The 71,244-nt window shown below is 43.6% G+C and overlaps 2 protein-coding genes across 2 annotated transcripts in view; one reads left to right on the forward strand and one right to left on the reverse strand.

The window, feature by feature from the left end:
• RPL9 (ribosomal protein L9) overlaps positions 1–1,442 on the forward strand; it is a 7,722-nt gene extending 6,280 nt beyond the window's left edge. The window contains exon 7 of the mRNA XM_066573180.1: positions 1,385–1,442. The gene's annotated coding sequence lies outside the window, so the exon portion shown is untranslated. The remainder of the gene's footprint in view (positions 1–1,384) is intronic.
• A 22,045-nt stretch (positions 1,443–23,487) lies between these two features.
• KLB (klotho beta) lies at positions 23,488–53,578 on the reverse strand. The gene is made up of 5 exons (XM_066574623.1): positions 52,844–53,578; positions 37,044–37,554; positions 33,087–33,352; positions 25,788–26,931; positions 23,488–23,888 (listed from the first exon to the last, which is right to left on the reverse strand). Exons 1-5 carry the CDS (start codon positions 53,576–53,578, stop codon positions 23,488–23,490), a joined length of 3,057 nt encoding a protein of 1,018 aa, XP_066430720.1.
• Positions 53,579–71,244: the final 17,666 nt, after the last annotated feature.

The following is a 71,244-nucleotide window of genomic DNA, read 5'->3' on the forward strand; positions in this document are numbered from 1 at the left end:
GTTAAGCACTTCTGTATGGCCATATTAATGCACTTTGTAATATACATCGTGCATTAAATATGAGCCATACAGAAGTTATTCACTTACCTGCTCTGTTGCTGGCGTCCCCGTCGCCATGATGCCGTCTAATTTCAGCGTCTAATCGCCCAATTAGACGCGCTTGCGCAGATGGGTCTTTTCCCTTCGGCTCGGCAGCAGCGGCGTTCTGGCTCCGCCCCTTGTAAGCATCATCGCGTAGCTCCGCCCCATGACGTGTGCCGATTCCAGCCTCCTGATTGGCTGGAATCGGCACATGTGACGGGGCGGAGCTATGCAATGACTCATACAAGAGGGCGGAGCCAGAACGCCGCCGCTGCTGCTGAGCCGAAGGGAAAAGGCCCATCTGCGCAAGCGCGTCTAATTGGGCGATTAGACGCTGAAATTAGATGGCACCATGGCGACGGGGACGCCAGCAACAGAGCAGGTAAGTGAATAACTTCTGTATGGCTCATATTTAATGCACGATGCATATTACAAAGTGCATTAATATGGCCATACAGAAGTGCTTAACCCCACTTGCTGCCGCGGGACAACCCCTTTAATTCTGAGGCACCCAGTGAGATGTGTAGGTGACACAGCGAATGTGACACCAGTCTACTACAGTACTGGAAGGCACTGCCACCCAATCCTTCATGGGTTGTGAGCCACATTCAAATATGACAAATGCTGTTGAGCCAGACTAAGTAGTAAAAGTGAAGAATCTTAAAGACAATGGCTTAGTGATACGACTTTTACATTAGTGGGAACGGCTATTGATTAAAATTTTGACTTGAGTACAAAGCTCTAGTAATGCTAGGACATCCTTGATGCCACATGTGGCTCCTGCGGGACACTGCCGTAAGGACTTTCAGTATGTGAAGAGAACGCTCCCATAAAATCAGCAATAATTATATAATGGGAGATAGCTTTGCAATAGACATGTGAAGTTATTTGACCACCGCTGGCTGTCGCTAGTGTAGATCCCATAGGGATTTGTCACCATGCTCTCCCAGATTTGTAATGCTGCACAATCAGGCAGTGGACTATCCAGCTTGGGGGTAGTTGCAGGCATTTGGCTACAGTATTAATTGGTTTCTGCTGCATTGGGGACAATATTGTGCTCAGTAATTGGTAGATAATATAAGAGTGCGTTCACATGTCGCTGATTTCACAATTTCAATTGAACTAAAGTTGAAGTGAAATCTGCATCAAAATCCATAGCAACTGTTGCCGTGTGAATGCACACCTACAATCTATATTACACAGGATTATATGAGTAGTTCAGTTAACCTGTATGTGTCAGGAATTGCAGTAATGCTGGTGCTACTACTAATTTATTTTTTTTTCTTCTCCCCCCTTTTTACAGGTTGACCTCAGACGTTTGAACTGGGTGCTGCGTTGCAAAATAAAGACAATTTATCTAAGCGTTTGTGGCTCGGTCTATGAATTCTTTACCTAGGTTGGAAGCGCATAGAAGAAATGGTGCTTGGAAAAATAATGTTGCCTAAACATTTTGGCTGTGTGAAAGCACATGGGCTAGGGCTCTCGCAGGATGACCTGTTGTCTGTAGATGCTCAACAGGTCATCCCAACGATAAACATTCCTGGGCTTTTTTTATAGGAATGAGCATAGCTAAGTAAATGGAGGTGGAGCGTCTGGGGCTCGTATCGTCCAGTCTGCTTTCATTCACAATAAACAGGCAGTCCATAAATGAGCGACTATCTACACAGCCAATTTTTCTGCATGCAGAAGATGAATGAGAATTTAACAAATTTTGGTTTGTCTTTAGTCAGGGCATGTATTTACAGCAAATGATCTTTCAGATTCCCTCTGGATGTGGCAATCTAAACTATTTATTGGCTTGTGTAAAAGAGCCCTTAATCTCTGACTCATGGGGTAGTGGCGTCTGCTCTAACCCTACTGTATTTACGGTGCTGTTAACCGGTGCACAATTAGGTGAATGGTCAGGGTCCTGAGTGGTGGACCCCAGCTGATCAACTATTGATGACCTAGCCAACGAAGAAGGCAGTATTAGATCACGTCAAAATGAAAATGGCACCATAGGTCAAAATCGTCAAACCTTTTTTCTTTTTTTGGCCACGTGACGCGAGCTAACTCACTGCAAACAGTACTGATGCTTGGCCAAGTCAGTGGAAAGAGAAAATCAGGACGACAAAGAACAAGAGGGCTAGATACAAGCAAGGCCACCACGAACATGCCAATCACTAAACTGAAAGGACCTGTGAAAGACAAATGTGTGGAGAACGTTGATCTGTAAAGTGGCCAAAGGTTGGATGGGACTGAATAAAATGCCATCATTCTGAAAAACTCCTAATAGAGCTTGCTACCTTTGTTCTAGTATTAACCCTTTCCAATACAATTTTGGATTCAGGGTTTCCTAAAAGGCTTTCTCTTTTTACTGTTATACAACAGTGCCATCTGCTGGCTAAAGTGTGTACGCACGCATGGGGGGGCTCCGACAGCTGCGTGGCTGGCAGACGGTAAGAATACCCTGTTGTACGTCATCTGACATTGAAGCTGTACAAGCTTTAATCAGAATGTAGCAAGATGTTAGACAGTGGATTGGGACGGGTTAATATCAAGCGGATTTAACCCCCAAACTCTAGCCAAACGAAAACCCCCACCATTAAGTAGAGTGATCAGATACTTCATCTGCTTCATTATAGGGAGATCTAGAAAGTGTATTATGTGATCTGGAATAACAAGAATAGTGTTGAACTTCTGCATTGCTAAACCTCCACCGTTCACATTAATAAATGGGCAAAGGTAGTTGGGGAAGAACAAGCTACTCTAGGCTGTTTGTTAACTTTTTCCAAACGGGGATTGAGACCATTATTAAAATCTCCCACAATTTAGGAACAGTAAGTCCACGCTTGCATTGGTGCTTTTTATGGTGTGCTAATAGCAATAGAACGCTCCTATTGATTTCAATGGGGTTCACAGATCTGTGCTCAATTGTGGCATCTCGTCGCGCGCGATAAGTCTTTGGCTTTACCCAGAATGAGATGGGAAGATGAGACTTTACATTTATTCCACACACTCTTCACTGATGTCAACACACTTCTTACATCGGTATTCTAAGGTCTGTAAGCCTTGCAAAAAGGATTTCAGTTGTGCATCAAACCAGTCATCCGTAGCAGCTATGGCATCAGAAATGGTGTGAAATTTGGTACCCTTGAGGTGTTCAGGTTTGGAAGCAGATGATAGTCGGAGGGAGCTAGATCTGGTGAATAAGGTGGGTGGTCAACCAGCTGGAAGCCTAGCGCCACCAGTTTTTCTGTGGGCGCTTGTGCAGTGTGAGTGGAGGCGTTGTCTTGCAGGAACAAGATTTTTTTGGTTATCTTACTGCGCCTTTTGGTTTTCAGAGCTGCCTTCAATTGGTCTGAAAGCTCAATGTAATACCTTGCATTGATGGTGGAACTATTTTAAAGGTAGTCCACTAGCAGCACGCAGAATACAGATGCCATCACCTTAGTGACTGATTTTTGCACCCTGAACTAATTTTGGGCGAGGAGAACCACTGTGCCTCCACTCTTTTGACTGCTCCTTGGTTTCGGGGTCATACAAATAAATCCAGGTCTCGTCCATAGTGACCAGTCGATCCAGGAAGTTCTTATCAGTCCGGAAACGCAGACAAATGGACCGGGAAGTTTTCACTCGCATGCTTTTCTGATCTGTTGTCAAACATTTGGGGACCCACTTTGCAGATAGCTTCTTCATGTTCAAATGTTCATGGATAATGACACAAACACGTTCACGAGAAATCCCCATGATGTCGGCTATTCCTTTAGCTGACATTGGCCGATTCTCCAGTATGAGGTTGTGCACAGCATCGCCGATCTCCGGAACAACAACCTCTCTGGGTCGTCCAGGACGTTCCTCATCATTGGTGCTGAAGTGGCCCGGTTTAAATTTGGCAACCCAGTTCTTAACTGTAGAATATGAAGGCCATTGATCCCCCAATGTCTGCGACATATCACCATGAATATCCTTCGCGGACTTTCCTTGCAGAAACAAGAATTTTAATCACTCCTCTGCTCTCATTGGCTGTGAATATCGCCTTAGACGCCGCCGTTTTGTTTTCCCGCGTGCCGAGATCACTGTTGCCATAAGCTACAAACAACATTTTGAAAACATATATTAGACACATAAGGCTTCCATGTGATGTAACATTTGTTACCATAAAAAGAACACAAAGACTTATCAGCACCCCCTCGTATACGGTTTTTCCTTGTGTTTTTTAATGCACCCCATCACACTCCACCATTGTATTAAAAAGCGCTGTTGAACTCAAGTGACCTGCGTTCGAAAATGCTGATCAAAATCACAGAAAAACTCTTAAGTGATATAACCACAAATTCCATCACCACCTTAATACATTCACTGGAGTACAGAGGGGAGGGCCTTCAAAAATACATCTTTTGCATAATAAATTTAAGACCAATGTCATAATCTATAAAAGATATGAATCAATACACTTACTCCATGCAAATAATTGGAGTACAAAGAATGCACCCAATCAGAATGGTGAAGCAAGTGTGTGGTATCTTTTGTTATGTGTTTCTAATAGACAAACAATAGCTGGTTGAAATAGTTGAATACTTAAAATTAACAGAGGCTGGGGGAGTTCCCCCTCCCCTCCCTTCCTCCCATAACCTGCACCTTCCACAAAATTACATTGACCCCTTTAACCATTGTAAATGATATTCATTATTTGTTTTACACCCAATTTAAGATACCGATTGTATTGCATTGTAGTGAGAAGGGAGGGGGGAAAAAACGCCCTGCCACACTCAACCCCATACACATATATGTACCCTAGGACATCAATCACTTAGACGTTGTGATAATGCTCAAAAAAGGAGAAAAAATTCTAATAATAAAAACTACTTCTTACTGTAATATAAATATTGTAATGTTTATCAATTAGGAGGCACCCGTAGAATCATCAAAGAAAAAGTCTCCCCCTGCATCACAACTCAGCCCTGCCGGATGCAAAATAGCATGCTGCTTACTTCCTTAGTTGCATATTTCCCAGAGGAGCAACATGGCCTTCTAAGTCTCCTCACTCACCTCCTAGGTGCTCTCCTTAAGAAGAGATCATAACCTTCCTGACCCACGTCACAGGCCTCTCACTTGCAGGAATGCTGCCGTCCAATAGGTGGCGCTGCAGAGGTATTGTTCATCTTCCTTATTTCTACTGCTCACATCATGCTCTAGGCCACCCCCCATAATCCTACTCTTAATGAATACATTTTTAAAAGATTCCCCGTTGCTTGAACAATATGGCAAATGATGGGTCAGATTAGTCTGATTATGCCACACACTCGCAGCAGTTCATGTTCATTTTTTAACAGGTGGTTAGACAAAATCAGCCATTTCAGATGACCGTTCTCATGTATGGCCATCTTCAGCTTAGGACGAAAAAGCTGTGTATGCAAAAACTACCGGTAACAACTACAGCTTGTCGCACAACAATCAAGCCCTCACAGAGCTCTGTCCATGGAAAAATAAAAGGTTCTGGGTCTTTGAATGCAGTGAGGCCAAAAACAATTTTTTTTTTTTTAAAGAAAATAAGTTTTTATTGTCTTCTTGACCACGTTTATTGCAATTTTTTGGGGAGGCGAATGAAAAACAAAAGCATTGCTACCAGAGATGAGCGAACGTACTTGTTTACTCGATCGAGCATCGCTTTTTTCGAGTAACTGCCTAATCGGGCGAAAAGATTCGAGGGGGGGGGGGTGCCGGGGGTGAGCGGGGGGTTGCAGAGGGGAGTGGGAGTGGGGGGGGGGGGTGAGAGAGCTCCCCCCTGTTCCCCACTGCTGCGCCCCGCTCCACCACGCCGCCCCCCGAATCTTTTCGCCCAAGTAGGCAGTTACTCGAAAAAAGCGATGCTCGATTGAGTAATTGCCCTAAGCGAGTACGTTCGCTCATCTCTAATTGCTACATATCCTTATAAATGCATCTGCCCTCCAATTTATTGTTTTTCTCAGATTAATTGAATATTAATGTGTTCATCCAACAGCCCGACTTCTTGCTAAACCTCTCGTATGGCCGAGCTGTAGGTGTAATTTGCTTTCTAAACACAATGTTCTCGGATTTTGTGTACTTAAGAAACATTTCCTGCAGGGATTAACAAAATGATTTTATATGACGATGCTGACGCATGAGATTACGGGTGAGATCAATAACTGCGTGAAACGGTCGCTTCCAGCTATTAGATCGCGTCCTCTCCTGAAGCTTCAGAGAATGTGACCATACTCGGAAACTTCATCACAGTCGGCTCTGCAATATACATAGAACTCCATAAGTAAAAGGGGGCCATGGCATGGCAGACATAGTGACTGTATGTGCCCTCCACACCCATGTGTTAAGTCTGCAGCCACCCTTATGCCACGGTGCACCTTTTAGCACCTAATATAGCCTCTGCACTATTTATTAGCGCATATTCGAGCTGCTGGCAAATTTATTGACCTTATTTTCTTTTCTATGGTCCCAGAAGTTTGTGGTCTATCTCCATTTTGAAAGATGAGACCTCGATAGTGGCAGGCCTGCCTTCTTGTGTATATATAACTAAAGGTAAGGTTAGACATAATCTATTCCACATGAACTCCTAAATCTTGCTATGAACTGAGGTGATGGAGGATGGTTCCACCTTTAAAGCGATTTGGGAGGTTCCTCTTTCCGGATGGGAGGTGGTCCCTCATGGGTCCTGTCAAGGGCTCATAGACAACTGATTACTGGTAAGTAATCTCAAAGGAACCTTAACACGGTTCCTCAAGCATGGTGCAACTGACAGTTGTTCACCATTACACAGAGTGCCCCAACTGCCAGATTGTACCATATTAGCATTCAGTCCATATAAGATCTTTTGGACCACGCTCTGTACCTCCTGCAGTTGCATCACTTTTCAAAACTTTTAGGACTTTCTTCTAGGTTGTGTCCTATCCTTGTAAAGCTCTCTAGTCCTGACCTCTGTTATGGTCATACGAATGGCTCTATGCTAAGCAGCGTGTGCCCTACGACCTGTTGCGCAGCTGGTTAACGACCTCAACGTTAAAGACACTTGGTTTCCAGGAATTAAAGACTTTACTGAACTGTGACATTGCGGATATGGTCATATCGGCCGTTTTGCATGTTGCATCACTATCCTGTTTGAATAAAAGTTCTTTACATTTAATATGTTAGGTAATAATAAGAAGAACAAATATCCCAGACCAGGTCTAAGCTGCCTGCTACATCTATAACTCCCCCGGTGTATAGGAACATACACCAAACACCATCTTGGTCCTCTCCTACAGAAGCAGGACATTGTAATATGCAGAAGGTCGGCAGGGGTAAAGTTTCTTCCTAGGGAAGCACCTAGTAGGTGTGAGGAGACTTATAAAGCCATGCATGCTCCTCTTGGAAATTTATGCAAATAGAAAGGTAGAACAATGCCTCTATAGCGCCAACTACTGGAAGGGAGCATTCCTATATGTCAATGTCAAACATTTTACTGGCCTTATAACAATGAGTGGGAGCCAGAGTCTGGCCTTGACTTCTATTCCCAGTCATTGTTACAAGGCTTGTTAAAAGATCAGACATTAACTTGCAGGAATGCTGCCTTCCAATAGGTGTCACTGTAGAGGCATTGTTCCCTCTTCGCATTTGTATTACTATGCAGTAGACATAGCTGTGTAGTAAGTTACTAAATCTTATTGCTGTCACTAGTATGAAGATACTGCAACATCTGAAAAAGGAGTGTACAAAGAATATTGGGGCAGAATCACACGCATGTCACCTGGTCCCTGGCCAAACACTTGTGCACAACACTATATGATTACACATTTTGTGACCTGAGATGACACACCTATTGGAAGCATTTCTCTACTAACACAGACCACAGTTATGTTTGAAGAGCAAGTGACCAAGTTGATAACTTTTTCAGATTACCTTGTAGCCTAGAACGGGTTGGACAGACCTGCCATAGTCTAGTTTCAAATATAAAACTCAACTTTGTTCTATAGTAACACACTTGCCAGCGGGCATGACATTAACAAAGTTTCATAGATTCACTATTTTGGATATATATAGTTGCAAGAAAAAGTAAGTGAGTCCTATTGCCTGGATTTCTGTATTGATTATAATTAAAATAAAATTTCATTGTTATCCAAGTCACAATTTGTAGACAAACACAAACAGGTGTAACATTTATCTCTTTCATTGAGCACATTGAGTACATCCACAGTGCAAGGAGAAAAAGTAAATTAACTTCTGTGTTAATGAATTCTCGAGGTGCTAATTGGAAAAAGGAAATGAGATTGGAAGCGTAGGTTTCACAGGTGTTTTGCCCATTAAATAAAGACACACAAAGCCTGGTTACTGATAAATCTGTTCTCGAAAAAGACTGGTTAGTGCGAACCAAGCCTAGAAAAAAAACAACTTTCGGAAGATATGTCGTAGAGGCATATAATGATGGAAAAGGCTGTAAAAACATTGCTAAAAACGTGGGTGTTACATCTACCCAGTTGCATAGACAAATAATCTAAAGAGGGAGAAAGGTCAAGACTGTTGTTACTCTCCCTAGGTGTGAGTGTCTTGTGAAGGTCATTCCAAGAGAACAGGCAATTCTGAAAGAGGTGATAGAGAACCCAGGTAGAAGAAAATGATGTACAAAAGACTCTGCAAACTACAAAAACCTCTGTTCTCGTATCCATTATTAGAAAAACACCGAACAAGCTAATGGCGTTCATGTAAGGACACCACAAAGAAAGCCGGTGCTATCCAAAACAGAAACGCATTGTGGACCATTTTATGTTTGCTGGAGACCACCTGAATGTTCCACAATGCTGCTGGGAAAATGTTCTATGGACAGATGAGATAAAAGTGGAATATTTTAGCACAAATACACAACATTTTGGGGCACATTTACTAACACTGTCTAAAAGTTAGTGTAAACTAAGCTAGACGGTCTTAAAATGCGCCAGACCATCACGGCTGAATGGTTAATATGTAGAATCTCAAGACTGTCTAGTCTACATTTATACCACATATTATTTAGCTTACGCCAAAAATTGTGGCACAATTTACCACAGGTTGGTGCAATTTTGGCACAACTAAGGCCGTGTCCTTATTTCGGTCGAGTCAGAAAAAGTGTCTAAAAGAATTAAATTATAAATGTGTAGCAAAGCCAGTAGGACCAGTTTTGGAATAGTAAATCTGCTATGTTCTCTTCACCATGCTATTTTGCCTATGTTTGAAGGCAAAATAACATGGTGAAGAGAACATCATGGTTTGGTTATGTTTTATTTGGGTTCAATAAGAAAGTTGGCAACACTCTGCCGCATAGACCCCACGCAGGGGCATATATCTAAATCTTTATTGGAGTGCAGAGATTCCGTTACTAATCTAACACTAAAAACAAACAAAGTAAAATTTTAAATGTATACAGGGAATATTGACTATCTCTCCATACATCACACAAGTAATAAATAAAACCCATTATCTCCAAATATTATGGTGTTTTTAAACCCATAGGACACATGGGCGTAGTTCCACTAAGATACCATCCTTAATCTGTGGGTATGTTGTTAATTCCTCATCCTTCTATAGCCTTACAAAATAGTGTAAGTTGGAAACATTAATAAAGGTTCTCCAAGAGCTCCAAATCTTTTCGAATTGCGAAATTTTGTCTTGGCGTATAGCTATGAGTTTTTCATTCAAAAGAATTTTATTTATGCGTGATATAAAAGGTTCAAATAGGAGTGTTGGTTTCCGCCTCCGCTGTGCTATCAAAATACGTGCTGCCATAGTAATATATTGCAGCAATTTAAAGGGAGCATTGTGTATACCTGCGGGTTTATTTTCCAGCAGTAAGACATAGGGGTTGAGTCCATGACTCTTCCCAGTCACAGAGGCTATGAGATGGGGGTCCCTTCTCCAAAAAGCTTGCACTATTGAACATGTCCACCAAATGTGGTGATATGAGCCTATGTCGTCACAGCCTCGGAAACATAAATTGGAGATTTCCGGGTAGATAGCATTAAGCCTCTTGGGTACCAGATAAGTTCTATGTAACACCTTTAAAGATGTCTCTGTCAAAGAGACTTGCCAGCTGTTCTTGCTTAAAGTGTCACAGCAGTGGTGCCAATGGTCTAATGACAAGGAGGAATGCAAATCTGACTCCCATTGTAACATAAAGGGAAGCTTGGGTTTGGGGCTACTTTAGAGACTGGATGCCTTGTGATCAGTGAGGGAACAATGAATTCTAAGTTTCACCTAACCATTTTACAGGAGAATGTAAGGGTAGCCATCCATGACCTCAAGCTAAAGAGATGTTGGGTGATGCAACAAGACAATGTCCCAAAGCAGACAAGTATATGAACTAAAGAATGGTTGGAAAAAATTGTGTTTTGTAATGGCCAGGTAAAGGTACTTTTATACAGGCAGCTACTTGCCCAAATTGTTCAAATAAGCAATTACAGGCAACTTTGGCCTATGTGCACACAGCTCCCAACAGGACACCAAGCAGGAGGTCGCTCAGTAGTTGCTAGTCGTTCGGTTTGGGCTCACTGAAATGGTACAACTAGTGACCAACTTCTTGCTCAGTGTAACAGGAGACTCTCAATCTTAAAGGGGTTGTCTCGCGCCAAAACGGTTTTTTGTTTTTTTTTGCATAGGCCCCCCGTTCGGCGCAGGACAAACCCAAAGGATGTGTTAAAATAAAAATATATATATTACTTACCCGAATCCCCGCTCTGCGACTTCTTCCTTCTTCCTACTTCTTCCTTCTCCAAGATGGCCGCCGGGATCTTCACCCACGATGCACCGCAGGTCTTCTCCCATGGTGTACCGTGTGCTCTGTGCGGTCCATTGCCGATTCCAGCCTCCTGATTGGCTGGAATCGGCACACGTGGCGGGGCGGAGCTACGCGATGATGCGAAGAAGGGGCGGAGCCAGAACGCAGCTCGTGCCCGGACCGACCAGAAGGGAGAAGACCCTTCTGCGCAAGCACGTCTAAAAAAGCAAGAAGACCCCGAAATTAGACGGAGCCATGGAGACGGGGACGCCAGCAACGGAGCAGGTAAGTGAATAACTTCTGTATGGCTCATATTTAATGCACGATGTACATTACAAAGTGCATTAATATGGCCATACAGAAGTGTATAACCCCACTTGCTTTCGCGAGACAACCCCTTTAAGGCTACTGCCTGTTTGCAGCGAATGGAAGCAGGTGGCCAGAAGAGATCTCCAGTGCACTCTACCTCCATTTTCTGACAGAATATAGCTCCTGTGTAAACGAACAGTAATAATAGTCACTGGGGCAGCTGTTGGGCACTTATGTGCCCGACAGTCATCCCATGTAAAGGTAGAGTTAACTCTATCGAGATGCTGTAACATCTGAAGAATGCTGTACATGCAAAGCATCCCAGAAATATTGATGAACCAAAACACTTTCAGGAAGGAATGGTTCAGAATTCCTCCTTAACATTGTGCAACTCTTATTTGTAGCTTCAAGAAGCATTTAGTGGAGGTGATTACTGCTAAAGACGGATCTACAGGTTATTAGATTCAGTTGTTCAATTTTTCTTCCTGCGGTGTGGATGTTTACTCAATGAGCTCAATAAAAGACACTAATGGTACAACCGTTTGTGTTTTATTAGTTTAGTTAGATTGTTATCTAAGTGACATTTATAGACAAACACAATCAGACCACATTTTACTAGTAATCAATGAAGAAATCCAGGTCCAAAGGGTTCACTTTTTCTTGTAACTGTATCCTCATACGTTCACGTGAGCACATTGACGATAACAAAACCGTATTAAAGATTATAGCCTACGCCATCCTATGCAGTGAAAAAAATGTGAACGCCTACTATCCCAGCTAACGGCAAAGGATACTCTGCAAGGGGCATATGGACACATAAAATACTCATGCCATATATCTCCGATGTCTACAAAAACAAGATCTGATTTGGTGTTAGATCCTAATGATATCAACACATGCCCAGCCTGTGTGGAGAAGGGGCTTTGCTTGAAATTACTGTTTTTGAGATGAGAATTATACATTTACACAATAACGTGTATTAATTTACAGAACTTTGGGCAAATTGAGGACTAAATATGATTCCCATCACTTGGTAGGAAATGTATGCTCTGAAATCTGAAAGGTTCTTTCTAACTTAACACAAGTAGGATGGAGCTGTGTACTTAATCAATACAATTTCAAATCATATGGTCTGTTCCTAATGGCCACTTAATCCAGGAGCTGGCTGGCAGGTTTTAGCCTGGGGGCAAGCACACAGTACTGGCCCATGAGTAGAGGCCTACCCTAAGGGTTTAAACAGATGACCGCATGCACTAATACGCTCGCCACTATGGAGCATATTAGTGCATGAACTGTTTTGGTTTTTCTTTGGCTATTCAAACTCCGCACTATTGCATGAGTTTGAAAGAAAAACAACAAAAAACTGAAAGATAGGGCAAGTCCTACCTTTTCTCGTGCATAGTATTATTGCGTGAGAATCCTGCTAGTGAAAATGAAACCATTGAAATCAATGGTTTAGTTTCATCCCGTTTTGTGGACGGGATTTTCATGGCCGGAAAACGGGACAAAAATGCCTTGTGGTTAAGCCCTGAAGGTGGAAACACATAGTTTAGAGGACTGTACAAAGCCAAACCATGCCCACCTGCGGCAACCAATGGGCACACAAATTACTGCCAAATTTGTACAGCTAATGCCCATGATAGTGCCCCCAAGTGCCTCATTAATAACAATTGTGCTCCCTTGGTAGTAGAATCATGGAATTGTAGAGTTGAAAGGGACCTCCAGGGTCATGTGGTCCAACCCACTAGTAATAGTGGCTCCAAACAATAACTTATTCAATAGAATAAAAATTCAACTATATTTGCCTAACTGTGATGGGCACAGAGTCCTTCTCTGACCCGATGCCTGTTTTGGTATCAGACCTGTAGTAGACTGCAGGGCCACTTGGCATCCTGACTTGTGGTGGCTTTCCTCCGTAAAGAGAGCAGCCACTGTGCAAGTTAGGAAACCACTCAGACGGAAGTGGCCACAACGCAGGTCAAGTCATCGCTCAGAGGAAAGCACCCTAAGTGCAAGTTAGGGTGCTGGGCTGCCCCAAACATCTTCTGGATGCCTGGCCCAAGGGGCTCTTGCCTCTCAGCCCCCAGGCCCAGTCTCCTTCTGACTTAATCTAGAAGTATAACTTATCCTTTAGGTAATCTTTTTCTATGTTTGACATAAAACAATGATTGTAGGAACTGACACCTTGAGATGTGGATGTGAGTGAGATCCTGCTAAGTAATTATTATAATTGATCCAATCAATGTTGTGTTGGTAAAGTGTTGACGCTACAGGCTATCCGAGAAATACATTAGTTAGTAACAGTTATTGCAAACATTTCTCACATTTAAAGCCGCTTTATTCAGCTATAGCACATTCTACTTTTTTCCATTGCACATCCCAGTCACAGTTTCCATGGAGTCTGGATTAGTATGTGATATATGGAGATGGCAAAGTGAGCGGTAGGTCAGATAAGGTACAGTTTGCATTCAGATGGGATCGTAGCAACCGCGTTTTAAGGGCATGGAAGGAAGACGTTGTATAAAAACTTCAATTAGCAATAAAATCTGTGGAGAAGTAAATGACTTAATTGTTAATTTCCTGGCATAGCCACGGAAACATATTGATTCTTTTCTTCTCCCGCTGGCCAAACAGGATGTTACTAATATTTATATCTGCAATGTCAGAAAAGTTGCTTCAGAACACCGAACATAAAAAAAAGTCATAAAAAAGTAATATGCCGGCAAATCCTCTTTTATTTTCTTTCTTTCCTTCAAACCTGTTTTGTCTCATTTTGTAATTAATTATTTGGTAACGTCTTATATTTTTGAAGGACACCAGTAAGTTTTGTATTGACAGATCCACTGTATCCATTTGTTTAGCTATCCTGATACTGTAGACTTGCAGTGTAAAAAAAATGGATCTTGTCAATAGGGCAGGGCAAAAAATGAGATCCTAATGGTAACTTGTCTAACGGAGATAAATGGACACTTTTGGACCAGTTTCACATTTGCATCAGAACCTCTTGTCGGAGGTTCTGTCATAGATCCAACTGAAAGTACCTGAACATAAAATGCTGCATGCAGTGCTTTGTATTCTGTCCAAAAGCCGGGCAGCTGGGTGGAAAACGGACGGATCCCATTATAGTTAATGGGTTCGCCTGGCGCTGTTCGGTTCCTTATAGAGAACGGAGCAGAAAAGTGGAAAACCTGCCACAGATGTGAAACTACCCTTAGCCATGACAGAGATACCGCCTATGGATCCAATAACCGAAAAAAAAAAAAAGGATGTTAATAATCGTTATTCGTTAATAATGATCTTTTACTAGGATGCAGCTTTAAAGGGCCACTCCGGTGCAAACACATTTTTCCATCTCTGCCCCCCTCACCTGATTGCCTGTCACATTTCTGGAGGTCTTCTCTGTATATTGGCATCACTTCTATGCAGTGCAGACTCCTGTCTGATGTTTATCAGGCACCACCTTGATGTTGCTTTCACTTATCAATCCCGTGATGCATCAGTACAGCATTACATAAGCAGCTGGAGATTGTACCATCTCTGCAACACTGCCATTACCACCTGTATTCACCTAAATAAGCTACAGACCATAAGTATAAAGTCAGGAGGGTAAGCTGTAATTTCCTCTATTATAACTGTGTGACACCAGCTATGTGATCAATATCAGTAATCTGATAGAATTGCCCAGTTCCCCCTCTAGGCAGTTTCTTTGGTTTGTCCAACTAATAGCATCACACAGGCTGAGAAACTAAAACCGATCATATAAACCCAAGTCGATCTGAGCTGGTCAGTATTGAGATCAGATGACCATCTCGGGAGAAAAAGGACAGGAGTTTCAGATATAAAGAAATGAGTAACCAAGGTAACACTAGGCCACTTATATATACTGGGGGGATAGCTACATAGTAAATGAATTTTAAAAAAAATCACTGGATTGGCCCTTTAAATGGGTTTTCTAAACACATTTTCTAAAATGATAACTCCCACAGTTATGCCCCATACATACTAATAACGTCATGACATTCTTAGACATGGCAGGAAGCCATGTAGCACAGATGCATGCACAGTAACAGGAACAGACAGGCAGAAAATCCAAGTCTCCACCTTTGAGACATGCCATTCTAATAAGGGAAATAGAACAATACCTCTGCAGCGCCACCTATTGGAAGGCAGCATTCCTGCAAGTCAATGTTAGACTCTTTATACAAGCTTTGTAACAATGACTGGGAATTGAAAGCCAAGCCAGAATTCATACACAGACAGCTATTTGGGTTGTTTGCCCTTCATCAGTGTGCAGTTGGTTTCTGGCTTGCCTAAGGGGAGGCCTGTGACATGGGTCAGGAATGCTATCTTTTCTCCTTAGGGAGAGCACCTAGGAGGTGAGTGAGGAAACCTATAAGGCCATTCATGCTCCTCTAGGTAATATGCAAATAAGGGAAATAGAACAATACCTCTGCAATATTAGACTCTTTATACAAGCCTTGTAACAATGACTGGGAATTGAAAGCCAAGCCAGAATCCATATACAGGCAGCTGTTTCAGGGTGTTTGACCCTCATCATAAGTCTCCTCACTTATTCACCTTCTAGGTGCTCTAGGAGAAAAGATAGTGTTCCTGACTCATGCCATTCAAAGTAATGGTTGGAAGCCATGTATTCTGAAACAAATCAGCTACATTAAGAGAAGAATGTGTGTCTGGGCAAATAGGATCATCTGATTGGGTGGTGGGCTGCAAGAATAACAGGTATTGAAACAGAATGTATATTTATCATTTGTTTATGTCATGCTGCACCAGAGGTTATAAAGCAACCGAAAAAGCTCTTTACTCATGACAGAAGCCCCATTGAAAACCTCGGCATCCAATAAAAGGGTTATCTAGGGAGGCAAACATTTTTGAAACCAGCTCAGGATGTGGTAAAAACATCAAAGAAAGCATACTTCACCAGATGCCCCGCCGCTCAACTACTTATCGTGCCTCGTTGTCCGCTACTCTCTACTTCCGCTACTCTCTACAGCCAATCACCGCCTCACTGCAGGTAATGCTAACCAATCAATTACCGTTTCCGAATGCAAGTTCTTGTGATAATTTGTGATTCCCTGATGAAGCCTTTCAGGTGATACACGAGGGGTTTCTGACTACAGGTTTTGTTAGGCAGTGTATGGCAATCTGTGCCTCTATATCCATACAGTTAGATCTTTATTGTATACCTGACTCGCATGTCTTTGATGTATTTTTTGCTTCCTTCTACCACATCATTTAGATATATCTTGGTTCATTCTTGTCACATTATATTAATGTGATGGTGGCTTTGTTCAGTTTACCCTTATTAACAGGTACATCTTTATGACTTTACTTTTTATCTAAATGTTCCGTCTGTATATTGGTGTTTTTTAGGTGTTTTTTATTGTATTGCAGTCTTTTTTTTCTAGTCTTGCTTGTATTATTTAAATAAAGATATTTTCTACATGTGTATTTTTGGGCATGCAACTTGGTTTTTATGTGATTCTTTGCTTTGTTTCCTTTCTTTTTTCCTGCTTTGGACCTTTGCTACATAATAGGTTGCACCAGGGGTGTAACTATAGAGGATGCAGGGGATGCGGTTGCACCTGGGCCTAGGAGCCTTAGGGGGCCCATAAGGCCTCTCTTCTCCATATAGGGAGCCCAGTACTATGAGTAAAGCATTATAGTTGGGGGCCCCGTTACAGGTTTTGCATTGGGGACCGGGAGCTTCAAGTTACGCCTCTGGGTTGCACCCTTATTTATTCAACTGTGCCGCCCACCAATTTTTGTTTAGGCGATTGTTCACTACTCTATACTTCTGGCTGCATTGAGCCAATGATTAAATCACCAGGGAGATGTGAGTGCTGCAGCCAATCACTGGCTTATGGCCCTTTTACACGAGCCGACAGTGGTCTATATGGCTGCACAAGCGCTGATGTCACCACTAAGGTCGTTTGCGCTTGTGCAGAGCATTTACACTGACAGACTTCACCGCTGGATCACTTCGTGTTGAGCGCTTCACCTGCCATGCATAGCGCTGAGCGGAGGGCGTTTACACAGAATGACAAGCCCACGATCCAGCAATGGATTTTAAGCTGACTAAAAGTCAGCGAGAAAAACCTGTGAAAGGAAAGTGAGTGATTTTTGTGCATTTACACTGCATGATTATCGCTTAAATCTGTTTGTGTAAACAAATTTTGAGCGATAACTGTCCGATGTAAATGGGTCATTACTTCAGTTAATGCTTATCAATCAATTACTTCTGCAGAAAGCAACATCTCGTGATTACTTATGATATCTCATGGGCCACTGGAGAATGCAAATCAGAGCAGAGTAGCTAGAGGCCCATTTACATGCAGAGATAACGATTCAAAGATTGAAAGTTCTAGCAATCATTTTGCATAAAGTGTTAATGGACACTAATGTTGATTAACACTTTATGATCTTCATTTGCATGTAAATGGGCCTCCGGGAGCTGTTTGCAGAGCCCATCATGTGGGCTGGGCTTTTGCACACAGCTTCATTGTTCTCATTGGGGCTGCCAGCAGAATACAATGTAATCTCCCGGCTCACGCTGAGAACACAGCATGTGGTCTGTTGAGAGATACTTTATCTCTCTGTGGCTGAAGGATAGATCTTAAGTTCACCTTAAAACCATCGTTCAGACAAAAAGTGCACGATGCCTGCGTTTACATGTTACGATTATTGCTCATTTGCGGTTGTTTGAATGAATTTTGACCGATAATCATTGCGTGTAAATGGGCCTTAACTCTTTTGATGCATTAGTTAATATAGTGGTATGGAGCCTTTTTACTTTTTTTTTTTAATAAGCCCAATTTGACCAAACGTGTGTGTTTAAAAAATTTATAGATAAGGTATTGAAGAGCACCTCCATAGTGCCACCTATTAGAAGGAGACTTTCCTATAAGTCGACTTTCGACATTTCAACAGGCTTTAATAACATGACTAAGGATTTATGTCAAACCAGATTTTTCTCCAACTATTCCACCCCTATTTGCATATTTTAGTTTTTCCAAGTTGAGCGTTCTAAACGCTCCCCGCTCGGTGTATCACATAGAATGAGTGAGAAGTTAGCGATTCTCAATTGTGTTCTGCCTGTCTAAACATTCCACACAAGCGCGAACAACTAGCGGTGACGTCACTCGCTTGTGCACTCAAACCAGAACCGGCCCGTGTAAAAGGGGCATTAAACAACTCCACCAGCCAATACTGACTAAAATAGGTATGGGTGTATCGGTGTAATGAACGTTCATTTAACGGTTGTCCAACCTACTTCTGTCTAATGAGTATGGCCACCTTAAGAATCATTTACCCTTAGTTATACTATGAATACAAACTGTCCACCTTTTGTTCTTCGACCTCAGAAGACCAAACACAATGTTATCTTGAGTTGTCCTTATCTGTGGAATGTCACTGGGCCATATACCTACACTGGAATTCCATCAGTCAGCCCAAGACACTTACTTCTCCATCAGCCAAAACTCCAAGCAGTCCTTTAATAAATCTTTTCTGCCCTGACACAGTACAGATACATCCCTACAGCCGAATAGCCAGCAGACATCACTAAACTGCTACCTCCATGGCTTAGAGCCCTACAAAGATACATTTATTGTTCCACCGGATTGGAATTTCTCTTGATGGATAGATGAGGATGAGATACAGTCCGAAACTCTCTAGTGTTCTGTGCACCCCTACAGGGTATATATCTTATCTCTAATGATGATTGTAGTGGGGCTGCTACCAGTAGGTGGTGTCAGAAGATGACATGACCTGGCGAGGTTATCACAACTATGTAAATGTCACACTACCAGATTTATTTTACATTCACTGTTTGGTAACCTGGTTTACCCATTACAGTAGAGGTCATGTATGGCCACTGCATGGTATAGCAAGGACCACAACTTTACTGGAACTTTTCTTTACTTCTATGCTGTCTTGATTCAATTCTCCCAAATACAAAAAAAGTTTGGCTGTATTCACATGAGCCATTTTTTTTTCTCAGACTGATGATCTGAGATAGAGAAATCATTATTCCCTATGGCAAGCAAAAAAAAATTGCATCGCTATCACAAGTAAATGTGAGTTGCATGCAAGTGCGATACTTCTGTCTTTAGTGCTCAAAACACATGGGATTTTCATGAGTGTGAAAATCACAAATGAAGCGATGTGATAAATGCTTCTCGCAAAACGCATCGCAATTGCAGGCAAAAGTGGCAGGTTTTAGGTCCCCTTTACACGAGTGTATGAGTATTTCGCACGCCTGAGCACTATATACTGGTGGAATAAACAATGCTTTTTTTTTGCCGCGCATTTGCATATTTTACTGTACTTTCTGCACCCATATGGCATATTCATTAGCACAGAGCAAAGACGCACCAACTGAAATGGCTAATTGATCGAATGAGTTCCATATGTGTTCTTTTCTCCTGTGCAATTATGCAGTTTTTCATGTATCTCCTAACGTATTTTGCATTGATTTGTGCATCTCCATTGACTTCTGTGGAGGCTTTGAGTGCACAAATTCGGAAGTAACTAGATTATGCTGAGGTTTCTTCTGTGCAACTGAAATGTGCAGGAAAAATATGTTAATGTGAACAATCCAATTGAAATCAATGGGGTCTATTTTCTGGGCATTTCACACAAATTTTGCGTGCGTAAATACGCTGGTGTGAATGGGGCCTAAAAATACGATATTGGTCCACATTTCTTGAACTGATATACACTTGCCCATGTAAATGCACCCTAATGCTATATTCACATGTGTGAGTGCGATATACGTTTGAGAACATCAGATCTACATCACAATCTATTTGACTGCAATGTTTCTGCTATTACAATTAGAGATGAGCGAGTGTGATACTTTTTTTAAAGCTTCCAAAGGGAATAATGGGTGATTCATGAACAAGAATCACCCCAAAATAGGATAAGCTGCGATTTCTCTATCACAGACCACTGATCCGAGAGAAAAGAAAAATGCTGAATAAACAGAAATGAATGGGTTCCCATTCACATGCGAGTTCCATCCATATTGCAATCGGAATCGTAAGGAACTTGTGCGTGAAAATCACTATGTGAATATATCTTAAGGTTAGTTCACACGGCTGTTAGCGATTTTGGCGCGAGAAAATCGCAGCAAAATGGTGTCTTTGTTCCCGTGATTTTGGGGCATAAGCAATGCTTTTTTTTTTAATAATCTCACTTCACTTTGCTGCCGCGTGCGAAAAAAATCACACAATTGTTTATCGCGACAGTCAATAGGACTTTCTAATGTTAAAATTGCATCGCGATGCACGTTGTTGCGTTGGGTTGTGATAAAAAAGAAGACTCCATAGGGAAATATGGGAGATAAAAAAAACCGCGCCTCGCAGAAAGATAGAGCATGCTGCGACTTTTTGTTCTCTCAACATCGCAGCAGTGAAAACATCGCAAATCGGAAGGAAACCATAGTAAATCATTGGTTTCGTAATCTGCTTTTTTAATGACTCTCGCATCAGGCGGAAATCACGCGATTCTCTCACCATTGTGAAACCACCCTCAGGGTCCTCCCACACAGCAGTGCTGATCTGTTAGTGACTGGAGGCGGATTTGCTAGGATAGTGTATGATGATGTTTGGACTCAAAGGACAAAGATCTGTGTTGAAAGGGAGGCACTAATCCTCCTATTTCTTGCTTGTGATTTGCTATTTTGGTGCCTCATGCTTTCCTATATGGCCTGGGAAGGGAATATGGGAGTCAAAACCAGAAATGGAACCTATGGAGAAAATATAGAATCGTTGTGTGTAAAGGCCTATTTAGACGGGACGAATGTCAGGCAAACGATGCCCGACAGTCACCCCCGCACATACTAGCTGCCATGCTGCTGCTGCGCGGGAGCTTGTATTGCTGGCTCACAGCGGGGAGGCTATAGGAGATTTCTCTCCTCGCTTCCCCCCACCTCTCTCCATTGACATAACATAGCGGCCGTTCAGTACTGAATGGTCACTATTTACACTGAACGATGAGCTGATTGCTCAATGTGAATAGCAGCCGTTGAGTACTGAACGGCCACTATGTAATGTCAATGGAGAGGGGCGGAGGAGCACGAGGAGAGAAATCTTCTGCAGCCTCCCTGCTGGCCGCTCTGTGAGCGAGCCAGCGATACTAGCTCCCGTGCTATAGCACGGGAACAAGAGTATGTGGGGACGCGTGTCGGGCATCGTTTGCCTGACATTCGTCCCGTCGTTGTTTTCTCTTAGCAGCCCATAGCTGCTGAACAATAGAGCTAATTACCGAGCTCCGACCTGCTGAGTTCTGCAATAGCTCCTGGAGGCTCATTTGTGCGCAAAATAATCACTCAAACTGTCTTTTGAACGTCCTTATCTTTTGAACGAATTTTGAGCGATCATCTTTGCATGTAAATGGGGCTTTAGACATTAATTGGAGAAACATTCGATAATGCAAGTAGAATTGTCTATTTCTGTCTGCTTGGCTTATGTGACCTGTCTGAATCATTTGTCAGCAATGAGATAAGCAGCATCAAAGCCTGAGAACTGCATCTACTTATTAAACTATCATGTATGATAATGGGCTAAAAGTCTAATAACAGTGTATATATACATAAATATCACTGACCACTATGTCACCCCTTTGAGAATGCAAGGCTCAGAGCAACCAGCTGGTCACCTCGAGTCGTGCTCTTGGCATCACCACTGGCAATCAATTGATTTTGCTGAGGCAAGCCTAGGCCAACTTGACATTCCCCCTGCAGCAGGAAATGTAGTATTGCAGAACAGCCATTTATATGAATGGCTGCTCTGTAATAACAGGACAGTAGAAGATCTACCAGGATGAGTGCCACTCTTACTGAGCAGTTCTCCTGTTCTGAGACATGGAGGGGAGCCATGAGTGAGGAACCCCACTCCAAGATGTTCATATGTCCTTATGGAATATATGAACAGGCAATGGTAGATTATAATAGGGACTTTTGGGGCGACCACCCAGGGCCCCAGGTTCCAGGGGGGCCCATGGCTATCCAAACTGTCCGTTTTAATGCCTACTGGTCCCACCATCTTCCTGTAGTCCCAAGCTAGTGCCACCCAGAAGTATTTTCTTATCAAATGTCCGATCACACCGCAGCGCCGCCTAGTCACATAATCACCACGCAGCATCAGAAGCCAACTCCTTTGTCTATGGCGCTTAGATCATACTGTATAGAGCGCAAGACACAAAGGAAGAGTTGGGCTCCGATATTACCAGGTGATTATGTGAAAGAGCAGACCTGTGGCAGGACAGGAAGTTTGATGTTGCACAGCACTGCTGGATAGAGTTGCTGCCCTGTTGCTTTAAGTAGCCAGATTTTAGGGCACTATTACTGTAAGGGGCCACATTGGGGACACTCTTAGTAATAGGCCACTGCTACTAAGGGGCCACATGGGGGCACTATTAATAAGTGGGTCATATTGGGGGGCAATAATACTAAGGGAACACATTGGGGGCACTAATACTAAGGAGCCACACTGGGGCAATATAACTACAAGGGGCTACATTGAGGGCACTATTACAATAAGCAGCTACATTAGGGGTACTATTATTATAGTATCAAGGCAGCAGTATGCAGTCCTAGGCTCTCAATCACGACCTGAAGTTGCAAGTTCAATCTCTGCATGGTTCAGGTAGCCGGCTCAAGGTTGACTCAGCCTTCCATCCTTCCGAGATCGGTAAAATATGTACCCAGCTTGTTGGGGGGGGGGGGGGGGTAATAAATAAATTACCTGAAAGCACTGCGGAATAACTTGGCGCTATATAAATAGCAAGTCTCTATTATAAGGGGCTACTTATTTAATGCTTTACCAGAAAATGTTCTATTGTTGCATGGGGATGGGGTCCAAATTGTGTGACTAGCCCAGGGCCTATGGTCTACTTAATCCACCACTGTGATCAGGTGGTATCATCTTGGCACAACCCCTTTAACCCTTTAATCAAGACTGAGGGTGATGAGACTACCGTAGCAGCATTTACACTACATACCAGTATTTTCATAAAAAGTGCAACAAATTTTTCTGAAGTCAAGAGACAATTCAAACAAATACCAATATTTTGGAAAGGTCGTTTTTTTTTCCTTTTTAAATAATGAAAAATTTACAGCAGAATTTCAGTCTATAAATTAATTTCTGTATCAGTTCCGCTCATGAGAACATCAGGTTCCTGCGCCAGCAAAGCAAGTAGGGAAATATAAATATGACGAAGTGATGTTGCCCCTGTAAACGTGTCCAGGAACATGTCAAAGTTCATACGTTGTTCTACTTCAGAGAACAAATGGAGTGAATTTAGGGTAAAGTGGTCCATTTTAGGTGCCATCTAGATCAGCATTGGCTGAAACCATCTTTCTTCTTAATGAGGAAGCAAGCATTACGCTGGTGTTTAACGCAATTAAGTTTTCTCCGCTTTCTTTTGTTTTTGATTATTGTCACAACTAATAAGAGAGTAGACGTGGAGAACAGACAGAAGCTGAAAAAGATGAGAGGTTTCTTCTCTTCTAGAAACGTACAGAAAGAACAAGAGCGTTCACTTTGCATTGTGCACGCATTTCCAACTTGATCCAGTGGAAAGCCGTTGGCGGTAATTATCGCCCGGTACGTGTTCACCGACGCCTTGGCTTTCATGTCGTAAATAGCGGAGTTGAAGAATCCAAATTGCGGTTTAGTTTTATCAGTCAGTCTAAAGGCATAGTATCCCTTTAAGTTGATGTTATCTTGAAGGTAGGCTAGAAGACAAATCAGAAGAGAGGATTAGTGCAGCCGCTTTTAAATTCTTCCACATACAAGCAGTAAGAACTTTTTCATACTTGTGTTTTTGATTTTTTTTATTGGGCTGTTTATGATTTTAGCATTTCTTTACAAGTTTTGAAAAATCTGATTACTAATGTAATGTGACTGTGGCTAATGCACTTTTCCCTTCTGCGGTCTCAACTGAGTGCCAATACATATGCAGCTGGATCATTTTAGACAGACTAGTTGCAAGGGATACATGGACTAATAGTTACAGCCATTTACATAGGGTTGAAATGTGGCACAGTAGAAAGTCGTTCGCTATCAGCAATACCTATTGCAAATGTAAATGTTTGTAAAACCACATTACAAAATGTGAGTGAATATTTTTATGACATCATGATTGATCTTGATCATCTATAGTTTAATTGTAGCAGTCACGCTAGCCAGTGGCCATTATCAATGTAATTGCGTTTAAACATAGCAGATGTTATGGCCAGTGTCTCAGGGGAACAGGGCCAATGCCCCATTATTACTCATGGCCTATAGAGGGATATAAAAGGCGGTATTTTTAATGGTACTAATTACTATCTAAGGTAATTAAAGATCAGTAGATTTATAGAGGTGTGGTAAACTTTGTAAGGCTTCATATGCATATGTCTGCATGTCATATTCTGCAAAGTCAAGTTGAGGCTGGAGGAAGCCGTCATGGTGGTCTGGGCTGGATGGAGTGTAAAAGGGAATTATTAGTAATATTGGTCTTTGTATGGTGTTTTTTTTAGCAGTACCAGTGTGGAGGTATTATTCTGTCACTAAGTATATGATCGTAATGTGGTAATATTACTTGTCCCTTAAATAGTGTTATTATTAGTAATGTTGTTCTTGCTATGGTGGATTTTGTTCAGCGACAGTATGGAGTTAATATGAATAGTGATATTTTCACCTTGTATTATATAGAATATGCAATATAATTTAGGGGTCTGGTCTAGGAATACATATCAGTGCTATTTGTTACACTATTCCTAAGTTTGTAATGGTAAGGGTACACTTATTTTATTTATTCAAAGTGCGAACTTAGGAAATAGTGTCCTTATGTGACCTTTTGCATAACCTTTACATGAGGCTGGTAAATGTTCATGCTTGAGGGAGGGTAGTATTCAAAGATTTGCTATGGGTCCCAGCCTTTTCTAGTTAGGTACTTGCTTGTATCTGCTTTTAAGTCATCATCCTGGGCCTAAATCAGCACTGAGCTGAGGCAAGGAACTTGCCCTTATCTCCCTAACATCTGCCATCGGGGGAGCATTGAGATGCCCTTATATGCAATAGATAATCGTCTGGACCTGCCGAAATTGGTGGGTTCAGCAGATCGAAATGTAATGTGTATGGCCAGCCTTAAGGTTCCTTTACATGGAACAACTAGCCGTCCCAGTACTATCGCTCCTGTGTTTTTACACAAGAGCGATAGTTATTCTGTGCATGGAGGCAGTGCGTCCAGAGATCTCTCCCAGCCGTCCGCCTCTATTCACAGTAAGCAGGCAGTCGTTCAAAGATTGAGTGACTGCTGCCCCTATTTACAGGGGCCGACAGTTGCTTGGTTTTTAGGTGAGCTAAAACAAATAAGCGATTTGTGGCTCAGTTCCCTTTTGGCAGCCGCTTTTACATGGGATGCCTATCACCCGAATTCACTGTCTCCAATGATAATCGCCCCATGTAAAGGTACCTTTGTGCCAGGGACAGTACTGGCTGTATGTATATTCAGTCTCCTACATAGGCGTACAATTTTCCTCCATCCTTATATGGCTTGTATTAGAACATGGCTCACAACTGGTCTTTTATCATGCAGTAGTCGATGGCATAGCTACATAGATTGATAAGCTGTTATGAAGGCCACTCACCTTGCAATAACTGCTGGCTATATTTCTGTAGGTAATATATTCTAAGTTCATCGCTTTCTACTGCTTTGTCGTACACTCCATTTGCTGTAACATAAATAGGAATGTTTCCATAGTTCTTCCGTATCCAGTTGAGAAGTCGTCTAATCCCATGCGGTACAACTGCGAGTCCATTGAACGATGTCAGACGTGTTGCATCTGACAGAAAGTTAATGTCTCGATCCAATTCAAATGTGCTACCATTCTTGGGCTCGTGAATCACCAACCTAGTGGTGAAGTGATTCAAGGCGAAAAAGTCAGCTGTACCTTTCATCATTTTCTGCTCTTCCTCCGTGAAATGGGGCAAGAAAGACTTAGTCATTCCCTTTTGGTTTTTGGCGACTATGTACTGCCTCATGAGCGTAGGATAGTCACCCGAACCAAAGATTGGTTCAGCGATCCAAGCAATGTCAAACTGCAAGAATCGTTCCGCAGCCTCGGCATGGGAATATAGGAAGGGATTTGCAGGCTCGGCCCAGTCTGAGTGTAAAGTCAACGATATCTGACCATGCTGATGAGGTCTATAGTTCTTGTCATACGAATGCCACGCCATGGAATGGGCTATGAGTGCATTGTGTACTGCCTGGTATGTGTCGTTACTGCTGTTATGGTAATATTGGCTTAGGCGGTTTGGCTCATTGATGGTGATCCACTGTTTCACCAGATCACCAAATTCTTGAAAGCACAGTTTAGCATAGTCACCGAAAGCCTGAGAAATGGTTCTGTTTAACCAGCCTCCATTTTCTAACAATGGTCCGGGAAGACTTAGAGACCCATGTGTTGGGTAGTAAAGTGTTAGCATGGTTTTGATTCCAGATTTGGAGGCCTCGGTTATGATGCAACGATAATATCTCAGAACTTCTCTGTTAATTGAGGACAAGTCACCTTTCGGCATAATCAAAGACCAGTTAAGAGCAAATTTATAATTAGTGACTTTCATAGTTTTCAGTAGGGCTAGTTGTTTTTTGATGGTGATGAAGTCAGTACATTGGGACGCCCGGGTTTTTAGCTCCACTCCTTTTATTGCATGCAGGAAGCCATCACCTGTAATGTTCCATACATACAACTTACGATCCACAAACTGAGGGGATGATGGGAACAGCTCTGCCTGTAAAAAAAAGTACAATTTAAAGAGAATTTATCAAAAAATGACATCGTATTAAAAGGGAACCTGTCAGCAGCTTTACGTCCTCTAAACTACTGTGAATGCAGTATACACAAACCTACCCAAAGTAATTGGACATTTGAGCAAGTATCAAAAGTAGTTTTTATTTACATGCGTTAATACTTAGTGGGGTCTCCTTTGGCCCCAATGACATTGGATACTTTCTACTAACATCTGATACAACGCGCTGCAGAATAAGTTGGAGCTATACAACTAAAGATTATTATTATTACATTTCAGCTGGTATTTCCCTCCATTCATCCTGCAAACATCTAGTGAGTTGTCTCAAGGCAGACGGGCTCTGTTCATATCTTCTGACCCGATGTTTCAGTTTGTCCCAAAGATTTTCAATAGGGTTCAGGTCAGGACTTTGTGGAGGACAGACCAATTGTGGAACATCCATATCATCAAACCAATGTAAAACAGCATTGTATTTATGACAAAATGCAATTGTCGGCAGTACATTATTGTCTAGAATGTCAAGGTATACCACCGTGTTCATGGTTCGTGCTACTACAACCAACGGAGCTAGAACATCCTACGCAAAACATCCCCAGATCATAATGTAACCTCTAACGTACGCAAACATAGTAACATAGTATGTAAGGCTGAATGAAGACAATCTCCATCTAGTCCAGCCTGTCTATCCTCCTGTGTTGATCCAGAGGAAGGCGAAAAACCCCAAGGGCAGAAGCCAATTTAGCCCTTTTGGGGAAAAAAATCCTTCCCGACTCCCTAATGGCAATCAGACTGTTCCGTGGATCAACCCCTAATAGTTCCTACCTTCCTATATACCCGGATTGACAATTAACCTAAGACTTGTATCCTGTAATGTCCTTCCTCTCCAGAAAGCAATCAAGTCCCCTTTTAAACTCCTCTATGGATTTTGCCATCACCACTTCCTCCGGCAGAGAGTTCCACAGTCTAACTGCTCTTACAGTAAAGAATCCCCTTCTATGTTGGTGATGAAACCTACTTTCCTCTAATCGTAGCGGATGTCCTCTTGTTAACGTCGCGGTCCTTGGTGTAAACAGATCTTGGGAGAGATCTTTGTATTGTCCCCTCATGTACTTATACATGGTTATTTGGTCGCCCCTTAGCCGTCTTTTTTCTAGAGTAAATAGTCCCAATTTGGATAGCCTCTCAGGGTATTCCAGTCCTGTCATTCCATTTATTAGTTTAGTTGCCCTTCTTTGAATCCCCTTAGGCACTGTGACATCTTTCCTGAGCACCGGTGACCAGAATTGTACGCAGTATTCCATGTGAGGCCTGACAAGTGCCTTATATAGTGGGAGGATAATGTTCTCGTCCTTCGCCCCTCTTCGTACCTCTTTTAATGCACCCCAAGACTTTATTTGCCTTTGCAGCAGCTGACTGGCATTGGTTACTCCAGTTTAGTCTATTATCCACTAATACCCCCAGATCCTTTTCCATATCACTTTTCCCTAGTGGTACCCCATTAAGTGAATATTGGTGACATCCGTTTCTCCTGCTCATGTGCATAGTCTTACATTTTTCAACATTGAACTTCATTTGCCATTTTTCTGCCCAAGCCCCCAGCTTATCTAGGTCCGTTTGTAGCCGCACATTGTCCTCCGTTGCATTAATTATATTGTATAATTTTGTGTCATCTGCAAATATTGATATTTTGCTGTGCAGCCCCTCTATCAGGTCATTGATAAATATGTTGAACAGAGTGGGGCCTAATACTGAACCCTGTGGCACCCCGCTAGCTACTGTGGTCCAATCAGAGTACGAACCATTTATTACCACCCTCTGCTTTCTATCTCTGAGCCAATTTTTTACCAACTTACAAACGTTTTCGCCCAGTCCGAGCTGCCTCATTTTGTATATTAGCCTATTATGTGGCATGGTGTCAAAGGCTTTAGAGAAGTCCAGATATACGAGATCAATAGATTCTCCCTGGTCCAGCTTAGAGCTTACTTCATCGTAGAAACTGATCACATTTGTCTGACATGAGCGACCCTTCATGAATCCATGCTGGTGAGGAGTTATTCCCTTGTTCTCCTTGAGGTACTCATCGATGGCGTCTCTCAGAATCCCCTCGAAAATTTTTCCCGTTACTGAAGTGAGACTTACTGGCCTGTAGTTACCAGGCTCACTTTTGCTCCCTTTTTTGTAAATTGGAACCACGTTGGCAATGCGCCAATCCAATGGTACTACACCGGTCTTGATAGTGTCTAGAAATATTAGATATAGCGGCCTAGCTATCTCGTCACTTAGTTCCCTTAGTATCCTTGGGTGTAATCCATCTGGGCCCGGCGATTTATCAATTTTAGTCTTCTTTAGTCGCTTCCGCACCTCCTCCTGCGTTAGGTATGAGATATTTTGTGATGGGTTCATTTAATTCCCCTGCATCTCGTGTGGCATTTCCTTTTCATTTGTGAATACACTTGAGAAGAAACTGTTTAGTAGATTTGCTTTCCCTTCGTCATCATCAATGATCTCTCCTGCATTATTTTTTAAAGGGTGAGTGCTCTCCCTGCAAATCCTTTTGCTGTTAATATAGTTAAAAAATAGCTTCGGGTTGTTTTTGCTCTCTTTGGCAATCAGTCTTCCCGCCTCCTCCTTGGCAGTTTTGATCTTATCTTTGCATCTTTTGTTTTTTTCCCTGTATGATTTTAGCGCTTCTTCGCTGCCTTGTTGCTTTAGTAGTTTGAACGCTTTCTTTTTTTCGTTTATTGCCCCTCTTACCGTCTTGTCGAGCCACATTGGTTTCCTTTTAGTTGAGTTTCTTTTATTTTTAAAGGGAATGAACTGCTCACATGAGGTGATTAGGCTCCTTTTAAACTTTTCCCATTTGTCCTCTGTACCGTTATTTTTGAGGATGTTGTCCCAATTAATGTTGTCGATAGTAATTCTGAGGTGATCAAATTTTGCTTTACTAAACTTTAGTTTATTTGTCGCTTCCTGATAAGGCTTCCTATTGAATGACAGCTGGAAATTGATTATATTGTGGTCACTGTTCCCCAAGTGGCCCTCAACCTGCACCCCCTTTATACGTTCCGGTTTGTTGGTTAGTACTAGGTCCAGAATGGCCCTCCCTCTTGTTGGTTGCTGTACCAGTTGGTTCAGGTAATTGTCTTTAATTACTCTCAAGAACTTATCACCCCTGTGAGATTTGCAGGTTTCGTTTTCCCATGTTATATCTGGATAATTAAAGTCCCCCATGATAATTACTTCGTTGCGGTTTGACACCTCTTCTATCTGCCTTAATAGTAAGTTATCAGTTACTATTACGAGCAAAGGGGTAGGTATTCTAGGCAAAAATATTATTAATGACCTATCCTCCTGATAGGTCAACAATAGTTAATTAGCTGGGGTCCACCGCTCGGGTTCTTGGCCAATCAGCTAATTGGGCACCTGCAGTCAGCGCCAGGATATACAGGAGTCGGAGCAGAAGCTTCTGCTCCAACCTCTGTATAACTTCAGGCTGGGGTCTCACTGAAATAAGTGGAAGCTACTCCTGCAATTACAAGTGCCAGCCACTACACAGTGGTCAGAACAGCAGCTTGCGCTCCGATCCCTGAGGATTTCGGCGCTGACTGAGGGCACCCGATCAGCTGATCAGCCGGGATCCTGAGTGGCGGATCTTGAGGGTAGGTCAAATGTAGTGTTTCTGCCTGGAAAACCCCTTTAACTGTTGGCACAGTGCACTCAGATGAAAGGCATTCCCCAGGCATCCTCCACACCCAAGCACATCCATCTGATTTGAAAGGTGGAGTAGCGTGATTTGTCACTCCATAGAACATTCTTCCATTACTCAACTGTCCAATGACAACGCTTCTTGCAGCATTGTAGATGGGCTGATGCCTCTTCTTAGATGTTTGCAAGATAAATGGAGAGAAATACCACCTGAAGCTTATCAGACAATAGTAGCAAGTATACCATGGAGTATCCGATTTTAGTAGGGCCAAAGGAGTTCCACTAAGTATTGGAAATAAATATTATTTTAATTCTTGCTCAGGTGTCAATTACTTTTGGTAGGATAGTGTAGTTACTGGAGAGGTCTTTCTAAACATACCCCCGTGTGGCACCAATTGTACAGTAACTAACTACCATATAACATATTGTTGTATGACAGTAAGTTAGTAACATAGTAGATTAGGCTGACTGAAGACAGGGTCCATCTAGTTTCAAACCCCTAGTTGATCCAGGGGAAGGCAAAAAATCCAAGAGGCAAAAGCCAATTAGCCCATTCGGGGCAAAAATTCCTTCCCGACTCCATAATGGCAGTCAGAATAATCCCAGGATCAACCTTTGATAGTTTCTACCTAAATGAAGGACTCGGAACAACATCCTCGCTGGTCACCTAATCTCTATGTCCTGTAATATCATAGCGCTCTAGATAGACATCTAGTCCCCTCTTAAACTCCTCTATGGATTTTGCCATCACCACGTCCTCAGGCAGAGAGTTCCACAGTCTCACTGCTCTTACAGTAAAGAACCCCCTTCTGTGTTGGTGATGAAACCTGCTTTCTTCTAGACGTAGGGGATGCCCTCTTGTTATAGTCGCAGTCCTTGGTATAAACAGATCATGGAAGAGATCCTTGTATCGTCCCCTCATGTATTTATACATAGTTATTTGGTCGCCCCTTAGCCATCTTTTTTCCCCGGTGAATAATCCAAATTGATAGCCTCTCTGGGTATTCCAGTCCTCTCATTTATTAATTTAGTTGCCCTTCTTTGAACCCCCTCCAGCACTGTAACATCTTTCCTGAGCACCGGTGACCAGAACTGTACACAGTATTCCATGTGGGGCCTGACAAGTGACAAGTAGTTCGCGCATGAACATAAAGTGCTAAGAGGCGAACAATGCACGAATCCTGGAAGATTTGTATCCTCTTTGGCATCAGATATCATTCAATTATTTGACCTCACTGGAATAATGTATATGTGTACTTAATTTACTTGTTTTCTTCGTCAATATTTCTTTTTCATGTACATCATGTACTTTCTCTTTTGTGTCATTCTCTATTTTGTATTTACAGAGACAGGGAGTCTATGGTCCGGGTAGATCAGCACATCATTTATTACAATGGTTCTGCATTAACTGATTGACAAACCACTTGAATAATTTATTCTACACAAAAGAAATAAAGACTTTGGACAAAGATCTTTTCTGGAGACCAACAATAGACAGACCACTAACTGTCAACTTTTCCTGCATGCTACTTAAAGGGGTTTTCTGGGACAAATGGTCCTTTTACATGGGCCAATTATATCAGGCCCAAGTGTTAGGAGAAATACTTGTGTGTCCGACAATCGGGCCATGTAAAGGACAAGAAAATCGGCTGATGATTCAGCAAATGTTCGTTTATTAGCTGACCAACTCATTTATGTAGCTACCCATCAATGACAGCTGTATAGGGACGTGTTAAGTTCAGTTGTTCATATGGAACAGATAATCTGCCTAATTACACAGAGGTAACGAGTGCTGATCAGCATTCCCATTGTCAATTAGTGGTCATTAGCAAAGGCAGATTATGCCTGTGTAAAAGTACCATTAGATATTGATGACCTCTCCTCAGGATAGGTCATCAATATCAGGTTGCTGGAGGTATGCTACTCGATGTTTAAAGAAGTGCAGCGCTCGAGTGTCATATTCATAGGTCACATGGCCCAAGGGGTTAATAGACTGAATGATTATCATTCAAAAAATCATTCAAACGAGCGAAAGTAAACAATAATCGTTCAGTCTAAATGCAACCCAACGACTGAACAACGAACGAGAATCATTCACTTTTCATCTGTTGTTCATTTTATTCAGGCAGAACCAATTGAACCAATGCGATGGCTGTGATTAGTTCTTCGAGCGCTGCATTGATTGGCTCAGCCGCGTCTTCGAGAACCAATCAGAGCCAACACTTGCTGGAGGCGGGGTTTACAAACCCAGTTACCAGCAAACGATCTTCTGTTGGCAGCTGAGGACTGAAGCAAGAGCGCCGGAGCTTTGGAGACCAGCGGGAGGGACCCGGACGGCGCCTGCTAGGTAATGCATTGCCTTTTTTTAATGTAGTTTAACTTGCAATAAAGCCTGTATGAGCTGTCATGGTATTGCTGCTGGCTATATTTACCTTTAAAACTGAGTCTGTTATTCCCCAGGAGAAGTCGCAGGGAAGCTGTCCACGAATTGTTGGTTCTGGGGCCTCTCCTGGAAAACCATTCTGTTGTATGATTTGTTTGAAGTATAATGCAGAAGATTTGGGGGTTATTGCTTTGGTCTTGTTGAAATCTACGTAGAACAACCCACGTCTTATGTTGTAGCCTTCTTGCCATTCAAAACTGTCCATCAAAGACCAAGCAGTGTAGCCGAAGACCTTTACATCATCGTATTTGATAGCTGTTGACATTACATAAAAGCAATAATATTACTCAAGATATTTCAGAACCACATTATACCATACCCCTGAAAATAAGACCTACCCCGATAATAAGCCCTACCCTGATTTTCCATTTAAATTTTCATTAAAAATTTAGAGGATTAAAAGGTGTGCTAAACCTTAAAAGATCCAAAAGAGATTTAAATTAAACGAAATTTTTCAGATTATAATCCATTTTGATTTTCGTAAATGAGGGAGGGTTATAGTTGTCCATTATTTTGTACTTGCATCTTCTTGCTTCCATATAAAATTATTTGATGGTCTGTAAGAACACCCTAGCCTAGGACACAGAGAAAGGGAGGGAGACCTGGAGATCGACAGCCTGGCCAACGGGGACAAATTCCAGCTGTCTGCCTAGGATTGCGTTTTTTAATGCAATCCTATGGCAGCTTCCACGGGCGGAAATTCTGCGGGAAATCCCGCCGCAGAATTTCCGCCCGTGTGCAGGGGGCCTATGTGTGTATCATCAATCTTGTAATATATTGCATAAAACATGTTTTGCTTTACTACTGTAAATCAAGTTTAAAGTGCTGCCACTACGGGTCTCTGCGCACCTTTGCAATACACTGCCTGTTGTTAGGCACTTGGCTTCTCTAGTAACAGGAACATGGAGATGCTGCTAGTTACTACATGTAACTGAGGGGCAGGCTTTCAGATGCTGTCTTAAAGCTGATTGGAGCAGGGCTATGCAAGGCAGCATGGGAAGTCCTGGCCAGTACAGTACTATTACTGACAAAATAGCTGGCTTAGGATACGTCCCACACATGTAAGTGGATTGCAAACAACAGATCAGCAGAAAAATAGAAAACCTATATGGAAAACCGAATTGATAGAGGTCAAGCTGGTTGCAAAACAGCAGCTAATAAAGATCTGGGCTGCTTTTAAAAAATTTTTGAAAACTCATGTACACTGTAAATAACACATTGAATACTTGACTATAGAGGGCATAGCTTTAGGGGGTGCATATGGTGGATGGGGGTCCTGTTACACATCTTATATTGGGGCCCACAGGCTTCAAGTTACACGTCACTGAATATGTATTACAATTTTTTTAGTTGTTGACACACATTCACCTACAGGTAACTATCCTGCCATCTTGGTTTGTGGGCAACTTTAACAAAATGTCACACGTGATTGTTTGATAATTATATGGAACAGAACCAGCTGCTGCTTTTATTTTTATTATTTTAACTTTTGAGGCTCTGTTCACATTTGCAGTATGGTTTTCTCTTCATTGGTTCTATGAATATTAGTCAATGCTATTCATGCCTTCAAAAATGCTGGAACACCCAAAGGAAACTTGATGGATCTCATTATATGTCAATGGGAACCATTAAGATTTAGGCCTCATGTCAACGAGGAAAATCAGGCCCGCTACGGATTCTCCATGAAGAATCCGCAACTGTTCCCTCCTGCCCCGCGGACATGAGGGCTGAAAATAGAATAAACTCACCTGCTGTGGCCCGTGCGTGTCTTCCCTTCTTCGCGGCCGGATCTTCTTTCTTCGGACCGTCGGATGTGCTTGGCACGCCGGCTGCGTGCCGCGCGCATGCGCCGGGCACATCCGCTGGGCCGAAGCAAGAAGATCCGGCCGGGAAGAAGGGAAGAGACGCACAGCCCGCAGCAGGTGAGTATATTCTGATTTTAGGTCTCCCGCGGATCCCGACGGCTTCCATAGGCTTCAACAGAAGCCTGCGGGAGCCGTCCGCGCAGGAGACCCGCACCAAATGGAGCATGGTCCGGATTTTTTCCTGCACGCGGATCCGCGTCTGCAGGGAAAAATGACATCCGCAGGTATTTAACTACCTGCGGGTGTCTAATGCATCCCTATGGGGCGCGGATCCGCGTGCAGGAAAAACACTGCGGATTTTAAATTAGAATTTGCACGTGGACATGAGGCCTTATTGGGATCTTTTAGATCAGGTCAATCATTGCTGATATTGTAGAGTGGGATACCAATTACCATTGGTATTTGTTTAATACTGTGTTTGTTTTTTTCATGGAAATGTCATTTTAAGAGGTGGGGAAGAGGACTTTGAGCAAGAAGTGACCGGAAGCAGAGGGAGAAGGAGGCAGCTAGACTGTGGAAGGAGAGAGAAGGGAGTCTATACTGGTTGATGCTGCAGGAGCGCAGTAATTGACCTATGGACAATGTCTAATCTGGTGAGCAGGAAAAGACATTGCCAGGTCAATCGATCCCGCAATCCCTCCCTATGTCAGCCAATCTGTAAAAACGTTATCCCCAGCAACAGACTGTTGCTGACCCTGTCAACCAGTTTATGAACTGGGTACAAACATTTGCTATCTCACCACTAATGCAGAACTCGAGAACAGTTTCTGTTGATTGCAGCCTGTGTATATTCTATATACATTGTGATTGTTCTCAGTAAGAGAAACCAGGTAATCTTGTAGATATGATATCTAGGTATCTACAAGATTACTTGGTTTCTCCTGCTGAGAACAATCACACTTTACTCTACTGGCTAACACTGTACTAAACCTTTTTTTTTCATATATTCTATATAAATGACAAGGCTATCCCAGAATCCAGGACTCAGTTCATATAACTTATTGCAGTTTTATTAAAGTTTGTCTTTTGACGCAGCAATGATGTCTCCTGAGGCTTATATCAGTTACCTGCAAAGCCTCCGCACTACGACAACCAGCAGGGCTTACGTCAAGGTTCAGCCCTCTCCCAAACTGGTATGACTGGAACCTGGTAATGAGTCCCTGCTGTCCCATCTGCCCACACAGGAGGACAAGGGGACTATGACTTCACTTATGACCAGGTAGCTTGGCCTGGTGTTCCCTGTTCCAGAGCCAGGTCTGCTGGTTGCCTGTCAGGCCAACACCTGATCTGTCACCCAAGTCCTTCTGCATCATCACTCCATTGCAAAAGGAAGCCAAGATGATAATGTGAACAGAGCCTTGCAATAGGTTATGTTTGCCAAGGAAGTCCCACTCACCTTGTCATATGTGGTTTAAAGCAATTACCTGGGAGGGAAACATGTACATGATCCTGTTCGCAAGCAGTGGTGTTGGCACCTCCAACACTAGGACACGTGGTGTGGACTTCTTGTAGTTGGTGACATTATCGCAGTGAACTGACTGGCTTATTTCAATAACTAAATCAGCCCCCTTCTTCATTACAGAGACAAAGAAGGGGCTTTGGCTTAGTCATTGAAATGAGTAGAACAGACAGTCCCTGCAATGACATCTCCAAAAATAAGAGGTCCACACTATCTGACTCGGTGTCGAAATCAGGCTGGAAAGAAGTGCTGGCATCGCTGGATCTGGATTGGATCATACGCATTTTATCCCTCCCTGGGTAACCCCTTTTAGCCAATCACATGACACAAATAATGACAATAATTACCAAGTGATTGGCTAAAAAGAGGCACATGACATGAATAGTAGTTTGCTTTTGGTCTCTCCTCAAGCACAGTTTAGTTGGGCAACAGGAACCATTTAAGGGCTCTGTTCCCCTTATGGAGCAGCTTACAAAAGCAAAAGAGGAACTATCCAAAGTAATCTCCTGTAATGTCCCTTATTATTTCGTAATGGTGGAAAAAGGTGTAGCAGGTTGTTTTCAAATATTATTTAATACAATGGACAGTATTAAGGCTGTCAAGACAGTGGATATCTACTTACCCTGTAGGATATCATTGATAAACTTCTTCATGATGTAGACCGCTATGGTGTCTTCGGTTTGGACATTGCTGTTTGAGAACCATCCGTTTTCCATTATCAGAATTTTGGGATTGTTATATTCCATCTTGATCCAGTTCAACAGTCCCCTTAAATGAATTAGGATGCGAACCAACTTGTTGGAATCATTTGACCGCTTAAAGTTATTGGGTCCAAAGGATAATGCAAAAAAGTCTGCTGTCCCTTTAATATAAGCCTTTTCTGACTCAGAAAACCGAGGAAGGATGGAGCCATATTTTCTTTTCAGACTTTCTGGGTAGTCTCCATCAATATGAATAGGTTTTGCAAAGCGTCCAAGTACAGTATCCATGGACTCTTGATACATGTTAAGAGTTGATGAGTTAACATGTCTCTTCTCTGGTTCTACCCAGTGGGAACCCAATGTCATTGATATGTATCCCTTTTGAGACAGGCGGAAATGAGTATTATAGGTGTGCCAGACCAGAGCGTGAGCCTAAAATAACAATATAGCTTGGTTATTGAAACAGATAATACATATGGTTCAGAATGCACTCTATGTAGTCATTAGGTTAAATAAAATGACAGATCCAGATGGGAATTTACTTAGTTCACTTACTATGAGTGTAAATTGTACATCACTAGCAATATTCCACCTACTTAGAATCATAGAATGGTAGAGTTGGAAGGGACCTCCAGGGTCATCTGCTTTCCTCCCTTTCAGTTTCATCCCATTGCTTCTAGCCTTTCCTTGTGCAAATGAGAATAGGGCTGATCCCTCTGCACTGTGGCAGCCCTTCAGATATTTGTAGACAGCTATTAAGTCTCCTCTCAGCCTTCTTTTTTACAAGCTAAATATTCCCTGATCCTTTAACCGTTCCTCATAGGACATGATTTGCAGACCGCTCGCCATCTTGGTAACTCTTCTCCGAACTTGCTACAGTTTGTCTATGTCTTTTTTAAAGTGGAGTGCTCAGGATTGGACACAGTATTCCAGATGAGGTCCGACTAAGGAAGAGTAGAGGGGATGAATACCTCATGTGATCTAGACACTATGCTTCTCTTAATACATCCCAGAATTGTGTTTGCTTTTTGGCCTCTGCATCACACTGTTGACTCATGTTCAGTCTATGATCTATTAGTATACCCAAGTCTTTTTCACATGTGCTGCTGCTTAGCTCAATTCCTCCCACTCTGTATGTGCTTTTTTAAATTTTCTTGCCCAGATGTAGGATTTTGTATTTTTCCTTGTTAAATAACATTCTAGGATGTAATTCATCTGGACCTTGAGACTTGAATACATTTAAGTTAGCTAAGTGTTCCCTTAGCTTAAATGATTTGGTATAGTTATGGCTGGGTTCACATTGCATTTCAGTGTAAGTCGAGCTTCTACTCTTTCTTACTAAATCAGCTTCCGATGCCAACAGAGTGCTTCTGCCTCTCAAGGGACTGCCCACTGCAGCATCTATAACCTAAAGCTGTACACACAGAAATCAAAAGGGGAAAGACCAAAAGAACAGAACACTATATTGAACTACACTATTCTCTCTGGTACAACTGCTAGAAAGGAATGGAAACCTGCTTAAATGGAAACCAAAGTTTAACCAGGGCAAAGAATCAATAGCCGTGTTTCAAAATTCCCTGGCCAAGGCAGTGTGTTTTCTTGGTTGCCTACCTGTCACATAGCACTTGGGTCACATGCCCCACTATCCTCCCTGGGGTCTGCCTGATGATCATCCAATTGCATATTCTTCCTGTGTTTGCATGGGTTTTCCCAGCATAGCATGTTTCCTTCATACACTCCCAAAACATGGTTATCTTATCACTGTTCCGTGTCGACATAGATTTTTATGGGTGCTGTGTTACGGATAAAGGTGTTTACGGAGATATATGGAAGTATATCCACGCAAGATATAAATCACAATAATCTAAATAAGCAAATAACGACAATCATTGTAATACAGAAATAACTAAAACCTTAAATCTGCCAAAATGTGAGAATTATGAGAAATCTGATGTTTTATTGTTCCAGGAAGAAAACAACCACAATACTTAACTAAGGAAACAGATTACCTTCTGTGCTGGTCATTAGAAAGAGCTTAGAAGAAAACTGCTGCGATGCTTTAATGAATGGAAAACAAGATGTTGACTTAATTTTGCTGTGTTAATTACTTTATGAAACTTATGAGATTAAAGTTCACATGATTTAATAATGTAATGTACTAGAGAAGGAGGTATTCTTGTAAGAAGATTACATCTATTAAGACTATATCCTGATGACATAACTAGAAGAAGTTGTCCTCCATTACCAGTACATGATTGTTCTGAGATCTCCCCAAACTCAGCCCCCCCCCCCAAAATAGCCATTTTAACTAAAAGATGTTTAGTCAATTCATATATCTATGGCCAACTTAGAAAGGTTGTGCCAACATATGCAACACTTCCTCATTCGGCCCGAGTCGCACTTTTGGCATTCCCATCAATCTGCTGATCTTGCCAGGAAAAGCTGCTGCCATCCCCTTTAAGGGTATGCACGTATGAGTGTATTACAGCCCTATAGAAGCTCCAGGCTGTAAAGAGACGTTATACAGCACCCATAGAAGTGTAGAGAGCCATACCGTACATATGAAATAGGATTCGTACTGAAACAAATTGTAGCCTGATCTATTGGATCTTTATAAGAGTTTTATGGAAAAGACCTTCATAACATACCATTTGGATGCTCAATATGCTCACACATTGAGCTTCTACATGTCATGGCTCGCTGGCCATGTCAGATCGGACTAGGGTGATGTCAAGTGTAAGCCCTGGATCATATTATCCACATGCTAGCACATCCTCACTATTATTCTGACGTTGGATGCCAGCATGAGCACTGGTGTGTGGATGGATTGGTCAACTGAGAGGTGTCTGCCCCAGCCAACCAATCGGCACTTGTCTGTGCACATTTATTCAGACTCCTCCTTGTGGAGGACGTTGGTTATACTTATAGTGTGAAGGTGTTTCTGGTCTAGTTGGCAGCTCCTGTCCTGTTCCACTGTCAGATAAGTCTGTTTGATGTAGAGGGTATTTTGGGTGTTATAGCATCTTTCTCATGACATCGCTTATTCTACATTGGAATTACATCTGGTTCATTGTATGTTTGTTTTACGTCTATACAGTATATATTATTGACTATTGTTGTAAACATGATCCCTGTTTTCCAACTAAAGAGAGTCAGGAACGCCTCAGGTGCCTGATGTGAGGTCACCCTCATCAGGGCGAGTGCTCCACTTTTAGCTAGGGTCTTATCACACTAGTAGTTTAGGATTAGATTTCCTGTTCCCACGCTTTTTGTTTTTTTTCATAATATTTTGTGTTCTCTGCGTTACGTCCAATGTCCACGGTCAGGTCGGATTCAGCATGCAGGAGCCCGCAGCAGAATCTGACCCTGCCCACAGCCGAGGACCCTGCTAACCTGTCCAGGTCTTCTTTTTTTTGTACTGTGGATGTGTGTGGAAGCATCAGCACATGCGCAGTTGAGGGTTTTTTTTTCAAACTCCTGTTTTCCAGCGGAATCCGGACGGGCCGCGGATCAGAAGCTTCTATTGACTTCAGCAGAAGCCGTCCGTGCGGGAACTGCAGCAAAATGCAGCATGCTACGATTTTTTATCCGCGAGCGGAAACTGCAATTGGTTTCCACTTGTGGACATGAAGGATTGTTTTACCGTAGCATGGTATGGAGGCTTATTGCTATGGAATCCTGAGCGGAATACGCACTCCGGTTTCGCAGCAAAAATCCACCTGTGGACATTGGGCCTTAGTATATTATGTCTATATGCATCCTTTTTAGGAAAACATACTACATTGGAACGGGATGAGGTGATTTGCATCCAGCTTGGACATAACATTATAAATAGAGATGAGCGAGCGTACTCGCTAAGGCAAACTACTTGAGCGAGTAGTGCCTTATGCGAGTACCTGCCCTCTTGTCTCCAAAGATTCGGCTGCCGGCGCGGGTGACAGGTGAGTTGCATCGGGGAGCGGGGGGGGGGGGGGAGGAAGGAGTGAGAGATCTCCCCTCCGTTCCTCCCCGCTCTATCCCGCCGCTCCCTGCCCCCTGCCGGCAGCCGAATCTTTAAAGATGAGCGGGCAGGTACTCAAATAAGGCACTACTCGCTCCTCGAGTAGTTTGCCTTAGCGAGTATGCTCGCTCATCTCTAATCTGTAGTACGGAGCTAAATGAACTTTGTGTGGTTTGTACAGACATGGCTGTGTGTTTTGCTTGTGATACTGTTTGTCATCTGGCACAGCTCTGTAGTTCCCTTTTATCTTAACTGGAGAAAATACATTTTTAATATGGCCAGGAAAGGTTTTTTTTTTTTTGTAATATCAAGAATGACCGGAGTTGTTCTAATGTTATTTATTTATTTATTGTATTTTATTTAATTAATTAACATTTTTTTCTTTAGAAATGCTTAAACAGAAAAACTGAATCTTTTCAGGAAAGCAAAAAGAATGTAAAAAAATAAAAAAGGAAACACTTTATATAAGCAGCTTTATTGACGACTACGCCATTTTTTCGTTATCAAAGTAGAATGTTTACCTTCCCCAAACACACCGGATCTCTTGTGACATTAGCATCACAGCTGACATTTTCCCTGCAAAAGATACTGGTTGCGCCTATGAATTTGGTTAATGTAAAACCACTGACACATGTATCACACACTGATCATGTTCTCCATGCGAAAGGAAATACTGCAATCTATTGTGAGATCCCAGCGGCCTTTAGATAAGACGCCGAAAAAAGTTGGCATTTCAAAAAGGAAAATCTGCCTCCTAAAAGGAAGCCATGTATCACAGCTAATTTATCATTTAAGGTTTGGGGAAAGTCGTGTTACCTCCCTGGCGTTTCTGCAAACAGATGTAACTAAAGTGTCTTTCAAACAAACTGATACCAGCGTTAAAAGATCGCCAATCATCGAGAGCGTCTCTCTTTTAACAGGCTAATATGGGTGATGTAGCCATTAAGCTATGAGTAGTGCCAGGCAATCAGTTTATGTTCCAATCTTTACCGCCCGCTGGACTCCAATTTTACAGCATCTGCTGCTCTTCCGTGCTGTCCACAAGTGATCTTCCGAGCAAGACAGCAAAGTAGCAGACACTGTGAAATTGGGAGTTTGGCGGCAGCGATCTGAGCGGTTTCGCCATGAATGCATGTCCGACAGTACTCACAGCTTAAAGGGGTTGTCCCGAGGCAGCAAGTGGGTCTATACACTTCTGTATGGCCATAATAATGCACTTTGTAATATACATTGTGCATTAATTATGAGCCATACAGAAGTTATAAAAAGTTTTTTACTTACCTGCTCCGTTGCTGGCGTCCTCGTCTCCATGGTGCCGACTAATTTTTGGCCTCCGATGGCCAAATTAGCCGCGCTTGCGCAGTCCGGGTCTTCAGCAGTCTTCTATGGAGCCGCTCGTGCCAGAGAGCGGCTCCGTGTAGCTCCGCCCCGTCACGTGCCGATTCCAGCCAATCAGGAGGCTGGAATCGGCAGTGGACCGCACAGAAGAGCTGCGGTCCACGAAGACAGAGGATCCCGGCGGCCATCTTCAGCGGTAAGTATTGAAGTCACCGGAGTGCGGGGATTAAGGTAAGCGCTCCGGTAAGCTTCCTTTACTTCCCTGCATCGGGGTTGTCTCGCGCCGAACGGGGGGGGGGGTTGAAAAAAAAAAAAACCCGTTTCGGCGCGGGACATCTCCTTTAAGGCTTTATTCACATGAGTGTATATCGGCCACCGTTCTCACAGCCGGCCGATATACGCTACCATCTAATGCATTGGATTCCAATGCATCAGATCAGACGAGCGATTTTCCGCCATGTAAAAGCGCACAACCAAAATGTGCTATCTTTACTGGCCAGGCGCTTTTACAAGGCGGAAAATTGCCCGTCTGATCTGATGCATTGGAATTCAATGCATCAGATGGTAGCGTATATCGGCTGGCTGTGAAAACGGAGGCCGATATACGCCAGCCAGGAAAGATAGTTCAAGAACTATCTTCCTGACCGGAATACGGCAGCGGATCCCATAACTCCTATGAGAGCCTATGACAGCTGCCGGAGAAGGGAGGTGATTGAGTTTAGCAGCATGTCTGCTAAACTCCCACACCCTTCTCTTCGCCTCTTGCCGGCTATTTGTAATGGGAGGGAGCGGGTCGGGGTAGGAGCTAGTTGCTTAGCACTCTAGCTCCCGCCCCGTCCAGCCCCCTTCTCTTGCCAAGAGGGGGCGGAAAGGGGGAAGGCAGTTTAGCAGAGCTATACTGCCTCCCCCCACCCGACAGCAATTCGGGATCGGAGCATATGTGCCGGGCCATCTGAACGGGCGCATAAATGGCAGATTTGTGCACCCATTCACGCGTTTTTACATCGCCGGCAGGCGCACGTAAAAACGCCTACGCTTGTGTGAATAAGCGCTAATAGAGGATAAAAGTAGCCCTCAGAGTGCTTTTTCAATTGCTGTCAGCTGCACATTTTTTGTTCACATGGGAAGATAAGTTGACAACAACAATAATTTTATTTGCGGCACATAAGATTAGTTCACCCAACAAAGAAGCATTTGTTTGTCAGGTACAGCTTCACATGGGCTGACAATTGGGCAAACGAGTGTTCCTATGAACATTCATACCTGATTGTTAGCCCATGTAGAAAGGTCTTAAGGTCCCTCTTAGATGGAGAAATTAGCTCTGGTTGACTAGTGCCGATCAAGGAGATCTGTTCTCATCTACCGAGCTTTACACAAGCCCATACATACTCTAAAAAGGGGTCAAATGATTGTTAATACACCCAATAATGCTGTCAGTGGTCAGCTGCACATCCCGCCGTTTACATAGGGGAGATGTGCGTCGATTAGCCAACAAACGAGCATTTGATCCTTTTACATGGCCTGGGCAAACAAAGGTCCAGGCAAACATTCTTGCTCAATTGGGCCAAATTAATTACAAATCAGGAAACTATTTTTAACAATTTCATGAGAGAAGGCAAATCAATGGCCCATATTTCTTGGTGATAATTTGATTTTAGGGTAAATGCTCTCCAGAAAATATCTAGCAATGTAAATACATTCAAAAACACTTTGAGTTACGTAGTCCATGGAATTCTGGGATTCCAAGGATTTTTAGAATCTTGTCATTGCCCCGAAGCTATACTCCTGTAATACATAGCTATAAGAGAAAGGACAGGCATTCTAGCCCATTGCTCACCGACAAGCTGATAGACAGTGATGGACGGTTCGGACAGCGGGCGGCTGAGTGCCTGGAAGCTATGCTGGTCAGAAGAAAAATAGAGATAGCAGAGAAAATATGGCGTCTTATCTCTATGGTCTACTCTGCTAAACTTAACTTCAATGGGGTGTAAGTTGTAAATTCTTACACAAGATCTTCACAGTTCTTTATCTGTATTTTGTACTAACTACTAATTACAGTGAAAAAGACTCTTCAGATAAGAATGTAAGGAGGGTACTTTTAGGCCACCTTCACACGTGGCGAAATAACTTTTAGCATTCTGCAATGGAATAACCGCAGCAATTCTGCTGGAAATCGGCACATAAAGACTTTACGCACCCGACAATCATCCCTTGTAAAAGAACTTTAAGAAACTACAGCTAGCAAACATATCCCAACTAGTATACATAAAAATAATGACCCCCGCGCTCATGTAAGTCAGTGCAGCTTGCATATGAATTGAATGGTAAGTGATTGGTAATAACCGTGAAGTTTGCTTAAAACTGTGTGCCCATTGAGAATCAACAGTTTATAAATTTATTTGGTTTTTATGTTTTAATTACTAGGTTTAGACTATACTATGCTGAGCCACTCAAGATAAAGGATACCAATAGTATAATAATAGCAGTATACACTAATAATTATGGTTAGGAATGCCAATGATATTATTTATATATTGTCAGGCGGGCAGATGTGGGTGGATCTGATCCAACTTGCCACACACCGGTTTGGATTTGGGCTATATGAGGAGGCAGCACCTGGGGAACTCCGCTTTTCACCCTTGACCCCTCCAATCAGGATACGATCTTTGCTGTGGGGACCTGAGCCATTACTTGCTCAGATAGTCCCATTGTGGCTGCTGATGCTGCACTGGATTGAGGCGCTTGCGATACCTGATGGCCTGAACTGGAGTATAGCGGGTATACGGGCTACGGTCAGGACTGGCTGCACAGGTGCGGTGTTGAGGTATAGATAGATGGTCAGGACAGGCAGTGAGCAGTAACGAAGTCCAATCAGAGCTGAGGTCTGGGAGCAGAGAAGTCAGAATAGTCGAGAATCAAACAGGAGTCAGATCCGGAATATGCAACAAATGAGGGCTTTGTCACAATGGCTAGTAAGACCCATTACTTGGGCATCCTCCATGGGGAAAGGATGCCAAACATTGCTGGGGATGGCTGGTAACTGGTGGGACAGAATTAAAGAGGTTGTACCAATATCACAATTTATCTCCTATGCATAGGACAGGTAATAGCTTGCTGATCAATGGGGAAGTCTCACCAGTAAGACCTCCACTGATCCTGAGAATGGGGATCCCATGTCCCCCGTCCTCCTTACTGCACTGAATGGAGCGCTGGTCACGCAAGTCTGCTGACACTCCATTCAATTTAGAAGGGACTGCCAGAGATAGCTAAAGGCCAAGTGCTCGGGTATTTCCGTCAGCTCCATTGAAATAAATGAAGCGCAGACTGAGCATGCTTGGCTAGCGATCCATTCATTCTGATGTCACTGCAGGGGAAGAAGCAACCACACAATGACAGGCAGAGGAGGACACAGGACCCTGTTTTTGAGATTGGTGGGGGTCTCAGCGTGGAGACCCGTATTGATCAGCAAGGTATGCCCTATCCTATGGATAATTGCTTTCACACAGGAGCGATCATCGCTAGTGGATGGAGGCGAAGGGATTGTTCTGGCCCACCCACCTTCATTCACAGTGTATAGGCCGTCATTCATAGATGAACAGCTGCCTGTTTACGCGGGCCCATAGACATTTGATTTTTATGCCTGCAGAAACTGAATGATGAATACATTATAAGTAGGTAAGTAGAAGACCTGCAGTGTCCATGGGCAGGGTCGGATTCCGCTGCGGGCTCCTGCATGCGAATCTGATCTGCCCATGGACATGAGGCCTTAAAGGGGTTGTCCCGCGCCGAAACGGGTTTTTTCTTTTTCACCCCCCCCCCCCTGTTCGGCGCGAGACAACCCCGATGCAGGGACCTAAAGAAAAATCCGCACAGCGCTTACCTGAATCCCCGCGCTCCGGTGACTTCTTACTTACCGGCTGAAGATGGCCGCCGGGATCTTCTCCCTCGGTGGACCGCAGGGCTTCTGTGCGGTCCATTGCCGATTCCAGCCTCCTGATTGGCTGGAATCGGCACGTGACGGGGCGGAGCTACACGGAGCCGGCATCCTGCACGAGCGGCCCCATTGAGAAAAGAAGAAGACCCGGACTGCGCAAGCGCGTCTAATTTGGCCATTAGACGCCGAAAATTAGGCGGGCTCCATGGAAACGAGGACGCTAGCAACGGAGCAGGTAAGTGAAAAACTTCTTATAACTTCTGTATGGCTCATAATTAATGCACAATGTACATTACAAAGTGCATTAATATGGCCATACAGAAGTGTATAAACCCACTTGCTGCCGCGGGACAACCCAGATTCTACAAAATACTGTAGTTAGAATTCTGGAAAAATAAACATTTCTCCTTGTTTGGTTTGCTCTTCCGGCCTCATGTATATAGCAGTGTCCATTAGTATATGAAGTCCCAAAGGATTCGTGTAACATAGTCAAAGTCATTTGGTGACCCACCGTATGGTAGCAATGCTTCTAGAGAGAATAAGCCACACAATAGAACATGCCAGAGGAATGCAAAGGTATACTATAGGCTCATAGTAGCCCATTATGATCTCTACAACACAGATCTTTAACATGGCCACGTACACTAGCTCATGATCCTGTCCTCTATATCCAAAGGAACAAGTTCCCTGTTTAAGAGTGGAGTGTCCTGCAGTGAGAAAGTCACCTCTACAACAGGTGTGCACTGAAGGTTCACAGATAGGAGCTATCTTGCTTGCAATGGTGCACTATGCCTGTCATCTCTACATGGAATACATAACACATCCATGGCACAAGAGGGAGGCTTTTAACCCAGTATATGTTCTGTGTCTTCTGTTTTATTCATAGACCGTGCAGGGTTTGTATGGAGCGGGATTGGGAGACGATCCCGCTCCATACAGGGCAGGTGTCGGCTATCTTTGACAGCAATAGCCACAATCGCAACTCATGCTGATTGCAGCTGTAAGCCCTTTATATGTCTCTGTCAATTCTGACAGCAGAATTTAAATGCCTCGATCAGAGTCTAGGGTCCCGAACGACCTCATTAAATTGTCATGGCAGCCTGTGTCCTACTGAAGACCCCCGGGGCAGCAATGATTACCAGCCTATCAAGACATGCTTATGGAAAGACTGCCTGTAAGAATACAGTAAAATGCAATACTATGGTTTCATCGTTATCTAAGTATTCCATTGTTATCTACGGTATTGCATTATAATGTATGAGTGATCAAACGATCGCAAGTTCAAGTCCTCTTAAGGGACTAAAAAAAAAAAGTAAAGATGAGTAATAAAGTATATTTTTATTGTAAAAAATTAAAGGATATTAAAAGTAAAAAAAAACTTTTTCCATATATAAAATAAATAAATCTAGTTCCGAGAATTAGCCCCGCCGCCGCCCCGCCTCTCCCCATTGCAAATAGTGCAGAGGGGCGGAGAGGAGGCAGAGGGGGGCGGGAGCTCAGTTCCTGCTCCTGGCTCTTCCATCCTCCCCCCCCCCCCCCCGCAGATGAGGACACCGTATAACGGCTCGGCGTGAAAACCGAGCCAATATACGTTTGTGTGAATCCAGCCTAAGGGTGCATTCAGAAGAGCGTATGCGTATGCATACATAGGTGCGCACAAAACTGCGCGCCCACATATGTGCACAAACACGCGTGAATGCAGGTTCGTGCAGCATTGCTTTGAATGTGGCAGCGGCTGCTGCCAGCGGCCCCATTGAAGGCTATAGGATGCCGGGGACCCCTGCAGTGATTTTTTTCCCTGAAAATCATCCCTGGTTTGTATTAAAAAAAGTAATAAATAAATTATATATATATATATATATATATATATATATATATATATACTCACCTCTCCACCACTGCCGGGTAAATATTCCCCACGGGGAGTAAAGAATCCCCTGCCACAGCTATGACAACTGTGTCAGAGGATTTCTTCATCCCTGCGGGAAAATGTGAATCTCCTGCTCCTCCTGGCCCCACTCCACTGTTTACTTCGTGCAGAGCAGTTTAGCCCCACTCTTTGGCACCTCTGTTCTTCTGGCCCCCCAAAATAGTTTATCATGTGTCCGGACTACGGTTTCCCGCTGTGGGCCAGTTACCAGCGTTTCTAGCAATGCACTCCTCCATGGGCCCCTCACTGCCTACTTCGTGGAGTCAATTTTGGCATTCAGGCACCACCGCGGATAGGTGCTGGGCACCCATTCACGCACGGAGCTCCAGAATGGCAAAGCAGGACGCCTATATCTGGCGTCCTGTTGCCATGACAATGCACCGAGTACACTACAGAGGGAGCTCCCTCCCTCTGTGCAGCCTTTACAGGTCTCCACCTAGCTAGGTGAAGGTGTGTGTCTGCAAGCCAATCCGAAGCTGTGGGCATTCCCTGTAGCTCCAGCCGGCAAGCCCATGTCTCCACCCATCACTCTGGTGGAGACAAGATGCACCAGTACTGATATAATGTACAATATATCACTAGCATCAGGACATATGACAGCTCCTTTACTTTCTCCTTTGATAAAATAAAATATACAGAAACCAAATAATACTAAAAATCCCTAACGGAAAGTTTAAATTACAATGTGGCGGATCACATTCATTATTTTATGCTGCAAAATAGACTTTCAATTTGCATATGCAAATGTTATGCATTGCAAAATATGCACTATATTAATCTATATATATATTTTTACACACATGGGCATGAAGCACTAATACAATTGTGTGCATGGGTTTACCCAGGAGACTAAAGTAGTTTACCCACCTGCACAGCTTGTATAAACTGCCTGCAAAATATCCTTGTCAGAGATGGATGATGTGATCGCCACTCCATATTGTCCACACTGACAATGGATACAAGAAGAATGGTTGCCAGAATAAAGCATGCAATATTTCCACTGTGACTGCTCTATAGATGAATGTCATTGTTCATCGGTGAACACAGGGACAGTTGCAAATCACAAACTGGGCAGTTGAAGTCAAACTTTGACTATATGATACTACATGACATCAAGGACACTTCTATACGGCTGTAATAAATACCACACACATTTGTAAGAAGCAATGTTCTTTTCAAGACATTTTGTTTTTACATTCTTCTTCTGAACTTTATAAAGCACCAACATGTGGTACTTTTTTAGAGTTTTCAGTAAACATATTGGCAAATTGCCGAAATCTTTCTACATTGAGTTCTTTTAAAATAAACATTTAAACCTTCTTCAGGAATGGGGTATATACAAGGTTATAGCTAAGCCTCCTTTCACCTTAAGCAAAGCGTTGCAACATGTTGGCCACAACCAGGTAGTGAATCAAGGGTGATATCACGTCATCTCCAACCTGTGTGAACAAGTCTTTGGCAAATGTGCCCTGTCAACATCTTCCTATAGTGTATAGGCTGATTGGTTGGCAGGGAGGTGTTGTCCGTAGCTGGCTTATTAACCATAGTGGTAGTGTATTCAAGCCCTACCTCTATAAGGGTGCTGGTTATTGTCCTGCCTATGGTGTTTGGTGAGCCAGCAGTTTTTGCCCTCAGGTGACAATACTGACATCTTGGTCTGATGTTTCCATGGGTCCACGGAGGTAACGTTCTTGCACCCTGCACAAATGCAGCACAAAGCTTCAATTTGTCCTCTAGCTTAATACCACTTGTTGGTGTCCCTACCTGCCATCTAGCACCCGAGGAACAAGCACAGCCAACCTACCCTAGCTCCACCTTTGGGCATACAGAAAAGATAGCAAGAATGAGTTTTCCCATGGAACATCCCTTGTATCATGTGAATTATCATATATTGCCCCACATGTATTTTTCTCCGACGATAGTAAGCTAAATGCTATGAAAAATTTGCAATAATGAATGATAAGTACTCCTACTAATAGGGTAGATTATTTGGAATACCATAGACAAAATATTTTTTTTACCGAAAATCACAGTCAACATAAAAACATAAAAAGATTATATAAACTATCTTTAGGCCGCCTGCAGACAAGCGGGTCGGATCCGGCAGCGAGAATTCTCGCCGCGCGATCCGACCCGAGCGCCTGCAGGGACGAGCGCGTACTCACCCGCGCCTGGCGGCCCCGGCTCTTCCATGTGCCGGCTGCCGCGCAGCCGGCGCATGCGCAGACCGGAGCCGGCGGCCGGGTGAGTGCGTGCCCCGCAGAAAATTAGAACATGCCGCGGTTTGTTTGCCGCGCGAGATTTCGCGCGGCCAAACCGCGGCCGTCTGCATAGGAGTGCGTATTTTAATGCACTCCTATGCAAACTTTCAGCGGCGGAAATCCCGCGGGAAATCCCGCGGCGGGATTTCCGCTCGTGTGCAGGCGGCCTAACATATATTTCACTCCCGTGAACCGATTTATTAATAAGAGCATACTGAATATCCTTTTAGGGCTTCCACAGACAAACGCATGCACAAATACGTTCATCTCAACAGAGCGTATTTGCGCATAAACAAGGGTTGTCACATTCTTCACCATGAATTTTAAACCTGCCATAGACTTCTATGGCAGCTTTCTGCGTAACAAAGAAAGTTAGGGCTGGACCTATCTTTTCTCGCAGGCTCATGAGAACGTACCCATTAAAATCAAACTGTTCGCTTCATCACGTTTTGCGGGCATGATATTTGACATGTGCAAACACGTTCGTTTGCTTAAGCCTTTAACTTTACATAAGCAGGTATATCAGTAGAGTATGCAGAGATATAAGTGAATAAAACACAAGTTCCACTGAATCTTTCCCCATAAAGCTATATATCAGTCTGCTCAGCTCCTCCGGCTCTATAACATCATGCCTGCAGTTTGGGCAGCACGTTCCAGCTGACAAACACCCTTTAATGATATTATTAGTTGGTGTTACTATTGGAATGTCTTAATCGTATAAGAAAGAAGACTTTTACTAGATTCATGAGTGCTGATCCATGTTCTTTTCTTGGATTTATGGATTTAGCTGGTTGGAACACAGCTACGGACCCTGCACCGAGATACTGCTGAGCTGATGCTTTGCTTTTTCTATTATTGCAAATCAATTTAGACAAATTTGCTATTGATCTGTGCTAGAAAGAACAGATGTTACGACTTTCACTCCACTTTTCAAGTGTCTAGAAAAAGGGGATGGGTTTTGACAGGAGGGCGTTTTTTAGAGACAGTTGTGACATGCAACTTTTTAAAAAGTCACAAAATGTTTGCATAATCTCACTCCAGTAGCTGCATGGCGTACGAAGTGACTCCACATCTCTAGACATATTTACAGATGCAACACATATATCAATATCATGCAATATTCGATACATTTGTTACTACTTAAGGGCGCCCACCCACTGGCGATTTTTTTTTCTTTGCGTTTTGCGTTTTTTCTGCAGAGCAATTAGAATTGAATGTACTCCTGTCCACTGGCGTTTTGCGTTGCGTTGCGTTTTTTAACATAGGAACTGTCAGTTGCATATGTGTCCTTATTTTTCTCCTAATGCACCCATGAAAGTCAATGGAAATTAATGGAAAAGCCGCGAAAACGCCGCGTAAACGCGGGAAAAAACGCGGGAAAAACGCCGCGAAAACGCGGCGTTTTTCACGCACAAAAATCGCAAACGCCAGTGGGTGGGCGCCCTTAAACTGGAGAAGGAACGAAAAACTGACATAAATGGCATTCAATATTCCTCCGATGATACATTCCCTCGGTGTGTCTATAGGAAAGTGTGCAACTGCAATACATGTGTACATATACCCTAAAATACTGCTAGAATACTTGTTCTACTTGTACTACTATAAAATGGTGGGCATTTTATAATGTATGCACATTAATGTTGTCTCATTACTATTTCTCCTGTAAGATCTGTAGATACACATACAATTAATGAACCACAGATGTAACGATTTCAAAAAACAATAAACTGATCTATTTTAAATTTGGAATTATTTCTAAAGATAGCAAATTAGTGACTCATTACCTAAACAATTCCTATTATTGCCTGATTAAACTTGCTGTAACATCTTGTTTGTTAGCCATTAAAGCTATCATATCTACAAGATTACTTGTTTTCTCTTACTGAGAACAATCACACTAAACAATTCTGAACATGCCTTTTTTTTACCTGGACTGGAAGTTCTCAAAGTTTTCTCCCTGAACTGGAACTGACCTGCAAGTTCTCCAAAACCCCTAAACCTGGTGTATAATACTAAGATCCATAAAAGCCCTGTATAAGTGTTATACAGGGCTTTTATGGCTCTCAAGATTGTTGAACAGATCTTAATGGCTCTTAGATGTGTTGTGGACACCCTTTGAATTCAATACAATAAAATGTTCCTATATGGTATCATACCCCAAATATCACCCCATGGATAACTATTAGATGCACTTGCTCAATAGGGTTCAGGAACAAGCACTGTATCATTCAGCTATGTCATGTAACACAATGATTTACCTTGATGAGTTTATGTGCCACTGAAGACACCAATGCATCGTCTCCTTTAATCCAAGGGGCATTCATTCCTGTGCCATATCCATGCCATGCTATCAAGTAAGGGTTGTGCATAGTGATCCAATACTTGACCCGATCCCCAAACTTTTGGAAGCAGAACTTGGCATAGTTATTAAACATATGGATGACACTCTGATTTTCCCAGCCCCCATACTGTTCCTGTATAGGCACAGGTAGGTCCCAGTGGTAAAGGGTGATCACCGGCTGAATGCCCTTCCTGATTAGCAAATTGATGATGCTGTTGTAGAAGCGCACGCCCTGCTCACTTGGGACATTATTTCCTTGTGGAAACACTCTTGGCCAAGAAATTGAGAAATGGTAAAAATTCACACCTAAAAGTTCAAGAGCTGGCATCTCCTTGCTTGAGAAGGTGTCTGAGATGTCTGTAGGAGGGTCCATGGAAGGGATACCTCTCAAAGATTGTTGGGTCTTCATAAACTGGTCCCAAACAGAAGGTCCCCTGCTGGAGTGGTCATTCTCTATCTGCAATGATGAGCTTCCTACACCCCAAAGAAAGCCAGGAGGGAATGTCCCATGGGTGAAAAGTTGACTTTCGTTTAAAGGGTTCACTTGACTCAGTCTTTCCCAGACTTGTATGCCTTCTCCAGGGCTTCCTATGACTTCTTTTGTCAAAACCAATAAAATCCAGTAGTAGCCCTTCAACCAAAATTCAGCCATTGTGCATCTGCCCTGATCTCCGGGCTACTATGAGGCTCCTTTCATATGTAAGGATGGAGAGGCTTCCATTCAGTTGCTGTTGAGGGAATGGATGAGATTCCAGTGCTCCTACTGCTGCTGTTTCCAGCTCCAAGAGCAGGACTGTCTTATCTCAGCTGCTCTATAGAACTGGATTGTAAAAGTCCTGTCAATGATTAGCTTGAACTGTGAGCTCAGGAGGGGTCGCAGAAGGAGGGGGTGGTGAGTCCTTGCACCAGCTATTGAGAACCTCATTTGCTTCTATATTTCTGGGGAAGATGTTATCTACCATTACACTGAGCTATGACTATATAACTATCTAGTGTCATTAATATTTTTTAACCCTCCATATGCCAAAAAAAACCCTGCATAACAGCTATGGGCTAAAAGTCGCAGAATAAGGCTGTGCATTCAATTATCTAGAAAATGTGCACTATGTATTGAGCAATCCTTGCTTTATGCTGATAGCATTCAAAAATCAAGAAAAATATATAGTATTGATTGAGTTGTCCTCTTCTTTCAAGGTATTAAACACTCATTTCATTTCTTTCTTAAGTCCCTTTTACAAGGCAAGATAAATTGGAAGGAACATGCAGCCAGCCTTGAAGTGGTACAACGTTCGCTTTACATGCATTTACACTGAATAATAATTGGGTAGTATTGATTGTTCATTGGATCATAACCGCGCCTCTAGTTAACCCTTCTGCCACCGCTTTTTATACAGCAAATCTACAATGCCAAATGATACAGCAGAAGAACGATATTCTCAAGTCTGCAAGAAAGATCCGATTAGCGATAACTAACGGTTTACCGCTGATCACTCGTTCGCTGCACGTGCTCACACCTAACAATTAGCATGCAAGCCACTATAACTGTGCCGTGTAAAAGGGCAATTAAATTCATATATCTTTATTTTCCAAAATGGACAACCAGTATTGGCAGCCACTGCAGCTCCTTTAATTGTTATCATCATCCAGCTTTCCCAGACTGAAAATTACTTGTCACACTTTCCTGAGAAAGATAGAATTAAGAAATGACTGCACAGGTGCTGAATATACAGGGAATTATCAAAATAATAGAAGCAGCTAGAAATGCTAATGCTAATCTAGGTGTTCACAATATTTTGATATTGTACCTCATATCTATATTTCTATCTCATATCTATCTATCTATCTATCTATCTATCTAATATCTATATATCTATTATCTATCTTTCTATCTATCTTTCTATCTATCTCATAGCTCTCTATCTATCTATCTATCTCATATCTATCTAACTATCCATTATCTATCTACTATCTACCTATCTCATATCTATCTATCTATCTATCTACTATCTACCTATCTCATATCTATCTATCTATCTACTATTTATCTATCTATCTATCCATCTATCCATTATCTATCTATCTCTTTCTCTCCTATCTATTTATCTATCTATCTCTTTCTCTCCTATCTATCTATCTATCTATCTATCTATCTATCTATCTATCTATCTATCTATCTATCTATCTATCTATCCATTATCTATCTATCTATCTCTTTCTCTCCTATCTATCTCATATCTATCTATCTATCTATCTATCTATCTATCTATCTATCTATCTCATATCTATCTATTTATCTATCTATCTACCTATCCATCTCATATCTATCTTTCTATCTATCCATTATCTATTCATCTCATATTATCTATCTATCTATCTATCTATCTATCTATCTATCTATCTATCTATCTATCTATCTATCTATCCATTATCTATCTATCTATCTATCTCCTATCTATCTATCTCTCTATCTACTATCTATCTATTTCATATCTATCTACTATCTATTTATCTATCCATCTCATATCTATCTATCTATCTATCTATCTATCTATCTATCTATCTATCTATCTATCTATCTATCTATGTATTTTATCTATCATCCTCTCAAACTGTTAACTGGGTGAAATCAATGGGAGCCGTGCCTGCAGTTAAAGACACTGGCTACTACATGGGAGGTTGGCACGGAGAATTACACTCTGACCTCTGTGTTTTTAAAGCGGAAGGCCCTGTGCTGACCTCCTATGTAGTGGCCGGAGCTTGTAACTGCAGGCACGGCTCTGATTTATTTTAATGAGAGCCATGCCTGCAGTTACCAGCGCTGGCCACTACATGGGAGGTCGGTGCGGACACTTCCACTCCGACCTCTGTTATTGCTGCACTGACATCTTGTGCCCGCACAGTTGATCAGTTGAGATCCCGAACGACATACAGCCAATCAACTATTGATGACCTATGCTAATTATAGGTCATCAATAGTGTTTTTGACTGGAAAACCCCTTTAAACTGGTTAGATTTAATTGTTTTGGTAATATAAGCGCATCAACTATTTTCAGTAAAAATCCTTGCACCTATAGTCCATTTAAGTGCTGTGTCTCTTCAAGTGCGTCGTAGAGGCGTCAAGTGGTCAACAAGCTCTACACAAGTGGAAAAAGAGGTCACTACACACAAGGAGCCTCTGAGAGCCTTTTTATAGGCCAAGGGGGGGAACCACTTTTAGGGCCTCAGGTGACAAGACCGTTTATCTAATCACACCACAACTCCTTCTTCTAGGGGTAGGATTTTTTTTTTGACAAAGAGCATATTTGCCCCTAGCCAGAGTAAACCATTTATTAGTAACATAGTATGTAGGGCTGAAAAAAGACATATGTCCATCCAGCCCAGCCTATTACCCCACAATATTGATCCAGAAGAAGGTGAAAAAACTATGAAGCAGAAGCCAATTTTCCTCATTTAGGGAGAAAATGCCTTCCTGACTCCAATCTGGCAATTGGAATAATCCCCGGATCAACAACTCTTTTGAATTTATTTTAGATTATAACATATAATATTGCATCGCTCAAGAATGGTGTTCAGGCTCCTCTTGAACTCTTTGCCCTCAGACAGAGAGTTCCACAGTCTCACTGCTCTTACAGTAAAGAACCCCCTTCTATGTCGCTGTAGAAACCTTCTTTCCTCTAGACTTAGAGGGCGCCCCCTTGTTACGGTCACAGTCATGGGTATAAATAGATCATGGGAGAGATCTCTATATTGTCCCCCAATATATTTTATTATAAGTTATTAGGTCGCCCCTCGGGTGTCTTTTTTCTAAACTAAATAATCTCAATTTTGATAACCTCTCTGGATATTGTAACTCACCCATTCTGTTAATTACTTTAGTTGCCCTCCTTTGTACCCGCTCAGACTCTGATATGTCCTTCTTGAGTATCGATGCCCAAAACTGTGCACAATATTCCATGTGTGGTCTGACCAGTGACTTGTAAAGAGGAAGAACAATGTTCTCGTCATGTGCCCCTAGACCTCTTTTGATGCACCCCATGATCCTATTTGCTTTGGCAGCAGCTGCCTGACACTGGTTGCTCCAGTTAAGCTTACAGTGAGGCTAACTTCATACAGGCCAGTGCGATATGAGGCCGTGAATCCTACTTTTATATTGCAGTCCCCATCCATGTGAATTCCCAGAGGATGCAAGGCATTTTCATATCAAAACAGCCTTGCATCACTTCGGGGATGAAGGGAATCTCTGCCGCGGCAGAGGTTCGTGGAGCTTCTCTCATTGCATGCGCTGCGTGCACCTAGCATGTGATGTGGTGCTGCCTCCAGTCCCACTTAAAACAATTGGGGCTGCGATGCGAGAGCACGATGCAAGATAGAACATGCCGCAATGTGTTTCCCACATCGCTGTGCCATGAAGAGAAACATCGCTCATGTGTATGACCCCATTCAAAAGAATGTCGTTTATTTTTGTGCGAGATTTGTGCATCTCACAATACACAAATCTTGCACAATTTTCTCGCCAGTATGAAGCCAGCCTCATCTAAAGTCCCCAAGTCCTTTTCCATGTGAGTGTTCAGTGTTATACCTCATTTGTCACTTTTCTACCCAAGCCCCCAACTTATCCAGATCCTCTTGCAACCGTCTTGTGTTAATTTCCTTGCATAGTTTTGTGTCATCTGCAGGTATTGATATTTTCCTGCACAATCCTTTTAGCAGGTCAATAATGAATATATTAAAAAGAATAGGGCTCAAAACCGACCCCTGTAGCACCCCACTACAGCACCCCAATCAGAGTATGTAGCATTTATAACCACCCTCTGCTTTCTATCACTAAGGCTTCTTTCCCACGGTCGTATATTGGCAGGCTGATATACGCTACCATCTGGGGCATAGAAGCTCGTGAACGGGCGCACAAATCTAACGTTTGTGCAACTGTTCACACGGCATGGGCTCCTGCACATATACGCCGAGATCACCATGCCATCGCCCCTTTCCCCTGCCCCTCGCAGGCTCACCTCTGCTCTCCTCCCAGCTTGCTCTTTGCAATGGGAGGGGGCGGCATGGGGGCAGAGCTAAGCACCACCCTGTCCCGCCTCGTCCTATTGCTGGCTGCGCACAAGGGGAGGGGGCGGAGCCTAATTCCGCCTCGTCCCTTGTCCACAGCCAGCAATGGGAGGAGGTGGGATGAGGCGGCCCTAAGCTCTGCCCCCTCCCATTGCAAAGAGTGAGCAGGGAGGTAAGCAGAGGGAGGGAGTTAAGCAGCAACGCTGCTAAACTCCCTCCCACCTTCGGCCGCTGTCATTCGCTCCCATAGGATCCCATGCAGCAGCTGATGTATTCCTGCCCAAAAGATAGTTCCAGGACTATCTTTTGGGCCTGATGTGAAAACACCTGACGCTATATTGGCCAGCCGGGCGCTTTTAAGTCTCAGGAATATGGCCAAAGCGCCACAGCCCAGCGTGTGGGGCCTAAACGCCGACTGCTGGGTGAGTTTTCTTTTTTTCATGTAGTGTAGCTAAGGCCTATTTTCGGGGGAGGGCTTATATTTCAACTCCCTTTCCCCGTTAAAAATCAGGGTAGGGCTTATTATCGGGGAAGCACGGTAATACCATTGTATGTTATTGCCATATTATTCTTTATTGTACAATCAGTAAAGCATGGTTTGTTAAACTGAACCGGTGTAAAGTCTCTCCGTCACGAATGTCATACTTCACACCTGCAACACATTTCACTGGCACCGGCTAATCTCCTGGGGAAGAATAGAATCTGGCATCAGAATTCAACCTTTTCGATCCTCCTCCGTCCTTGCTCGCGATACACAGTGGTATGCACTACTGTACAGCACTTTGATGTATGTTGGAGCTTTCGAAGATAATATCAACAGCATAATAATAGTATTATTTATTATCACTTTTATTAGCAGTTTGATCAGTAGATACATTTTTGTTAGATGTTTTATTCAAAAACATAGTAATGCATACTGTAACATATCCATAGGTTTCAAAAAGCACCCTTACCTTTATCTGTTTGCGGAATAGTATATCTGCTTGGATGTGTAGCTATGAAGGAACATGGAATATACTTCTGCAAAACGTTGCAGATTTGACGTTTCGCAGTCCAGGAAAGCTGGGTGACAAGTTATGTCAGAGATGTAAGGCCATATAGGTTTTCACCCAGCATTCCTATAAACAGGGCTCTTGTACATGCCATTGCTTCAAAGTGAGTAATAAGGTACCGTATGGATGTACCATGCAAAAGTGCATGGTAACTCCAAGTGCTGCTGTGGGTACTGGTGCATCTTGTCTTCACTGGAAGAAGGGGTGGAGACATGGGTTTGGCTGTGTCAGTGACAGAGGCTCGCCCCTAGTTGTGGATTGGCCTGGCTTAGTGACAGGGGACCGCCCCCTACTGCTCCTGGATAACCCTGCAAGCAAGGGCTGGACCAGCAGGACAGTGGCTCCTGCATGGTGAGGTGACTTCCAGCCGTGTATGTCTGGAGGCCCGGGACGCACTCCCGCCCCACAGCTACTGGCCGTTGGACGTTGCCTTTGGGGAAGGAAAGCAGAGGAGATGTCTGCCAAAACAGTTAGCCCGGAGGACGCACCACAGCAGGGGCCCGGAGGAGGGCCCAGAAGGACGCACCACAGCATGGTGCCGGAGGTCCGGAGCATAAGGCAGCCTCCTCAGAAGAGGTGCACGCAACAGGACCGCAAGACGGCCAAGACGCCGGGTCATCACCTGTGCAAGCTGTGGGGAGAAAGGGAGACACAGAACCTCACATGTGCATGTTGCGGGGAGGAAAAGAGACATGAGACGGACCTCACATCTGCCTGGTGCCGGGAAGAAAGGGGACACAACACAGGACGGACACCAGGACCTCACATGTCCAGGCTGTGGGGAGGAAGGCAGACACCTGGGGGCACCTGGGGGCGTCACAAGAGCCTTCCCTGTCACTGAGGCCAGCCAACCCATGTCACCATCCCTAGTTCCGGTGGAGACAGGATGCACCTGTACCGCTGTTGTGCACCATTCCAAAAATCCACCAGTAGCTGTGATCTCTAAAATTAATTAGCTCGGTCCCTTACATACAATTTAACAGACAGTAAAAACCTGTCTTTACCTACTGGGCTTCTGTTCAACTGCACAAGTTGCACGTATGGTTTGTCCACATCTGACTACACATCCCAGTATACGGCACAAAAAGTTCCACAATTTCTTGACCTAAACAGACAACTCAGTCCTAATCTGCATAAATCATTGCTAAGTGTTTAGTCCTGTACTCTAAACATGAAGCAGTTAAACAAATATTTGCTGCACTGAACTCTGGGTTGGAATTTGTGTCAACATGCAAAGGGTTAAAGCAGTGATACTGGGAGCACAGAGTAGAGATAACATTGCTTTGGCGCCCAGGTTGTTTTATGAGAGACGCTGTGTGATACACAGTATATAGATAGTGGTATACAGTATATAGCATTGATCAGAGAGTAAGGCTCCTTTTATATGGAGCTAGAAATCATTCAAAAGAGCGAACGGTGGCAGAGTTGTCATCAACTAACACATGCAAATAATTGTTTTAATTGTTTTCTTCATTTGCTTGTTCACTTAATTGTTGGTCTTTCAGGGGACTGTACCAGGGAATGGGAACGACTGAACCATCGCTTTTTATACATAATGACTTGTGAATAGAGTTGAGCGAACATACTCTGCCGAGCTTGATGCTCGTTCGAGTATTAGTGTACTCGATGGTGCTCGAACGAGCATCAGGCCGTGTTCGACCCCGCCCCAGTTTTGGGCTCCTCCCCGCTGTGACTCGTTCGTCATTGGCAAATTTTTTTGTCTGGGGGGAGAGAGAGAGAGAGGGAGAGGGAGAGACGAACCTAGGAGAAAAAAAAAGCTCGGCACCCGGCATCCCACATACAAAAATGATCGAGTCTCCCATTGTAGTCAATGGGGTTCGTTACTTGAGTAGAGCTCTCGTTTTACGAATTTTACGAAAAGCTCGACTCGCATAACGCGGACTTGAGCATTTGGGTGCTCGCTCATTCATACTTGTGAAAGACTGAACAATGATTTTTATGTCTGCATAAGATGAAGGACGAACAGTAAGCAAACCGATTATCATTCATTGTTCAATTATTGGCCATGTTTACACTAAATGATTTTCGTTCAAATTCGCGCAATCCAATAATTGTTTTTGAAGGATGTGAATCCACATTGCAAAGGGAAAATTGAGCAAACAGAGCAACTTATCATGGCTGGACTAGCAGGGGCCAAGATTTTTATACACAGCCAACCTCGTTTTCTCGTGCAACATTGTGGGTATACTAAGAATGGTGTGATTAAGGAAAATGGGTAAAGAAGCACTTAGGGGTTCCTTCTGTTAACCCATCGTCACCATCAACTGCAATGTGATCACAGGGTGCTGATGGGCTCCAATTCCATCTTAGTAAACCTATCAGGCTCTACCGGGGGCAGAACCAAATAATGTTAGTTTAGATAGGCAATAACATACTGCAATACAGATGTATTGCAGTGTATTACAGAAGCGATCGCATTTTGTTGCTCAATCTGCACAGCCCCCCAAAAAAACAAAACTGGAAACTCAAAATGTCATATGTATCCCAAAATATTATCAGTAAAACCTGTTGCACGATCCACAAAAAATACACCCTCAGGGCTTATTCAGACAGGCGTATATTGGTTGGGTTTTTACACCCGGCCGATATACGCTGTCCCTCTCTGCAAGGGGAGGTGGCGGGCCGGGCCAGGAGTTAGTGCACTGAGCTCCCGCCCCTCACCACTGCTTGCAAAGGGAGGGCGGGACGGGGCAGAGCTAGGCTCCGCTCTGTCCTGCCCACTCCCATTGCTGGCTGCGGACAAGGAGTGGGGAGGGGATGAGGGCTGTACAATAGCAGTACTGCAAAAATATCTTAAAAACGATATAAATTTGTATCTGAAGATTAACGTCAACAAATATTTGAATCGGCACAGTAATTGCTGAAAAACAATTGTTGAATTGCTGTTTTATTTCTACCTCCCCCACCCAAAAAAAAATAATACAATTTTTCAATACATCATAGGCCATTCTATGCCAAATAGAAAATGTGATGGCTCTATGAAAGTGTGGATTTTAAAAAAATGACTGTATCAGAAAAAACAAAACTGGCTGTAGAAGAAAGGTAGGGGTAAAATGGGATTGGTGATTCAAAAATGATCTATTGTAGAAAGATTTTTCACAATCTTTTTTTATTTACGGTAGATTTTACAATACAAGTAATAATGTGATCGGCCAGGTTCACATCTGCATTGCAATCTCCGTCACAGATCTGGCTCAAAATGCCAAAAGAAAAGGCACTGCATGCAGCACTTTTTCTTCAGTCCAACAGCCAGGCAGCTGGGCTGAAAGCGGACGGACCCCATTGTAGTCAGCGCCAGTCTGGTGCTGTATAGTTCTGTCCAAAAGCAGAGCCGATTGTCCAAGGGGATTCCCTTTTTCTGCTCCTTGAACGGAACAGGAAAGTGGACTCCCCAGTGCAGGCGTAAAGGAACCAATACAAAGATGAAAATATCAAAGTAGAGAAAGAAGAGGACCTGGAGATAAAGGTGCTGAATACAACAAGGTGACGGACTGACGGGGGTGACGCGTGACGGACTGCTGCTGTGGCCCCGGAGCCTACCGCTGTGGCCCCGGAGCCTACCTCTGTGGCCCCGGAGCCTACCGCTGTGGCCCCGGAGCCTACCGCTGGGCCCCGGAGCCTACCGCTGGGCCCCGGGGCCTAACGCTGGGCCCCGGAGCCTACCGCTGTGGCCCCGGAGCCTACCGCTGGGCCCCGGGGCCTACCGCTGGGGAGCCGGGGCGTAGCGCGGGGGAGTCGGGGCCTAGCGCGGGGGAGCCGGGAGCCTAGCGCGGGGGAGCCGGGGCCTAGCGCCGGTTACCTGCTGCCTGGCGGTGGGTGACTGGTCGGCCGCGTTCAATCCCGGGGTCCGGTCGGCGGCTGCGGGGCGTCTGGTTGTCAGGGAGACACAGCTGGTAGCGTCTCGGGAGCGCGCACGTCGGGCTACAGCAAGCGACGGGAAAAGATATACAATATACCCATTGTATAAAGTTTTGATGTTAAACATGTTTTTAAAGAATTTTTGTTGATGTGTTTTTATTTACGATGTCATGATCTATAGTTAAAAAAAAATATTAAAATTCTGCAATTTTTACGCTGACTTCTAGGATTAGTAATAAGATAGCAGGTCCTTGTCTTTATAAATCACTTTTCAGCAGTCATTTCATTATCATCACAGACAGGATTACAAGAAATATAACACCTATATATAGATAACACAGGATTTACCATTGGGACCTAACAGCATGACTATGGGTCACTGTTTGTTTTTTTCTTAAATTCTCACAAAACCTCTGAAAATCTCCATCATGAAATGTGGTTAAGGCCTCATTCACATGAGTGCTGCTTTAGTGCAGTATAGGTGTGCGAAAAAAATTGCTCCTATACTGCGAAAAAAATTGCGTGAACGGGCAGCTGCTCACTGGAGCAGCTGCGCTTAAAAAAAGCACAGCTGCTCCACGAGGAGAGAGAGAAGAAACCCCGCAGAGCTTCGGAATTTACACATAGCAGGGAAAAGGGGGCGGGGCTATGGGGATTAACCCATAGCCCTGCTGTCTCTTTCCCTGGTATGGGTTAATCCCCCATAGCCCCACTCTCTCTCCCTGCTATGAGGGATTAACCCATAGCCCTGCTCTCTTCCTCCCTGCTATGGGTTTATCCCACATAGCCCCGCTCTCTTTCTCTGCTATGGGGGATTAACCCATAGCGCTCTGTCTCTCCCTGCTATAGGTTAATTCCCCATAGCCCTGCCCTGTCTCTGCCTCCTACGGGTTTATCTCCCATAGCTCCACTCTCTCTCTCCCTGATATGGGGGAATAACCCATAGCCCTGCTCTCTCTCTCCCTGCTCTGGGGATCCCCAAGTGATATCCCCAGAGCGCAGAAAGAGGGGGCAGGGCTATAGGGGTTCTCACATGAATTCCCCATAGCAAATATAGAGGGAGCATGGTGAGAGGGCAGATCCATCTAGCCCCGCCCCCTCCTCCTACACTCTTGGAAAAGCCCTGTAACCTCATCGCCCTCTCTCTCCCCACTATAGGGAAATCCCTTAGGGATAGAGGTGGAGGAAGTCCCCTCCTGCCACCGCTTCCCCCCGCTGCTGGGGAATTGCCCAGCAGTTGGGCTGGAGGAATACACCACTGTTGGGCTGGAGGAATACACTGCTTACAGCGGGACATTTAAAACATGCTGCCTAGAAGTACATTTTAAATGTCCTGCTGTAAACTCCTGCTAGTTCCCGCTGGGATTAAGGGAACCCTCGGGGCTTCACCTCACTCTCGTTGGGACTAACAGGAGTTTACAGCGGGACATTTAAAAGGTGCTTCTGGACAGCACATTTTAAATGTCTTGCTGTAAGCAGTGGGGTATTTCCTCGGTTGGCAGAAATCTTTTCCTGCACAGGAGTTTCCATAGACTCCTGCTCCTATAGGAGTCTATGGAAACTCCCGCACAGTTCGCCCCAAAGATAGGTCAGGTCCTATTTTTTCTCACAGCACGGACCTTAAATGTGGGCATTGTAGCCTCACATGTCCTATCTTTGATTGGTGCAAGTATTTAGTGCATCTAAAATTCCTTCATGTGAACGCTTCTATTAGGGCTCATGTCCACGGGGAAAATAGGATTTAGGATCCGCAGCGGATTTCCTGCATGCGGATCCGCACCCCATAGGGATGCATTGACCACCCGCGGGTACATAAATACCCGCGGATCGTCAATAAAAGTGATTTTAAAAAAAATGGAGCATGAAAAAATCTGGACCATGCTCCATTTTCATGCGGGTCTCCCGCGGGGACGGCTCCCGCGGGCTTCTATTGAAGCCTATGGAAGCCGTCCGGATCCGCGGGAGACCTAAAATAGGAATTTAAAGCATTTACTCACCCGCAGCGGACCGCGAAGCTCTTCTCTTCCTCACGGCCGCATCTCCCTTGCTTCGGCTCGGCGGATGTGCCCGGCGCATGCGCGCGGCACGTCGACGACGTGCCGGTGACGTGCCGCCGGCGTCAGGAATTCATCCGCCGGCCGAAAATGAAGATCCGGCCGTGAGGAAGAGCAGAGCTTCGTCGCCCGCGCCGGATAGGTAAATTCTTTTAAATTGCTATTTTCGGCGCTCATGTCCGCAGGGCAGGAGGGACCCGCTGCAGATTCTCCATGGAGAATCTGCAGCGGATCTGATTTTCCCCGTGGACATGAGGCCTTAGGAAACCATTTGTTCTTATAGAAGTGCTCTTTTCACACGCCTCTAATGCACGAAAACAGCGCTCGTGTGAACGAGGCCTAATAATAGAAACAAGTAATATTGAACAAGAATGAAACTGACAAATCCATCACACCAGGGAAAACCAGAAATATTAAGGACAGAACCATCGTGGCAAGTATGCTGTGTATTTCTGTCTTGTAGAGATTGCCAGGCTTTGCACCATTCTGCAGGGTGGTGCTCACGCTGTACATCTACTATGTCTTGTTATGATAAACTTTCACTACATAAACTTTGACCTGTACATATCTCAGGTATTTTTCGAATACAGAAGTGGATGAGCAAAGATCACATATTTTCATTCTTGTGAGGAGCAATGCGTTCCTGGTATTCCAGTTACAGGGAATGAGGGGAGGGTTATGTAGAGATGATTGACTTAAATTAGTGATCCTTAACTTATCTGGCCAAGGTACCCCAAAGGAGCTAAAAAATTCATTTGGTACCCTTCTAGGGCTTATGACACAATGTAGAGTACTTTCTAAGTACATGCTAAGTATATGTTAAGTCACTGCAGAGGCACTAAGGGGTGAGCAACCGTCATTAGCTGTTTCGGAGGGTATTTAATGGGTGCCATTAAGGAGGTTTCTGGGAATAAACTATTGATGAACTATATTCAGGATACATCATCAATAGTTGATTGGTGAGAGTTCGCTGCTCTGGATCCTTGACGATTGGCTGATTAAAGGGGCTGCAGTGCTTGGGTGAGCAATGAAGCCCTTCTCAGGCCTGTGATATGATGTATATCGGTCACATGGCCTGAGAGCAGCTCAGTCCCATCCAAGGGACTGGGATTGAGCTGCAATGCCAGGCACAGCCAATATACAATGTATGGTGCTGTGCCTAGTATGGACTGCAGTGACAGCAGTGCTCACCTGAGCACCACTGTCACTTCAATAAGCACATCAGCAGTGATCCTGAGCAGTAGACCTCCACTGCTGAACTGTTGCTGACCTATTCTGATAAGAGGTCATCAATAGTGTAGTCCCAGGAAACACATTAATACCCAATGTTTTAACTAATTAAAGCGACCCTCTGGTCCTGGACATACATACACGGCGTCTCTGATTACTTGATACATACCATGCGCTAGTATGCATTGGTAGTCTAAGACACCAAATGTGCTCTTACTGGCTGTTGCTGCTCACATGGGCCATGGTTTCTAAACTCTTTTCAGAACAACGGTGCTGTTTGCTACTTTGCTATTGTTTTGTTGGGCTTCCTTAACCTGATCTGAGGGTTATAAACTATAGAAAAAGATTTTAAAACATCATCAAATCACTGCAGGATTGAATTAGTCCTCATGTGAATAGGGAGGTGCAGAGAAAAAGCAGAATTTCCAGCACTGTTAGAAATACAAACAGGGAGGCTAACATGTTTCAAGCCATTTAATCTTGGCTTTTAACTATGACTAAATGGCTTGAAACATGTTAGCATTCCTGTTTTTATCCTCTGCTTTGTACTGCATTGCCTATTAGAAGAGGCAATAAAAGTTACTTTTTATTTATGAGAGCATTCTGCTTTTCCTGTGACCTGGGTCTAGGTGCAGGAAAATCTAATTTTTGCAAGTCTACATCCAGATGTTTTCTGCATGGAGCGCCCGGTTGTTATACAGCCGAGCGCTCCGTGCCAGGTATGGAGAACAGAGCTGGACTGCTAAGCTAAGTTCCCGGGCGTAGCTCCGCCCCCACCCCCTTCCATTGCAAATAGTGGCGAGGGGCGGAGAGGGGGTGGAGAGGAGGTGGGAGCTCAGAGCACTGCACCCGTCTCTTCCAGCTTCCTCCCCCTGCAAAGAGGGACCACGTATATCGGCTGGGCATGAAAACCCAGCCGATATACAATGTCTGAATGCACCCTAATACTGTTGTTCTTTTGTTATTTAGATCTGTCAGTTGTCATTCCCTTTTCCATCTATGAACAGTCTAAGTAGTCCCCAGATTTGGGACATGTGGCCGCCCTCATCACTCATCAGGGCGATTGCCCCGCTTTTAGTCAGGATTCTCCTATATTAGTATGATAAGTTGAGATTTCCCTTGTCCCCCTTGTTTAGTTTTGTTATTAATCATTCTGTGTCCCTGAGTTATAACTAGTATATTCAGCCATTTAGACAACTATTACTTCTGGTCCGGACGAGGTGTTTTTGGTGGCTTAAACGTAACAGGTAAAGCTTTGCACATAGGCTGGGGAAACAAAATGTACAGTTATGTACTACATGGTAAAACACTGGGTAAGACTGCCACTGAAAAATACTATTATTATTGGACAGTAAACTCAACTTTAGCAACTAGTGCCAGGCATAAATGTTCATGACCAGAACATTTTGCCTTTATACACATTACTAGCTCAGAGTACACACAGAGTACTGTGTACAGTTGTTGGGCACGTGTGTATAGGAAGGATATATTATATGTTTGACTTGTTATTACTCTTCTATTAGGCCTCATGTCCACGACAAAAATGGAATTTTCAAAGCCGTGCGGGTCTCCTGCGCATGCGATCCACGCCCATAGGGAATCATTGGGCACTCACAGGTAATTAAGTACCTGTGGATGTCATTTTTCCCCGGTGTGCTGATCGAATGCACGGGAAAACAACCGCAGCATGCTCCATTTTTGTGCGGTTTTCCCACACAGACTGCACCTGAGGCTTTTATTGAAGCCAATGGAAGCCGTCCGGATCCGTGGTACAGACGCAGCTTGCGGGAAAGTAGGAGTTTAAAAAGAAAAGGAAAAAAAAAAAAAGGCGGCACGGCGCATGCGCCCAGCACACTGCGGGCATCCTGAGCACATGCACCGTGCAGAAGAAAGAAGATCTGGCCTGCATGGAGGAAAGCCCTGCAGCGTCCGGGACAGGTGAGTATATTGTATTTTCTGGCCTCATGTCTGTGGGCCAGGATTCTGCACGGGGAAACCGTGTGGGCCCGTGGACATGAGGCCTTAGCGAGCATTTACACCGGATGAGAAGCCAGCAAGATTTTTTAAGCTGACTGAAAAGTCAACTTAAACAACCACGAACTATAAGTGAGCGATTTTTTTCGCATTCACACTGAAGGGTTATCGCTCAAGTTCGTTGATTTGAACAAATTTTGAGCGATAATTGTTACGTGTAAATGGGTCATTATTCAGAAGTAGTTTTTTTGCAGCAGGAAAATCAGCATCAGATGTTAAGAGTTCCCTGGGCACAATGGGCAATGAATAGATTTCTACCACATAACCAATGATCAGTCATCAAAAACAAAAAAGGGAAATCATTGCAAAAGAAAAAAAAATCAAATAATAGTGTAACCATAGTATGGGATATGATAACTAGGATATCTGCTCAAGGGATAATGTTCATTTTTATTGGCTAGTCATGAAAGGTCACACTATGCAGAACATTTGGACATTTGTAGGATCTGCACAATCCAGCCTGCCTTAGATTAATGAATGACCCCCACAGGGCACGTTATCCATGCTCCACAGCATATCAAATACAACAGCTCCACCCCTAGAGTAAACCCATTTACCAGACCACTCATCTGAATGTACCAGAGCAAGGTATTTTTTCATATTGTCATCTAGAATCATGAGAGGCCATTTGTCCTACTCTTTTTCCCCCCAAAAAGTTGAAAGAAAAGGAGGCAAAGACTAACCAAAACTGCGTTAATAATTATTGATTTATTGCCTTGCTTCTTGTGGGGATTGGTGTGGTTGTACTTGCAATCACTAACAGTTGGGGGAAGCAATGAGAGAGGATTCTATCCTGAAGAGCTTTCAATCTAATCGGGTTAGGGCAGTGACACAATAGGTATAATGTGGAGATGAGCGAGTATACTCGCTAAGGCACATTACTCGATCGAGTAGTGCTTTAGCCGTGTATCTCCCCGCTCGTCTCTAAAGATTCGGGGGCCGGGGAGCGGCGGGGGAGAGCGGGGAGGAACGGAGGGGAGATCTCTCTCTCTCCCTCTCTCCCCCAGGCTCCCTGCCGCAACTCACCTGTCACCCGCGGCGGCCCCTGAATCTTTAGAGATGAGCGGGGAGATACTCGGCTAAGGCACTACTTGCTCGAGTAATGTGCCTTAGCGAGTATACTCGCTCATCTCTAGTATAAAGTCATTTTTTGTTCTCCAGTAGACCAGCCCCTTGTATGAACAATGCCAAAAGTTGCATACATGCAAGTATGAGAGTTAAGTGAAATGATATCTGAGATCAGGCCAGGTTGTGGGGGACCATGAGCTATGGCTGCAGCTGTAATAAAGTTATATGAATAAAGTTATAAATGTTAGGAGCAAATGTAGTGATCCTAAACAAAAGGCTCTCATACATTGGGGAAAAGTCATCCAAACCAATAGGAATTGTCACGTGTGCGTAGTGGCCACCCAACTTTTCCCCAACACTTGATTTCAGGAAAAAAAAAACTGAAATGTTGAACTGCAATGGGATCCTTTTGTTCATCCCGGAGATAAGAGCTGAGCTGTCTGATAATGACTTTCTCCACTCTCCCCATAGAAAACACATGAAGGCTCAACTAAACCAAGTATTCAGATATATGGAGGAGTCAGAAGATATAGGTGTTGGCCAAGCGACAGCTATTAAAAGTGTATGGGCACCTAAGAAGTTTAAGAGTAGAAATGAGCTAGCACTCTCAGATAGAGCAGTTACTTGAGCGAGCATCGCTCTTCTTGAGTAGCTGCTTACTGGTCCCAGCAGGTTCCAGATGGGGCGGGGGGGGGGAGAGAGAGATCTCTCTCACTCTTCCCCACGTCGCCCGCCGCTCACCCCGCCCCCTTAGCCTGCTCGGATCAGTAAGCAGTTACTCGAGAAGAGCGATGCTCGATCGAGCAACTGCTGTATCCGAGAGTGCTCGCTCATCTCTATTTAAGAGGATAAGTGCAGTGCAGGAGAGGTCCTGGAGAGGAGAGTCGGAAAACGTGATCAAGACGGGTCAATGGGCTGCTATGGCAGCCACAAGCCTAACAACAGCGATACAGACGTTTTATATATATGTTTGTATACAGAGTGGATCGTCGCTGTGTTCCATGCCATGAAGAAATTGTTATTAACTTTGGTGTATGATAATTAAGCACAGATTTGGATTCCTCACCCATTATATCTCAGATAAATATTTCATTGCAGCCCTTCCAATTTGAAGATATCAAATTGGATCCAAGATGGTAGCTTTCAAAATGACCGCCATGTTTGACACCGCCTCTCTCCGAGTTGTCCCCTTCTCCTCAGAAACATACCACATATGAGATGGCTTTTTTTTCACCGTTTTCCATTTATTCAGGTGTCTCCATACCTTTGGACTACCATGTACTGTATTGATATATCAGTGATTAGAAGTTTGGCTGTTCAAGTCTCTTATTGGGACTTAGAAAGAAATAAAAGAAAATGGAAAAAATCCAATCAAAAAAATATAAAACAGCCTTTTTTGTGCACGTAGGGCCATATGTCACAGCGTCAAGGTTCGTGATGCACCTGCCCAAACATGCACATTTCAATCTGCCTTGGCAGTCAAGGGTTATTCATTCTTTATGCTGTTTAGCTGCCAACTGGGCTGACATGATTGATAGTTCAGCCAGCAAGTCAGTAACTTTATTAGTCTGGTTTTGCCATTGGGCTGGCTGGAATAATTGTTCGCTCAGCCAGTCAATCAGGTTCTTTCTGGTGTTATTAAGTCGAGCTCCTCTGAATGCAGGTTGCTGCTTATACTACTTCTGTACTGAATTCTCGCCGCGGGACCCGACCCGAGCAACTGCAGAGACGAGCGCGTACTCACCCGCGCCCGGCGGCCCCCGGCTCTTTCATGTGCACATGCGCAGACCAGAGCCGGCGGCCGGGTGAGTGCGTGCCCCGCACAAAAATAGGACATGCCGCGGTTGGTTTGCCGCGCGAGATCTCGCGCGGCCAAACCGCGGCCGTCTGCATAGGAGTGCGTATTGTAATGCACTCCTATGCAGGCTTTGAGCAGCGGAAAT

The sequence above is a fragment of the Eleutherodactylus coqui genome, chromosome 7 (assembly GCF_035609145.1).
Source record: "Eleutherodactylus coqui strain aEleCoq1 chromosome 7, aEleCoq1.hap1, whole genome shotgun sequence".
Classification (NCBI taxonomy): domain Eukaryota; kingdom Metazoa; phylum Chordata; class Amphibia; order Anura; family Eleutherodactylidae; genus Eleutherodactylus; species Eleutherodactylus coqui.

What these genes read in the sequence shown, in the direction of transcription:
- KLB (XM_066574623.1), bottom strand. Translation starts at nt 53,578, where the DNA reads ATGGCTGAATTTTGGTTGAAGGGCTACTACTGGATTTTATTGGTTTTG. An exon ending in TAACAGACTCAGTTTTAAAG is followed by an intron (nt 26,932 to 33,086) that starts GTAAATATAGCC and finishes TTTTTTTTACAG; the next exon opens with GCAGAGCTGTTCCCATCATC. An exon ending in TAGCCAGCAGTTATTGCAAG is followed by an intron (nt 23,889 to 25,787) that starts GTGAGTGGCCTT and finishes TTTGTCTTCTAG; the next exon opens with CCTACCTTCAAGATAACATC.